General features: G+C 37.6%; 1 protein-coding gene across 3 annotated transcripts; it reads left to right on the top strand.

The window, feature by feature from the left end:
* The first annotated feature begins 18,623 nt into the window (after positions 1 to 18,623).
* On the top strand, positions 18,624 to 45,904 carry LOC126611310 (60S ribosomal protein L18a-like protein). Of its 3 annotated transcripts, none has more exons than XM_050279527.1 (6): positions 18,624 to 18,843; positions 24,996 to 25,054; positions 25,598 to 25,724; positions 25,815 to 25,932; positions 45,209 to 45,298; positions 45,738 to 45,904. In XM_050279527.1, the coding sequence occupies exons 2-6, from the start codon at positions 25,045 to 25,047 to the stop codon at positions 45,804 to 45,806; spliced, it is 414 nt and encodes a 137-aa protein (XP_050135484.1). In that variant the 5' UTR covers positions 18,624 to 18,843; positions 24,996 to 25,044; the 3' UTR covers positions 45,807 to 45,904. The 3 variants fall into 3 exon arrangements, with proteins under 3 accessions (XP_050135484.1, XP_050135487.1, XP_050135486.1); XM_050279529.1 differs by lacking the exon at positions 18,624 to 18,843 and adding an exon at positions 24,117 to 24,181; XM_050279530.1 differs by lacking the exon at positions 45,209 to 45,298.
* The last annotated feature ends 26,185 nt before the right edge of the window (positions 45,905 to 72,089 follow it).

Genomic DNA, 72,089 nt, shown 5'->3' with positions numbered 1-72,089 from the left:
CACCCACCTACAAAAGTTTCACCCATAAAAGCTTCACCCACCACAAAAGCTTCACCTACAAAAGCTTAACTCACAAAAGCTTCACCTACAAAAGCTTCACCCACAAAAGCTTCACCCACCATAAAAGCTTCACCCACAAAAGCTTCACCTACCACAAAAGCTTCACCCACAAAAACTTCACCCATAAAAACTTCACCAACAAAAGCTTCACCCCCAAAAGCTTCCCCCACCACAAAAGCTTCACCCACAAAAGCTTGCCCCACCACAAAAGCTTCACCAACAAAAGCTTCACCCACAAAAGCTTCACCTACAAAAGCTTCACCTACAAAAGCTTCAACACAAAAGCTTCACACTATCTTGATCAAGATAGTGTGAAGCAAAATCAATTCATGGTGCCCAACAAAGCTTCACCTACAAAACTTCACCTATAAAGCTTAAAAATATATATATATATATATTTGTTTAGAAATTCGAAAATTCAAAAAAAAAAAAAAAAAAAATTGCCTAGGCCTCCTCTTTTTTGGGCTTAACAACTTTCATAACAAATATATATGAAGGAGGAGTTTTGGGTTACCACTTAGAAAGGAAAATGGTGAAGTTTTGTTACTTTGGAAACTTGGCTACTAGCAAGACACCTCCTTCGTCAATTCCCTCGACCGGAGACTTGGGGGACTCCTACCATATGTTACCGCACCCTGATACTCGGAAGTCTCACGATCACTCAGTGACTTGGATTTTTTCAAGTCTCCAACCGAGAAGTTTTCCTCACTCGGGAAATTAAGGGAGCACTACCTCAACCAACATGCTTCACTCACAAAGCTTCAACATACAAGATTCAACAAAAGGAAAAATTCAAAGAACTTAGTGAAGAAGGCCTTGGTGTATTTAACACAATATGTTGAAATGAAGCAAAGCTTATTTATTGATATCTCCGATAAGTTACAAATATGTACATATACATGAATCAAAATAAATAAACAAGAGGGAGCCTTCATAAAGGTTGCTCAGGAGAATTCTCAGCAGTCGGCAGAGCCCCAGAAAAAGAAGGCACCAAAAGGTGATTATTCGGAGCCTCAGTACTAGGCAGAACCCCAGAAGGATGAGGCACCAAAGATTGATCATTTGGAGCTTCATTACGTGGTACAGCTCCAAAAGACGAAGGTAATAAATGCCTTTGGAATAAACCCACAAACCTCTGATGATCAAGTAAAATCTGACCATCAGTTTCCTGCAGCTGGTCGAGCTTCCTCTTCATGTTTGTAGCATAGTCATGTGCGAGCCTGTGCAACTATTTATTCTCATGCTTGAGCCTTCTAATATCTTGTTTGAGACTTATCACTTCAGCCGCCAATGATTCAACTTGGTGGGTTCGAGCAAATAGACATTAGGCCATATTAGACATAGAACCTGCACACTGAACACTGAGAGCCAGAGAATCCTTAACAGCCAACTCATCAGACCGTTTGGAAAGTAGTCTGTTATCTTTGGGAGTGCGAAGATTCCTGGCCACCATCGCAGTAGTCATATTATTCTTCATCACAGAGTCCCCAACGGTAAGAGGACTAGTAGGGGATAAGAAAGATGGGCACCATATGTTGTCTTGAGAAGGCATGACTGCCTCTTCACCAAAGTTCAAGTCAAAACGACGGTCGGATGGGCCAGACATTCTCAGAAATGATGAAGGAGAAATAAGGTGCAATAAATCTTTGAAGTAAGGGGAAAATTCCTACAAGTAATAACTCTCTTAATGTACTTCTTGCACACAATTGGTGCCCTTATAAAAGAAAGGGCAACAGGGCCCTTGGTTCAAAAATCAAAGAGGCACCACTCTCCGGATTCCGAAGAGGCACCACTTTCCACACGCAACATCAGCTCCTCGGGTACCACGGATAACTTTGCCAAAGATCTCTGACAAAGTTTTGACACAAAAATTTTGAAGGTCCAGCCACCCTACTGTTACCCACAAAGGTAAAGGAACAGTACCACTGCTTGATAACTAGAAAGTCCCAATGTGTGTCAACCTCCATGCTCCGTGGCAAGGCAGATTGGCAAAAATGCCCAACCTTTACTCACATTCGAGAAAACACTCCCAACAAGATTGTTTTTTCAAAAATCGAAAAGGCACCGTTCTTCGAATCTCGAGAACCAGACTCCCAACAGGATTACGTGCTCAAAAATCGAAGAGGCACTGCCCTTCGAATCTCGAGAGCCAGACTCCCAATAGGATTACTTTCTCAAAAATCGAAGAGACACTGCTCTCCGAATCTTAAGAGTCAGACTCCCAACAAGATTGCTTTCTAAAAAATCAAAGAGGCACCGTTCTTTGAATCTCGAGAGCCAGATCCCCAACAGGATTGCTTGTTCGAAAACTGAAGAGGCACCGCTTTCCGAACTTCGAGAGCCAGATTTCCTTGGATAAAGCTTGTCTGCAATCTTCACACACAACACCAGCTTTCCAGATACCACATACCATTTTTTCAAAGTGCTCTTACAAAGTTAAAACACGTGAAGCTTGCAGCTCCCACTACATTGCTATGACCAAGAAGGGTAAAGGAATAACATTACTACTTGTTGTTAGGGAGACTCCTATATATGTTGACCTCCATCCTCCATAGCCTGGTAGACCTGCAAATAAAAAAAAATGCTCAACTTTTCTTCACATTCGACAGGGCACTCTCAGCAGAGTCTCTCGAAATACTCAGCTTATTTTCCTCCCGGTAATACCTCTGCAAACAAGCCACATCAAAGCAAGAGTATCTCATATCATCAGGGTTAAAAGCAAGAGTATCCTATATCATGCTTTTCCCTTGTCTTTTCCTTTGGCCTTGTTCTTACTTGCAAGACAAGGAGAAAGAGAGCAATCAGTCAGCACTTGGAATCAAGCTTCCAATCAGGAACTGACTGCCTATAACCCCTTGCCTGATTACTTACCTGGCATTGCTCTCGAGTACTCATCTTCAACATCTTATGCTTTAAAAGAAGATACCACATCTGCTTGAGGAACAGATAGGGCAAGCAAGAAGGATACAAGGAAGCATGTGGAGACAAGCGTAACAAAACACATGCCGACACATCCACTACTCTGTCAACAACAAAAGTATCCCATATCATCAGGGTCGAACATACTCTAGATTTGATGGACTTGTTTTGACCTTCAAATTCTTGAGTCAGCTTTATACTCTAGAGGAAACCAGAAAACCCTCTAGCCTAGTTCAAGAATAAGCCTGTGGAAAGTTACTTCTTCAAAAGCAAAAGTATCTCATATCATCTCTTCTCCATTTGCTTCTCCTTATCGTTGTTGTTGTTTACAACACAAGGAGAAAGAGAACAATCAACCGGAAGCCGAAGTCAAACCTCCGATCCAGGTTGCTTGCTTGGAAGTCTGATTGCTTACCTTGTCTGTTACCTCATTCGGCAAATCTCCTAGCTTGGCGACTTGGGGGACTCCTACTATAGGGTTTGTATAGCACTTGACCAAGCCAGAAACTACAAGTAAGCTTCAAGTGAAATTGATACATTACCTTGTGCATCTTCATCGGTTAAAAATACCACCCCTGGATAGAGGAAAAGTACTTCCAGAGAAGATGTCACATCTACATATGAGACAGATAAGGCAAGTGAAAATGATACCACACTTCGGTACTTAGAATTTTCGTGATTATTCAATAGCTTGGATTTTACAAGTTCCCAACCGAGGAGCTTCCCTCACTCGGGAACTTAGGGGAGCACTGTTTGTACCATACTTGACCAATCTCGAAACTACTGATCACCGGTCAACGTTATATTGTCAAGGACCCAGAAGAGTTTCCCTCCAACCAGAAGGCCAATCACAGCATGACATATGTCGACATCAGAAGCCAATCATAGCACGACACGTGTCAACATCAGAAGCCAATCACAACACATGTGTCAATGTCAGAATGAAACTAGAAACTCTCTTTTATAAATAGAGATCATTCTCTCACAATATTTCTTAATGTCATTTGTACTAAATCATTCACTAGTATTCACTAAAGGAGAGCTTGAACCTATGTACTTGTGTAAACCCTTCACAATTAATGAGAACTCCTCTACTCCGTGGACGTAGCCAATCTGGGTGAACGACGTACATCTTGTGCTTGCTTCCCTGTCTCTATCATTTACATACTTATCCACACTAGTGACCGGAGTAATCTAGCGAAGGTCACAAACTTAACACTTTTTGTTTTACCAAAGTCCTCACTGATTTTGTGCATCAATAACCCTCACGAAGATAAATGATCATTCTTAGTGTCGACATCATTTTAGTATTTAAGTTATAATCTTCAATCCATATGATTCTTTAATATCATAAACATCATGGATAAGATTTGTGTTGGCATATTGTTCGATCTGTAGTTCAAGACCATATTCCTTTCAAGACTTTATAATCTTTCTTGACTCTTAAGGAGTTTCAATTTAATATCAACAACTTCTTGCAAGAGATTTTAGTATGTTGCAACAATATCATAATGATAGTACTCACTAAGGCAATTTATACCATTCATTGGTATTGAGTACATAATTTATGCTTTATCCTTCAGGGGCTTACTTTAAGCAATTTGAATCATTCAGGGATTTTCTACACTTCATGACACATTTTCCTTTGGAATTTATACAGAGCAATTTGCTCCCATGTATACTTGAGGGATTTACTTATGGAGATATGATGTGGGCGACTCACAAACATTCGTATATAATTCTCCATTCATATGAACTCGTTTACAAGAGTATAATTTCATATTTCAATTAGTAACCTTGTGTCATATCATGTGAGTGTAATTCACTGTATTACAAATGCCCATATGTAACCTCATTGGTTCAACATATTTTGGCTATTTGTATTGTATTCAAGTATATAGGTCCATTTTTCCACGTTCTTACAAAATTGTAATGGAATTGCCTTTCTCCATTTTGGCCAATTATTTTGTTGACAGAAAAAGAACGGGACTCAATATCAACACAGCTCATTGATGAATTTAGTAGCTACTTGTAAAAACCAAAATTACCATTGGTTATCATCAATTCGAGATCCCATATTCTCATGTGCATGCGCATGCATAAAAGCTTTTCATTTCTTTTGGATATCCATTACCTCTTTAAGGACGTTACACTATCTCTTACAGGATAGTCATAATTTAAAGAATGCAGATCATAACTTCCTCTTGAGTGTTATAGAGCTTGGATTTTAATCTCCACTTCTGGGAGTTGAGTCATTGGAACCTATATGTCTATCATGCTCCATGCATAAGACATCAACATTCCCATGTTCGCGGATTGTCCTTTCTGGGACCTATATCCATGTGATGACTGTCATGATTCTGGCATGCAACAATTATGCTTCGGGAATGCAATAGTTCAGCAGTGCCATATTCTTTTTTTTTTCTTCGAATGAATGAACCTTTTGAGTCTAAGGGTCTACCACGCTTCAGGCGTGCAACAAATAAATCATTTACTGCATCATAATTTTGTCCAACAGGGACATCAATTCTTGTAGGCACATTTGCAGCAAGTGTATATGATTTCATCACTTTCGTTGCATCATTCAATTATTCTTACTTCTTTTTTTTCATTGATTACTTCGTAAATCAAAATAAGACAAATTCTCTTTATTCTTTTGGAACGGTATTTTCTCATCATTCTTCTGGAATGATATTTTCTCATCGTTCTTATGGAACAATGTTATTTTCTCCCCCTAACGGCGGGAAAATTGTCTTATCAAAATGACAATCTGCAAACCACGCGGTAAGCATATCCCCAGTCAAGGGTTCTAAATATTGAATGATAGATGGTGGATCAAATTCAACATAAATTCCCAGTTTGTATTGATACCTTATTTTAGTACGTTATGACAGTGCAATAGGCACATAGATAACATAACTAAAAACTCGTAAATGTGTAATGTTTGGCTGATGCCTAAACACGAGTTGTACTGAGAAATATCGATGGTTGGTAACTGGTCTTAACCAAACTTAATAGTGAATTATGTAAAATGGCATGTCTACATGTAGAAAACTTGCAATTTCGTTTTCATAAGCAGAGTGCGGATAATCAATTTCATCTGCTTAATAAATGTTTTTGCTAAATTATTTTGAGTATGAACATGAGGAACATGGTGTTCAACATCAATCCCCAATGACATGCAAGAATCATCAAAACTTCGAGATGTAAACTCTCTAGCGAATATGCATTATATCATCATTTACATACATGAAGGAACTTCTGGTCCTTATTTAATAGCCTATGGATTGGGATTCTCATGACCTTTATTACAATTAAGTTGAGGCACTACGTCACTTCAAACTTAAGGTACTTATCAAGAAACTTCATGTCCGCTCTTGAGGATCTAGGGACTTCATGCTTGATCTTTTTGCATGATGGAACTTCGGGTCCAATCATTTTATGTGATGTAGATCAAGAAACTTCAGGTTCTGATTTGATCAAGGAACTTCGGGTCCAATATGTACTCATTGTAACAAAAAGAAGTACAATAAATAAATTAAAGCAATAGGCGGTAATTCCAGCCATGGTAAATAAATTGCTTTGAAGTAAATAAAGCTTGTGACAAGGGCTTTGATTTAGCACCATTCTCATAAATATCAAAGCTTTAAAGCAAAGGGTAATAATTCTAACCACTGTAAATAAATTGCTTTAAATAAATAGAACTTGTGAAAGGATTTTAAGCCAACACCATTCACATAAATAAATATTATCAGAACCTTTTATTTTGCCACTTCCTTTTGTCCCTTTTATTTGTTAATTAATTTTTTTTTTCTTTCTGTTGGCACCAAGCTTCAAAACCTTTTCTTTTCTCACATGCTGCATAATTCCCAAAAAACAACTTTGCCTTTTGTTTTCTTTCACATGGTGCAACATACCTTTTCAAGGCTTTGGCCCCATTTCCCTTTTTATTTTTGTTTTCACAGTTCTGAAGTCATTTTGGTTACTCAAGAAATAATAGTAACAATAAGTTCCAATTGATGTTCGTCCTCCATGAGTTTCGAAAAAGTCGAAACGGTTCTCATAAATTTTGGAGCCAAGAGTGTCTGCAACTTATGAGAAGATCAAACCGTTAGATTTAGCTCAAATTTTAGTATAATATGGATAAGAGGATACCGAACAACTTTCGTGAAGAAATAATTTCAATTTGAGCTACGGAAATGGAGTTTTGGTACTCATAAGGTGGCTGTCCAGTTTTCTGCGGAAATTGGAAACAAGTTTGGTATTTCAGACATTTGCAACTATCGCACTGTTAAAGTTTTCTGAAATTTAGATATGTTGTAGATATTGAGTGGACTAACAACTTTCAAGAAGAATGTATTTCAATCTGAGGTTCGCAAGTTGAAGTTCCGAGGCTGTTTACATGGCTGTCAAATTCTCTACAAATTTTGAGTCTGTACTCTTTTTGTCACAGCCCATCCCGAAATATTTTATCGATGACGTGAAGTTACTAAATTACCCTTTAACGTTTTGACTTATGTGGTGGTGTGGTTTAAGTTTAAGTTTTATTTGGATTAATTCTAAATTTTCCTAAGTTTTGGGACACTTAGGACTTAGAAGGTATTTTCTTTGGTTTTGGGTTGGTGACCCACGTGGACCACACACACGCACACTCTCCCTTTCTCCTGTGGACTTCTCTTTCTCACTCTCTCGGATTTCCTGCAACTTCCGTACAAACTGTATGGACAGCCTTCGAACTCTCCATTTCAGGCACGGATTGAAGTTTTAAAGGTAAGATTCTTGCTCATTGTAACCTCCTGAGTTCATTGGTACCTTTTTTTGGACGTGAATGCTTCGAAAAACCCTAGAACCCGTAACCCAGAAATTTAGCACTGTTCATGTCGACGTAAATATGATTGTTTCAAGGAATTTCAAGCTCATAGGAAGCTTAAGGAAGTCCTTACGGAGCTCGGAGTACTTCGTTTAAAGAAATTGGATGTCGAAATCGTGAGAACGAAGAGTTTCAAATTTGGCAGGAATTATCGAGGCTTTTTCAGGCGAATTTCCGACGAGTTGGTGGTTGGGGCAGGTATGGTTTTGTTCGTCTTGTTGAGATCTTGAAAATGGTACCAATTATGTTGAAAATGGTGCAAAAATGAAGAAGTTAGGACAATTCATTTAGTTTTCCAGAAACCGGCGAAGTCATAGGCGACCGGCGACTCGCCGGAGAAGACAGAGAATATTCTGTTAGTTTTGATGGAATATGCTAACGGCGTTGGCTAACGCCGTTAAGAATCTAACGGTATATGTGGGGATTTGATGGAATATTCCTGACGACGTTAACTGACGCCGTCAGCGTGCCTGGCATGTGCCCGCACGTGGGCGGCGCATGTTGCCGTGCCTTGGCTGGTGCGTGGCGGCGCATGGGTGGTCCAAAAATTATTCTAAAAATTTGGGGATGATCCTGAGGTTGTGTAGGTCACTGTGGCATATTCATATACCCAATTTGAGCTATGTATGAGAAGTTATTAGCTAGTTTTGTCTATGTGCTTTAAATAACATTTTTATAGTTAATTCGCATATAGGTGAGACTTATCCCGAGGACGAGCGTGTTCAAAGGCGACTCGGGGGCTACGACCCTTCGACATATCAGTGAGTGGGCTTTTGGTTTTTAGTATATATTAATATACTTGATATTTTCCCAGAAAATATGCTTAAATGAGAGTATGCCTTGAATGCCATGCATATAAATTTTTAATTCGTATATGAATTGATATATGATGCAATATATATATAATTGTGGTACTGCGGACGCTTAGGTAAGCTCATGTGAGTTATGTTTTGTTATGTGAATTATTAATGGTGCGATATGTGATTGAATAATGTTGAGCTCATAGAAATGCACCTAGGGTGATTGTGATTTAGCCAGAGATATGGCACATGCCTGTTTATAATGTCACCTTCCGCACTATATACTCATATTGGATCAAATTTAGGTGCACAGTCTTGTCGTACAGACCTTATTTATGGTTCCGACTCGTAGCTACCTAGCGATATATCGCCCAGCTATTATGTGAGAGTAGTATTGAGCATAATTATATTACAGTCAGTATTGTCGTATAGACCTTTTCATTTGGTTCCGACTCTTGTGTAGTGTATTGCCGTATAGGTCATTGTAGTGACTCCGGCTAGATTGACTTTGAGCTAAGAATTCAGCCGTACAGGCTACCATAAGGGTTCCAGCTAATATGTTATACTTATATGAAGTTATTCTCACCTGAATTACTTCCTCTGTTATATTTTGGCATGGCATACATATGAATATTGTTTATACCATATTAGGGGCCTCCGTATTTAGATCTTGTACAAATACTCAGGGGACTTAAATGTAATTATGTAATAAAGGAATGGGTAAATATGTAATAAGTGAGGAGCCCTTATTCTATAAAAGGACTCATCACCCACAATTAGAGGAGGCCAATTCCTAGGCCCTCTCACCCCTCTCAAAGCCTCACTCTCGTTACAGAGGCTCTCACATTCTCTCCCTCACTTCTCAGAGAAATACATAATCAGTGTGGACGTAGCCCAAACATTGGGGTGAACCACGATACATCTTGTGTTATTTACATTTCTTGCAGATTCACGGTCGGATTTACATTGTTCCAAGACCTTCGGTTTTGTGCATCAACATTTGGCGCCGTCTGTGGGAAACGACACGAAAAGTTATGTCGGTTCTCTCTCAATTTTTCATCTCACCACCGTGAATCTACACAACACCTTCAAACCAGACCAACAACAAAAAGAAAGCCTCTACTTCCCATTCTCAATCAAAACAAGATCTAGAATCATTATGACAACCGGAGCCGAAGATTCTTACCGAAAGCAAAACAGGTACTTGCTGTACATAACCGCTGGGATCATAGCGCAAACCATTATCATAGTCCTTTTTGTGGTTTTCGTCCTCCGAGTCAAAACTTTCAAAGTCCGCTTAGACTCGGTTGCAGTCGACGGACTCGCCACAAACTCCAGCTGCTCTTCTTCTTCCTTCAAGGTTGAAATCAATGCCGTTGTTACGGTAAAAAACAACAACTTTGGACACTACAAGTTCGAGAGCAGCAAGGCAACTTTCTTGTACAAAGCCACCGAAGTCATCTGCTCAAGAATCCCATCCCAAATCCTCCACTCCAAGAACCCCATCTTAACTTTAGCTATGGCAGACTCGCCAGGGATGACGCTGACCAGATTCGTGACTCGCTCAAGCAGATGAGCCAGCTCGTTTCCACCAGCCGCGGGTCGTCGTCGTTCCGGTTCCAAATAAGCCTCCCAGATTTGCGCATCAGCCGCATTCCTAGACCTTCTGGTTCGATTACCTGGCCGTCAAGTTCAAGCAGGGTGCAGGTGACATCCCGCTCTCCCTTCCACCTGAGCGCCGTCTACCTCGCGAGACTAGTATCCGCCACTGCTTCCACATCGGCGTCGAAGCTCTCAAAGCCAACACCCCACCTTTGGATGTCGTTGAGCTTGTGGTTAGGGAGCTAGAGAACATTCCACATTTTCAATGCTGGAAAGGGGTCAGTGCTAACCACATATGGCACTGTTGAAATGGAAGCTGGCGTCATGGATGACAAAAAGAGATGTAAAGCTGTTTCTGGACTCATCAGTGTCGTCGATCCCATCTCTTTAGCAAGATAAGAGATCCTTTTCCTTATTATTTTTTTACTTTATCATTATTGTGATAAGATACTTTTGCTTTACAGTATGCATATTAGAGACCACATCATTTCTTTCATGGTTGTCATCACGTCCCACTGCTTGTGAAATAGCAACAGCTTGACGAGACCACACTATTATTTAATAGTTTATTATTATTTTGTGTTGGTGGATGCTTTACAGTATGCATATTCTTTGAGGAGACTACATCATTTCTATCACACTTGCACAGTTAGCAATATATTATTTACTTTCATGATCTGTGTGCATATAGTGTGGCACCTCACAATATATATATATATATATATATATATATATATATATATATGATCTGATAGTGCGGCACCTCACAATATCTACTTTTCCACTACTACTGTGTGCTAATTATGTCGGGTCACAACGCATACACATCATTACTACTATCATTATTTTACTGTTATACAAATTTCATTACTACCTAAACGAACGGGGTGACATGTTATAATAATATGTTTTACATTATTATTAATGATTTATCACATGACTATTTTCCATAACATGTGACAAGTCTGACCAAATTACACCTTTTATTATTTGAATGTTAGGGTGACATAATTTTGGTGGTTCATGGCACGGACTTTGTTGATTAACATTGTTGCTGATTAAAGAAGCATACCGATACTATTGATAAGCCTATAGATCACTGAGCCACATGCTTATGGTGACAAAGATTTAGTCTGAACGGTGATCTCTTGTCTGATCGACACCCACTTGCTCGGACATTCGCTTATTGGGACACCTATGTGCCTGGACCCAACTCGATGACCCTACAGATAGCCCTAACTCGATGACCCTACAGATAGCCCCAACTCGATGACCCTATGTATGGCTCCGACTCAAAGACCCGACTTGCGAACCCGATCAGCGGATCCGACACACTGAGTGCATGTCGACATAAAGTAGATGCTTACAATGAGGAATACCACGAGTCGAACCGCCTCGCAGCGAGCATAGCCTCTAGCCGAGCCGTCTCGCAATGAGCATCGCCTCCAACTGAGCAAACGCCTCGCCACGAGCATAGCCTCTAGCCAAGCAGCCTCGCAACGAGCATCGCCTCCAGCCGAGCAGTCTCGTAATGTGTGATACCTCTAGCCGAGTATTGCTTTATGTTGAGTATTGCCTTGGGCTGAGTACTAGTTCAAGACATCTAGCCACTTCGGCCCGTACATGGATTGAATTTCAAGTCTCCAGCCAAAATACTCTCTTGACTGAAGACTTGGGGGACTACTGTTTATACCATATTTAGGGCCTCCATATTTAGATCTCGTACAAATACTTGGGGGACTTAAATGTAATTATGTAATAAAGGAATGGGCAAGTATGTAATAAGTGAGGAGCCCTTATTCTATAAAAGGACTCCTCACCCTTATAATTAGAGGAGGTCAATTCCTAGGCCTTTTCACCCCTTCTCAAAGCCTCACTCTCGATACAGAGGCTCTCACATTCTCTCCCTCACTTCTCAGAGAAATACAAAATCAGTGTGGACGTAGCCCAAACATTAGGGTGAACCATCTTGTGTTATTTACATTTCTTGCAGATTCATGGTCGGATTTACGTTGTTCCAAGACCTCCGGTTTTGTGCATCAATAAATATGATTATGTAAAGCATGATTGAATTGATATATTTACATATATATTTATATATATGCTTATATTCTGATTCTGGGAAGAATTATATAGGGGTGGTTCGGTATGGGATATCATACGGAAACTAGTATCCCGAATCCCAAACTGAAATTTTTCGGGACGGAAATTTGAAGACCAATCCCAAACCAAATTTTCGGGAATCCCAAATTGATATATGAAATTATGAATTGTTGTTCAAATATATAATTCAAGAACACATTCATGAACTAGGAATGTCATTTCATTCACACCACCATTTAATCTAAAACTGGCATGCTTGACTGTTTTTATCAGAGTCAAAATTCAAATTAATTAAACCCGTTTTGCAATCTGTTGAGACTTGAGACACAAAAGAATCAAGCCTTCTGAAATCATCAGCCATGACAACAGCAATAATAAAATCCAAATGAATATAAAACAGAACATGAAAAATATGCAAGGTGTAGGGCATTCCAGGTTACGGAGCATGAATTAGAAACTACGGAGCATCAATTATAAAAGAATAATATATATAATATATATGTATAAATAAATAAATAAATATATATATATATATAATAATTAATATTATATATTTTCGGTTCGGTATGGGATTCCCGAAATATCGAGAAGCCAATCCCGAATCCCGTACCGAAATTTTGGGAATTTTGGTTTGGGAAATTTTTGGTTTGGGATCGGGACTATTTCAGTTCGGTTCGGGATTTTCGGGAATTTTTTCCACCCCTAGAATTATACATGTTTTACAGCGAGGGGTTAAAAATATTGAGAAATGAAATGGTTTTGTAAAACATTTATTTTTGCCCACTCACGTTTTTTGTTTTGTGCCCCTCCAGGTTTTAGGTAAGCTTGTTGTTGGTGGCTTGAGGACTTCGGCGATTCTAACTTATCCAAATAATTGTAGGACATCTTATGGTACTGTATAATTAGTACTTGTCCTACTGGACTGCACCTAGACTTTTTATGCTTTGATTAGGAGTATTTACTTTTGTATCTTACTCCTACCACTTCTTGTTAGTAGTGCACTCTAGTAAATTCGGTTTTAAATATTTGTATATTTCTTATCTTTATTGCTTCCGCAATGTGCACATGGCTACGTCACCCTCACGTGACGGCCAACATGCCTTGATCTTGGTCGGGGTGTGTCACTTTTGCTTCTGCAAAGAATGATATACAGTCATGCAACAACATATATATATTTGCTTCAGGAAAATCAGTAGTACAAAGATTTTAAGATGAAATGAAAAGATTTTCTTATTTGTGAGATTCCAAGCGACAGAGGTGAACAGGATTTGTGGCGTTGTGTTTTCCATTGACATGAGAGCCTCTCGTGTTGATAACGTGTTGTAAAATCGACGGTGGGTGCAGTGGAATAAATGAAACAAGACACAAAATTTACCAGGTTTCTCTAGAGCCAGTGTGACTGTAGTACGTCTTCGGGGCAACAATGGTGCTTTCATTATAATTTAGAATAATAAGAGTACAAATATAACTCTCTTTATTATCTCCTATCCTCTTCCTCTCTTTTCTCTCTTCCTCTCTTTTTCTCCTTCCTTTCTTTTCTCTCTTTTTCTCCCTTCCTATCTCTCCCGTGAGTCTCTCAACCTTCTTCACCTCTCATTCATTTTATAAACAAAAGAGAACACTATTCACTTTACAAATTTTCCACAAATGAATAGTGAAAATACTATGCATAAGTAGTAACAAACTATTCATGTGGGCCATCCACATATTATTCACGACATATCTCATATTTTACATGGGTTATTATTTATTAAACCAAACAATTATTTATTTAATTTTAAAAAACGTATTCTATTTAAATGCATATTATTTATTAAACCAAACAATTATTATTTTATTTTTTAAAATAGTAACAAATTTGTTTTGGGGGGGGGGGGGAATTTAAAATTTTGGAGGGATTTTTGCCGCCATTTTTTTCTTCTGTCGATTATAACCAACAGTAATGAAATTTTTATGTCTGTTTAATCGACAGTAATGCAAATTTTCCAAAGTAAAACCCCTCCATCTCTTCCTTGCACCGGTGCCTTCTCCCTTCCTCCTTTTCTCCTCTCCTCATTTCCTTCTCCTTCTCTTCTCCCCTTCTCCTTCTCGCTTCAATCACCAGTATGTCTTAAATAGAAATTATAAACTTCTTAACTTTCTTAAATAGAAATATCAAAGCATGAGAAAATCCCGCATACAAAGGAAGAAAGGCAGCAACATAAAGGAGAGACCTTGTCAATTCCTTATCAAGATGACTCAAGAGCACAACTGTAGCAGTGAATGAGAGCATGGTCATCGCTTGCGAGAAGAAAAGAAAGGCAAATCCTAAATGCAGCCTGAGAGGAAGAGATTGATGGAAGTTTTTGTACTCAAACTGAGATGTCAAGATCAAGAGAAACATGACGAGAGAAGGCAATGAGCTGATGAGCGAGACAAGGTCTATGATGATAAAGGTGGTGAAGAAAGGAGAATGTTGGAGAACAGGAGCACCACCTGAACTATAACCCCTGAGAGCAGTGTAGGTGGCTGCACAACTTGCACAAATTTATGGTTTGTCTTTTCTTTCTTTTTTTTTTAAATATATTTATCTGTCTTTTCAATCATTTTCTGGAGGAAATCAAGTATTGTTAACTCAATCGGTAGGAATTTTCAACGTGCTTTTTGTGAATTGGTATAACCGCTGGTCAAAGCAGCCGCGTGAGGTGGTGATTTCACCCAAGGAGAAAGAGCCATAAAAAAGATTAATAAACAATGCATGTGGTCTTGACATCTTCCTTGCCCTGCAGCAAGTTAATCAACAGATACACACACACACACATATATATATATGTTGTCCCATTTCTATCTCACTATATATATATATGCACTCAGTTTGCTCAGATAATTGAAGCCTAAAGAACCATACAGAGTCAGTATCACCTTGCTCTTTTCCACAACTCTTCATTAATCCAGACACAAATACAAGAGGTATATCGAGCGAAAAAAGAAACGTTGCACATCTCAAAGCTGGAAAATGCAGGAAAGGTCAATTTGAAAGGGAAATAAATGATTCAGAAAGTGGTTTATATATATATATTTTTATTATTAATATATTTTCTGTCGGTTTTATCCGACAGAGAATGCTTTTATTTAATCATTATTAATAAATTCTCTGTCGGTTATATCCGACACAAGTTTTGTCGGTTTTAGAGTATTTTCTGTCGGTTTTATCTGACAGAGAATGCTCTTATTTATTTATTATTAATATATTCTCTGTCGATTAAATCCAACATAATTTCTGTCGGTTTTAGAGTATTTTCTGTTGGAAAATTCATTTCCTGATGCTGGCAATTCTGTCGCTTATTATATCTGCCACTGCATCCATTTTATGTTGGATTTTGCTTAATATCCGATAGTAATATACGTTTCTTGTCGGTTATCATAGCGACACTAATAAATGGTTTCGTAGTAGTGCACCTTTGTTCTATTCCTTTCACTTCCCCTTTATCTGTATGCATTGCATGTTCGATAAATAAAATTTTCATGTCATTATACGGTGTAGCTAACTCATTATGCAATTTCGGATTTTCATATTGTTGTAATTGTTTTGGTGTTGTTAGATTGAATGTTACAATTTGCAATCAAGATAGTGAATGTTATAGTTTTCAATTAGCATATACTTTTGTTTTGAAGTACTTAACCTTTTATTATTTTGTTTGAATTAGATGCAGTCAAAGGCATCAAAGGCCTCAAGCTCAAGTTCAAACTCAATGAGATCAAAGCTTTGGAATATTTGAACTTTAGTGTTTATTTGAAGTTTGATGTTTATTTATTTATTTATTTATTTTAAGGCTTTGACCTAATTGTAATTATTTGGGTAAATTACACAAAACTACCTCAACCATGGGTCGAACCACAATCTCATACCTCATATTTTAAAAATTACAATGTCATACCTCATCTTATGAATTTGTTACAATATTAGACATCCGTTAGGTTTTCTGTCAATCTCAATGCTGAAATGGCTTAAGGCGAGGCCCATTCCCTAGCACTAATTGGATTAAAAACTTAATTTAATATTAATTTTTTTTTAAAAAAATCATTTAAAATTCAATATTAATTAAATATTAAAAATTTTAAAATCATTTAAATATTTGATTAAAAAAAGTAGGACCCACCCCCTACACAGCCTTCACCTTTACCAAATTAATACCTGTAACCAATTTTAAACAAAAAACCCCAATTCCACCCAAACCCTAATCCTAAATTTTAAATTATTAGCACTAATCATCCCCATAGCAATGTCCACACCACCACCACCATTGTCGTCGCCCAAGGCCTCAGTCTCCACCACCATCGTCGTCACGCACAGTCTCAGTCTCTGCCTCGCCCCCCTCCCCAGTCCTAAATTTTGAATTTGCCTGTTTCAGAGAAAGCTTCGGGCTTTGCTCAAGCGTTTGTTGGTTTTGGGTCAGGGGACGGGAGGCAGCTGTGCTGGTGTTCTAGGGTCTAAGGGAGAGCGAGTTTGATCGGGTTTCTGGATTTTGGTTTGGGGTTCGGGAGAGGAGGCGGGGACAATTGGGTTTGGGTTTCGGTAGAGTACCTTGAGAGAGAGATTGGTGGGGACGATGGCGAGAGCCATTTGGGATTGGAGACAAGATAGGAGTTCGAGTTGGGTGGTGCGCTTAGAAAGGATGGTGATTGATAGGTGAAGGTTGTGGTGAGGAGTGGTTTTGGTTTTGGGTTGGGGGAAGACATGTGCGGGGAAGAGGTGTGAGGAGATAAGGGGTGGGTCTCATATTTGTTTTATAAAATATTTAAATGATTTGATTTGGATTTTAATAGTTAATTAATTTTTTAATATTTAGTTAATTTTTTAATCTAGTTGGACTAGGAAGTGAGCCTTGTTCCAAGCCATGTCAGCATTTAATAGAGAAATTGATAAAAAAACTAACGAATGTTTGATATTGTAACAAATTCGTAAGATGAGGTATGACATTGTAATTTTTAAAACATGAGGTATGAGATTGTGGTTCGACCTATAATTGAGATAGTTTTGTGTAATTTACCCTAAAAATTATTTTCATTGTTTTTTATTCTATTGGAAATTTGGAATGCCTATTGTATCGATTATGTTGAAATTGAACTTTGAATTTAATTATAGACTCCTATCGAAGATGTATTACTTGGAACAAACCTACAAAAAAGGCTGCAAGCTTTGTCTTCCTAGGAATTTTTCTTGCTATTGAAAATTGGGAAAAAAGAAGAAGAAAAAAATAGAACCAGACTGAAATCGAACCCAAAAAAACCGAACCAAACACAAACCGACAGAAAACCGAACTAAACCGAACATTAATTTTAGTTCGAGGGCTGCAACCTTTGTTACCTTTTATTCGTTTGGCCAAATCAGATTAATGTTCCTCGTGGTGATCGGATATTTGGATGCTAGCCCTTGTGGTAAAAAAATTAGGATTTAAACCCTTGTGGTGGAGATTATTAGCAAATTCAACACAAAATGAAGAATTCTGTTAAATCTCAACACTTGTCATTCTGTTAGCCGTCTTCTCTCCGTGTAATACTAATTGTACCTACTCAGCTCTCTCTCTCTCTCTCTCTCTCTAGGCTTTTACACAAAACAAAACACTGTATCTCCGATTACCATATGATCAGGGAAAAAGAAGCGTTATGAGTATGTGTGGAACATTGTACTCACTCTAAAAGTACCATTCTAATACGAGCATTCCACGGTAAAATTATGTTACTGGAACATTGTGTTTTGCGTGAACTTGCTCGATGAAATGACAACCTTTAACATATCTGAAAGATAAGATTATCAACAGAAAAACAAAGTCAAGATTATCCTAAGTCTTTCTTGATTGAGTTTCGAAATGGAAAGAAGAAGCAGACGCTTTATCACACGGGAGTTTCTTCTTGAATTCATCATCTATGTGCAGAGCATCATGCAGCGAACCATCACTGCGATACTCATAGATAAGAAGACGGGAGAGCAGGCGTTGCGGTTGTGCTTGGAGCCGAGCCGCCAGAAGACCTCGAAGATCAGCTCGTCGGGAACAAGGCCAACATAAAGAAAGAGTATGGTTGGACATTTTTATCCTTATATTTATTTGAAATTAACACAAATCTTTTTTTTTTTGAATTAAATTTGCTAATAATCTTTACCACAAGGATTTATATCCTAATGTTCTGACCGCAGCAACAATCTTTCGAACACCCTATGATCATTAATCCGATTTGGCCCAAAAAAACTGTAAAAACGTATAGAAACAGGGATGGGAGTGGGACTTTCTTGCACTGGCTTCCTCGTTGGCAGTCTCCGCTGATGTGATAATCAATGGAGAAACGTCCGTACCTTTGAAGAGAGAGAGAGAGAGAGAGAGAGAGAAAGCAATTAAAGGCAAATTCTTGTCAGAGAAAAACCCATTTCTCGGCAGTCACACCAAAAGCACTTCTCCGCTGAAGCTTCACCTTTCTCCTGATTTTCAGCTCTCCGTTACTGTTTCTTCAGAGGTAAAGACTTCGTCTTTCTAAATCCACTGTATTTCATTGGCTTTTTTTTCTTGGTGAGAATTGGAATTTTTAAGTTGGGTTGATTTCTATCACTGCATGCTTGGATTGTTTCGATTGTAGAGTAAATTTTCCAAAATAAAATCCTGGGTTTTCTTGTTTTTTTGGAGTTCTTGATTGATTCTGGTCTTAAGTTTCATACAACACCTCAGTGAAGTCGCTTGCCGTTGTTTTGGTTATCATATATTGGGATTTGCAATGCCCTTTGATTCAAAGTTTGCTCTTTTTAACAAAATAAAGGAAGGGTTTTGTGGGGTTGTTGCCCACAAATTTTGTTTAAGCCAAAGAACAAAGTTACAAGAACTGCGGTTTTGCTTTCGATTATAATTTACTTGAATTGATTCTTAATTTAATATCTTTTCTGAGGTTGTTTTATACAAGATTTCCTCCTTCCGTTTGCTTGAGATTTTCCCATCCTTTATGTTGGTTTTCCATCCCATGACGAGTTGTCCTAATCTTAGAGGATTAAATTGTTTGTTTTCCCAATTTAAATTGTATACCCAATTGAAGTGGTTTTTCCAATTGAAGAACGATTCATCACTAGATTCCAATTAGGATTAGTAATCCTTAATGAAAAAGACGTTTATTATGTTTATATAAAGGGGCTATTGCACTAGTTTTGAATTGGAGCAAAACAATAAGTTGTATACCACTCAAGGAGTTAGAGTGAGAGAATATTGTGAGGGCAGAGTGTTTGAGAGAAAAGAAAAGATATAAGACTGTATTTCTTATTCTTTTAGGTTTTTTGTCTAATCTTAATCCTAGAGGCTTGGCAAGGTTATCCGTTGTACTCATTATGATACAACAACAACAACAAAGCCTTTTCCCACTAAGTGGGGTCGGCTATATGAATCCTAGAACGCCATTGCGCGCGGTTTTGTGTCATATTCTCCGTTAGATCCAAGTACTCTAAGTCTTTTCTTAGGGTCTCTTCCAAAGTTTTCCTAGGTCTACCTCTACCCCTTCGGCCCTGAACCTCTATCCCGTAGTCACATCTTCAAACCGGAGCGTCCGTAGGCCTTCTTTGTACATGTCCAAACCCATTTTGTGTACGTGTTAATGCTTTACCGCCCAACATTCTGTGCCTTACAGCATCGTCGGCCTTATTGCCGTCCTATAAAATTTTCCCTTGAGCTTTAGTGGCCTACGACAGTCACACAACACGCCGGAAGCACTTTTCCACTTCATCCATCCAGCTTGTATTCTATGGTTGAGATCTCCATCTAATTCTCCGTTCTTTTGCAAGATAGATCCTAGGTAGCGAAAACGGTCGCTCTTTGGTATTTCCTGATCTCCGATCCTCACCCCTAACTCATTTTGGCCTCTATTTGCAATGAACTTGCACTTCATATATTCTATCTTTGATCGGCTTAGGCGAAAACCTTTAGATTCCAACACTTCTCTCCAAAAGTTAAGCTTCGCATTTACCCCTCCTGAGTTTCATCTATCAACACTATATCGTGTGCGAAAAGCATACACCAAGGAATATCATCTTGAATATGTCCTGTTAACTAATCCATTACCAACGCAAAAAGGTAAGGACTTAAGGATTGTTGATGCACAAAATCAGTGAGGACTTTGGTACAACAGAAAGTATTAAGTTTGTGATATTCGCTAGATTGCTCTGGTCATTAGTGTGGATAAGTATGTAAATGGATAGAGACAGGAAAGCAAACACAAGATGTACGTGGTTCACCCAGATTGGCTACGTCCACAGAGTAGAGGAGTTCTCATTAATTGTGAAGGGTTTACGCAAGTACATAAGTTCAAGCTCTCCTTTAGTGAGTACAAGTGAATGATTTAGTACAAATAACATAGGTGCAAGCTCTCGTCTTCACTTGCCTTAACTGTCTCATAGGTAGATGTGGCATCTTCTCTGGAAGTACGCTTCCTCCATCCAGGGGTGGTATCTTTAACTGGTGGAGATGCACAAGGTAATGTATCAATTTCACTTGAAGCTTACTTGTAGTTTCAAGCTTGGTCAAGCGCGATACAAACCATGTAGTAGGAGTCCCCCAAGTCGCCGAGCTAGGGGATCTGCTGAAAGAGGTGACAGACAACGTAAGCAATCAGAGCTCCAAGCAATCAGTCCCAGATCAGAAGTTTGATTTCGAGTTCCTGCTGATTGTTCTTATTCTCCCTATCTTGCAGGCAGCATGAAGGATAAAGAGAAGAAAAAGAGAATAGATGATATGAGATACTTTTACTTTTGAAGAAGTAACTTTCCACAAGCTTATTCTTGAACTGGGCTGGAGGATTTTCTGGTGTCCTCCATAGTATAAGGCCGACTGAAGAATTTGAGGGTCAAAACGCGTCCATCAAATCTAGAGTACGTTCGACCCTGCTGATATGGGATACTTTTGCTGTTGACAAAGTAGTGGATTTATCAGCACGTGTTCTGTTACGTTTGTCTCCACATGCTTCCTTGTATCCTTCTCACTTTCCCTATCTGTTCCTCAGGCAGATGTGGTATCTTCTCTGGAAGCATAAGATGTTGAAGATGGGTACTCGAGAGCAATGCCAGGTAAGTAATCAGGTAAGGGGTTCCAAGCAGTCAGTTCCTGACTGGAAGCTTGATTCCAAGTGCTGACTGATTGTTCTCTTTCTCCTTGTCTTGCAGGTAAGAACAAGGCCAAAGGAAAAGACAGGGAAAAAGCATGATATGGGATACTCTTGCTTTTAACCCTGATGATATGAGATATTCTTACTCTGGTGTAGCTTGTTTGCAGAGGTATTATCGGGGGGAAAGAAAGCTGAGTATTTCGAGAGGCTTTGTTGGGAGTGCCCTCTCAGATATGAGGAAGGGTTGAGCATTTTTGCAAGTCTGTCTGTCCGTTGAGGATGGAGGTCGACATATATAGGAGTTTCCTTAACAACAAGTAGTAATGATATTCCTTTACCCTGCTTGGTCATAGCACGGTAGTGCTAGCTGCCAGCTTCACGTGTGTCAGAGCACTTTGAAAAAGTGGTCTGTGGTATCTGGAAAGCTGATGTTGAGTGTGAAGATTACAGACAAGCTTTATCCAATGAGATCTGGCTCTCGAAGTTGAGAAAGCGGTGCCTCTTCGGTTTTCGTACAAGCAATCCTGTCGGGGATCTGGCTCTCGAGATTCGGAAAACGGTGCCTCTTCAATTTTTGAGAGAGCAATCCTGCTGGGAGTCTAGCTCTCGAGATTCGGAGAGCGGTCTCTTCGATTTTTGAGAAAGTAATCATGTTGGGAGTATGGCTCTCAAGATTCGGAGGACGGTGCCTCTTCGATTTTGGAGCAAGCAATCTTGTTGGGAGTGTGTTCTCGAATGTAAGTAAAGGTTGGGCATGTTTGCTAGTCTACCTTGCCACAGAGAATAGAGGTTGACACACAAGGACTTTCCAATTATCCAGCAGCGGTGCTGTTCCTTTACCCTTGTAGGTAATAATATGGTAGCTAGACCTTCAAAATTTATGTGTATAAACTTTGTTAATGTTGTTTCTTTGCTATTCTTTTACCCTTCTTGGTCATAGCGATGTAGTGGGAGATGCAAGCTTCACGTGTCTAAACTTTGTCAAAGATCTTTGGCAAAGTTATCTGTGGTACCCATGAGCTGATGGTGCGTGTGGAAAGTGGATGATTGAACAGTAAGATTCACGTGCTTTCTACTTCACCAGAAATCTTCAACAGAATGCCCGTAATTTCAGCAAAGCTGAGTGTGCATGTGACAGGTGCTGACAAGGCTGAAAAAAGCAGGTGCCTCTTCGATTTTTGAGATCGGCCCTCGTGGTCTCTAAGCAGCCCAGCTTTTGAGAAAGCAAGCGCCTCTCCGATTTCTAAGATCGGCCTTCGTGGTCTTTGAGCAGCCCAGCTTTTGAGAAAGCAAACGTCTCTTCGATTTCTGAGATCGGCCCTCGTGGTCTCTGAGCAGCCCAGCTTTTAAGAAAGCAAATGCCTCTTCAATTTCTGGGCAGGCGCCTCTTCGATTTCTGAAGCTCCGTCGAGTGCAGATTTTTATAGAGGCTGGCATTAAGTTCTAAAGCACACTTGAATCTTCACCAGTAGAAGCTCCCTTCTTGCACTTCTAAGATCTTGATTTGTCCGACCTCTTCTCTCTTCAACACCTTTGAAAATGTCTGGCCCCTCCGACCGTCGTTTTGACTTGAACCTCGTTGAAGAGGCAGCCACGCCTTCTCCAGACAACATATGGCGCCCATCCTTCTTATCCCCTACTGGTCCGCTTACCGTTGGGGATTCCGTGATGAAGAATGATATGACTGCTGCGGTGGTGGCCAGGAACCTTCTCACTCCCAAAGATAACAGACTACTTTCCAAACGGTCTGATGAGTTGGCTGTTAAGGATTCTCTGGCTCTAAGTGTTCAATGTGTAGGTTCTGTGTCTAATATGGCCCAGCGCCTATTTGCTCGAACCTGCCAAGTTGAATCATTGGCGACTGAAGTGATGGGTCTCAAACAGGAGATTAGAGGGCTCAAGCATGAGAATAAACAGTTGCACCGGCTCGCACATGACTATGCTACAAACATGAAGATGAAGCTTGACCAGATGAAGGAATCTGATGGTCAAGTTTTACTTGATCATCAGCGGTTTGTGGGTTTGTTCCAAAGGCATTTATTGCCTTCGTCTTCTGGGGCTGTACCGCGTAATGAAGCTCCAAATGATCAACCTTCGATGCCTCCTCCTTCTAGGGTTCTGTCCAGTACTGAGGCTCCGAATGATCCCCCTTCGGTGCCTTCTCTTTCTGGGGCTCTATCGACTGCTGAGACTTCTCCTAAGCAACCTTTGTGAAGGCTCCCTCTTGTTTGTTTATTTTGACTCATGTATATGTACATATTTGTAACTTATCGGAGATATAAATAAATAAGCTTTGCTTCATTTCAACGTATTGTGTTAAATACACCAAAGCCTTCTTCACTGAGTGGGGTCGGCTATATGAATCTTAGAACGCCATTGTGCTCGATCCTGTATCATGTCCTCCGTTAGATCCAAATACTCTAAGTATTTTCTTAGAGTCTCTTCCAAAGTTTTCCTAGGTCTTCCTCTACCCCTCCGGCCCTGAACCTCTGTCCCGTAGTCGCATCTTCTAACCGGAGCGTCAGTAGGCCTTCTTTGTTGCTCCCCAGTGGGCGTAGGCACATATAGCCGAACCACGTTAATTCTTGGTGTGATTTATCTTGGTTATTTTGTTTTTTATGTCTGACTTTGTTCTGTTTTTCCCATTCTTAAACGCGATATTCACAACACTGGACTCCGAGCAAATTTAATGAAGGAAAACGAGAACAACTTTCATGAGGTTTGATAATAGAAGAGTTCGCATGAAAAGTGATTATGCCGATATTAGTGATATATTAGGAATTAACGTGGCAATGTGACTGGTTCATACTAGAGTGGCATTACTATCGAAAATTACAAATTCTTTGTTAAGTCGAAGATGATGATGATTTTACTCTACCAGTGCAATATGGCTAGTACGATGCCAATATGAATTAATTAGTGCAAATTCTTTTTTAAGTCGAAGATGCTTCTGTCATTATGATTTAGTTAGTGAGTGGTTGTTCTTTATATTATCCTTTTAGGATGCACTACCAAGAATCTGGGAAGCCGATTTCTGCATGTTTTTCATTTGTTGGGCATTTTCCTTCCTGATGAATCTTTTATAATCTTTTCAAGTTTTAGTATGAACTGGAACAAGTGACACTCTTAAGAGCAAATACTGCATTGTTGTGATAAATGTCTATGATTTCCGCATCAAGTACTGCGTCCACTCTTGAGTAGTTAAGATTATGAGGTGAATTCTCAACGTAGTGCAATCATATGATGGTGTGCCGTATAAGTCTTTCAAGTCTTGACCTGTCAAATAACTATTTTCTCTTTGTGGGACAATCCATTTGCTGGTATATTAGTTTTTGTACCCTTTCCATTTCACATTCATTTGAGTGTTTCATGCAGTTTATATCTTAGTAACTTAACCGATGCTGCACACATTAAAATGGTCTTTGATTTTCCTCAACTTGCACATCTTCATTCGTCATAGTTTAACCTATCATCATTTGTTTAACAGAATAATGTTTTTGTGTAACAACTTCTTTTATTATTTAAAATAACAGTTAATTTCAAGACGGAGAGCAGAACTGAGGGTGACTATCTTTCAGCAACATGGATCAGAGTATGCAACTCCTTCTGCATCCTATTTCATTTATTTGTCCGTATAAAATGTCACTATCTACGAATGTCTGTAGGAGGAAAATGCGGCGTTGCACAATGCTGCTTTCTATGCCTAAAATTTATGTTCACACATGCAACTCTCACTTTTTTCATGCACACTGTGGGATGCTACTTAATGATTAGCTTAGGAGATTCATCATCAGTTGGTAAAAAGATTTTTATGAAATCATTGACCTGGCATATGACTAGTCTAGTGAGGCCTCCATACCGATTGTTAGTACTTTGTAACTGACAACTCCGCTTTACAGCAGCACATGTCAAACCACTGAGTAAAATTGATTTCGGAAGGACTACTAAAAGTCCTTAACATCTAGGGCACATTTCAAATCTGTTCTGCCAATGCAGAAGTCATTTTTCCCACCTTTCATCATTGGTGGCTAAGCTTATACAAGCGATGCGTTTAATTTATTAATGGATTACTTTTGTTAAATTTTATGATAAGATGTTATTGGATTGCCTTCTGAAAGTGGTTGGGTGAGCACAGGGATCTCAACAGATGTAGTGAACCATAGAAGTGGCGACTATGCTCCTATTGGTGACCAAGAGGACCCAAAATTGGGAATGTTTGACAAACCCCTTCCTTGCTTTGGCTGGGGAATTGGATGGTTTTCGTGAGTATTCTTGGCTGTTCTCTCTCCCACTACAGTCCGCCCCCACCCCGCCCAACACACACACTAATTGATGCGCCTTTGTTTTTTCAGTCTTCTGCTTGGATTTGTATTTCCAGTGATGTGGTACTACGCCACATTTCTTTACTTTGTGAAGTATTATCAAAAAGATCCAAGGGAACGAACTGGACTTGAAGCGTCAGCAGTAGCGGTAAGTTTTATGCTAAAAAATTAAGCAGCTTAATAATCATTTTATCCTCATTTGTAGAAGAAATTTAATTCTGTTTCTCCTCTCTAACCTTATTTCTTTTCTTCTTTTCTTAACTATTTCATAAATTTTAACAGATACAACAACAACAACAACAACAACAACAAAGCCTTTTCCCACTAAGTGGGGTCGGCTATATGAATCCTAGAACGCCATTGCGCTCGGTTTTGTGTCATGTCCTCCGTTAGATCCATGTACTCAAGTCTTTTCCTAGGGTCTCTTCCAAAGTTTTCCTAGGTCTTCCTCTACCCCTTCGGCCCTGAACCTCTGTCCCGTAGTCACATTTTCGAACCGGAGCGTCAGTAGGCCTTCTTTGCACATGTCCAAACCACCGGAACCGATTTTCTCTCATATTTCCTTCAATTTTGGCTACTCCTACTTTACCTCGGATATCCTCATTCCCAATCTTATCCTTTCTCGTGTGCCCATACATCCCACGAAGCATCCTCATCTCCGCTACACCCATTTTGTGTACGTGTTGATGCTTCACCGCCCAACATTCTGTGCCATACAACATCGCGGCCTTATTGCCGTCCTATAAAATTTTCCCTTGATCTTCAGTGGCCTACGACGGTCACACAACACGCCGGATGCACTCTTACACTTCATCCATCCAGCTTGTATTCTATGGTTGAGATCTCCATCTAAGTCTCCGTTCTCTTGCAAGATAGATCCTAGGTAGCGAAAACGGTCACTTTTTGTGATCTTCGCTAGATTGCTCCGGTCATTAGTGTGGATAAGTATATAAATGGATAGAGATAGGAAAGCAAACACAAGATGTACGTGGTTCACCCAGATTGGCTACATCCACGGAATAGAGGAGTTCTCATTAATTGTGAAGGGTTTACATAAGTACATAGGTTCAAGCTCTCCTTTAGTGAGTACAAGTGAATGATTTAGTACAAATGACATTAGGAAATATTGTGGGAGAATGATCTCGTAACCACGAAACTTCTAAGTACCGGAGTGTGGTATCGTCTTGACTTGCCTTATCTGTCTCATAGGTAGATGTGGCATCTTCTCTGGAAATACTCTTCCTCCATCCAGGGGTAGTATCTGTAACTGGTGGAGATGCACAAGGTAATGTATCAATTTCACTTGAAGCTTACTTGTAGTTTCAAGCTTGGTCAAGCGCGATACAAACCATGTAGTAGGAGTCCCCTAAGTCGCCGAGCTAGGGGATCTGCTGAAAGAGGTGACAGACAAGGTAAGCAATCAGAGCTCCGGCTGATTGTTCACATTTTCCCTATCTTGCAGGCAGCATGAAGGATAAAGAGAAGAAAAATGAGAAGAGATGATATGGGATACTTTTGCTTTTGAAGAAGTAACTTTCCACAGGCTTATTCTTGAACTGGGCTGGAGGGTTTTCTGGTTTCCTCCAGAGTATAAGGCCGACTGAAGAATTTGAGGGTCAAAACAAGTCCATCAAATCTAGAGTACGTTCGACCCTGCTGATATGGGATACTTTTGCTTTTGACAGAGTAGTGGATGTATCGGCACGTGTGCTGTTACGCTTGTCTCCACATGCTTCCTTGTATCCTTCTCACTTGCCCTATCTGTTCCTCAGGCAGATGCGGTATCTTCCCTGGAAGCATAAGATGTTGAAGATGAGTACTCGAGAGCAATGCCAGGTAAGTAATCAGGTAAGGGGTTCCAGGCAGTCGGTTCCTGGCTGGAAGCTTGATTCCAAGTGCTGACTGATTGCTCTCTTTCTCCTTGTCTTGCAGGTAAGAACAAGGCCAAAGGAAAAGACAGAGAAAAAGCATGATATGGGATACTCTTGCTTTTAACCCTGATGATATGAGATATTCTTGCTCTAGTATAGCTTGTTTACAGAGGTGTTATCGGGGGGAAAGAAAGCTGAATATTTCGAAAGGCTTCGTTGGGAGTGCCCTCTCAGATAAGAGGAAGGGTTGAGCATTTTTGCGGGTCTGCCTGTCCGTTGGGGATGGAGGTCGACATATATAGGAGTCTCCCTAACATCAAGTAATAATGCTATTCCTTTACCCTGCTTGGTCATAGCACGGTAGTGGGAGCTGCCAGCTTCACATGTTTTAACTCTATCAGAGCACTTTGAAAAAGTGGTCTGTGGTATCTGAAAAGCTGATGTTGCGTGTGAAGATTACAGACAAGCTTTATCCAAGGAGATCCAGCTCTTGAAGTTGGGAAAGTGGTGCCTCTTCGGTTTTTGAACAAGCAATCCTGTCGGGGATCTGGCTCTCGAGATTCGGAGAACGATGCCTCTTCGATTTTTGAGAAAGCAATCTTGCTGGGGGTCTGGCTCTCGAGATTCGGAGAGCGGTGTCACTTCGATTTTTGAGAAAGTAATCATGTTGGGAGTCTGTCTCTCGAGATTCGGAGGGCGGTGCCTCTTCGATTTTGGAGCAAGCAATCTTGTTGAGAGTTTTTCTCGAATGTGAGTAAAGGTTGGGCATGTTTGCTAGTCTACCTTGCCACGAAGCACAGAGGTTGACACACAAGGACTTTCCAATTATCCAGCAGTGGTACTGTTCCTTTACCCTCTCTTCAATTTTTGAGAAAGTAATCATGTTGGGAGTCTGGCTCTCGAGATTCGGAGGGCGGTGCCTCTTCAATTTTGGAGCAAGCAATCTTGTTGGGAGTGTTTTCTCGAATGTGAGTAAAGGTTGGGCATGTTTGCTAGTCTACCTTGCCACGAAGCACAGAGGTTGACACACAGGGACTTTCCAATTATCCAGCAGTGGTACTGTTCCTTTACCCTTTCTTCGATTTTTGAGAAAGTAATCATGTTGGGAGTCTGGCTCTCGAGATTCGGAGGGCGGTGCCTATTCAATTTTGGAGCAAGCAATCTTGTTGGGAGTGTTTTCTCGAATGTGAGTAAAGGTTGGACATGTTTGCTAGTCTACCTTGCCACGAAGCACAGAGGTTGACACACCGGGACTTTCCAATTATCCAGCAGTGGTACTGTTCCTTTACCCTTGTGGGTAATAATATGGTAGCTAGACCTTCAAAATTTATGTGTCTAAACTTTGTTAGTGTTGTTTCTTTGCTATTCTTTTACCCTTCTTGGTCAGAGCGATGTAGTGGGAGCTGCAAGCTTCACGTGTCTCAACTTTGTCAGAGAACTTTGGCAAAGTTATCTGTGGTACCCATGAGCTACTGTTGCGTGTGGGAAGTGGGTGATTGAACAGTACGATTCATGTGCTTTCTACTTCCCCAGAAATCTTCGACAGAATGCCCATAATTTCCGCAAAGCTGAGTGTGCGTGTGACAGGTGCTGACAAGGCTGGAAAAGTAGGTGCCTCTTCGATTTCTGAGATCGGCCTTCGTGGTCTTTGAGCAGCCCAGCTTTTGAGAAAGCAAGCCTCTTCGATTTCTGAGATCGGCCTTCGTGGTCTTTGAGCAGCCCAGCTTTTGAGAAAGCAAACGACTCTTCGATTTCTAAGATCGACCCTCGTGGTCTCTGAGCAGCCCAGCTTTTGAGAAAGCAAACGCCTCTAAGATCTTGATTTGTCCGACCTCTTCTCTCTTCAACACCTTTGAAAATGTCTGGCCCCTCCGACCGTCGTTTTGACTTGAACCTTTTTGAAGAGGCAGCCCCGCCTTCTCCAGACAACATATGACGCCCATCCTTCGTCTCCCCTACTGGTCCTCTTACCATTGGGGATTCCGTGATGAAGAATGATATGACCGCTGCGGTAGTGGCCAGGAACCTTCTCACTCCCAAAGATCACATACTACTTTCCAAACGGTCTGATGAGTTGGCTGTTAAGGATTCTCTGGCTCTTAGTGTTCAGTGTGCAGGTTCTGTGTCTAATATGGCCCAACGCCTATTTGCTCGAACCCGCCAAGTTGAATCATTGGCGGCTGAAGTGATGAGTCTCAAACAGGAGATTAGAGGGCTCAAGCATGAGAATAAACAGTTGCACCGACTCGCACATGACTATGCTACAAACATGAAGAGGAAGCTTGACCAGATGAAGGAATCTGATGGTCAGGTTTTACTTGATCATCAGAGATTTGTGGGTTTGTTCCAAAGGCATTTATTGCCTTAGTCTTCTGGCGCTGTACCGCGTAATGAAGCTCCAAATGATCTGGTGGAAATGTGCCTTAAAACCAATCATGTGATGATACTATACGGACATTTCACATGTTAAACTAATCTAGTTTAATATAAAGGGCAAAGATTATTGTTTGAGCCGTCTCATATAAATGTTATATGCTTAAACGATAAAGTCCAAGGAATATGTGATTGGGAGAATGATGTGAAAATTAACTAGCACTCAAATTAAACCCTCTTTTTATCAATTGTAGCAATGTATGTAAGTAGGGATCGTTCTAGACCGGGGATTAGGAGGGATTGCAAAATCACTTAGAATTGACTCAAAAACGTAAAAAAAACAAGTTTAAAACACTAAAATAGACTCAAAGAATGCAAAACTAAACTTTAAAACACCAAAACAAACCAAAAGACTCAAAACAGCACCAAAACACTCAAAACTGCCTTAAAAACACAATCTGGGCAGTTTTGGACACTAAGCACCAAATTGGACGAATTTGGGTTTTAACTTGAATCAAAACACTTAAAAACACAAAGTAAAACACTTACTAACTAATTTGACACTTTAAAACAAAGGGGGATTGGTTTTGGACGAATTTAAAAACAAAACAAACTTTGTAAATTAGAACAGATTGTAAAAACGAATTTGATTGAAATGGGTGAATGGAAGGCTAGCTGAGGGGTTCATCTCCACACATGTTATACTTGCATACAAAACGATTTCCAATTGCTTTTCAATAAACCATGAATTCTCAATGCCCCAAATTAATTAGGTCCGCTTAAATTAACCCTCAGATTTTCCTAACGTTATTGAATTGGATGATTGCATACGACAACCCAAAACATTCCCCACAAGTCCCCTACATGATTGCATAATAGAGATACAAGCAAGAATCATTAAGTTCTATGAAAACCATAAGCATTGACGAAGCACTTGTTACTATGATTGCATGAAACTTATGCCAAGAATTTACTTAACGCGATTGAGATCATCAACCTTTACTACTTGTGAATATAATTCCATAACGATTAGGTGAAATTTCCTTATATCCTAGCATTCAACTTATGCATGATAATTAAGCGTGCACTCTCAACCAACACACACAAATCAATGTAATTCATATAGATAAGTAAATTGAATTCACAACTTATGAAACGCAATTAGAAGTAATCAAATCATAACGCAAGCATAAACATGTATTTCGAATCCCCCCCTAACCAAGGGGGGGTTTAGTTCCTCATATGCACAAAACAAAGAGAATTGAATTTAAACATTGAAATCAAAGGAAAAGAAACACCTAGAAATTCCAGCGACGCGAACTTGAATTGCATGAACTTCCGAGCTTCCTTCTCCTCCTCCTTGGTGCGGCAAAGGACTTTAGGGACAGGTTGGGACTTTAGATGTATGGATACATGGTTAAGGATGGATGTAGTAGTGTTTAGGGGATGGGAATGGTGCGGCAAAGGTGTGGAGAGGTGTTTGGACGAATTTCTGACTTTTTGGAATGAATGAATGTGTATGAGAGGTGGTGTTCTGATTTAGGGGTTAATAGGAGTATATATAGGCACTTAAAACCCTAGGGTAATTAGATATGGACTTGGATAACCCAAATCCACAAGGAAATAGGTCTAAACAATCAGATTTTGCAAGGAAAAAGGCTCCTAGGTGCGGCTGGATAGGGATAAGGTGGATAAGGCTTCTAGAAAGCCTTGCAAGGCAAGGAAATCAGATTTCTAGAAGCTAGGGTGCGGCACCAATGTAGGGATTAGGGATAGGGCTTCTAGAAAGGATGTAAACTTCCTAGAAACTTCTCATTCGTGTCCTACAACACTTAGGAGTCCTTCTAGCATTAGGAAAACATGTCTCAATCCTCCCTTGACTTGGAATTCTTCTCCTTCTTCATCTTGGATTCCTTTTCCTTCTTGGACTTGGAAAACTTCTTTGTTGCTGAAACTTGATGCCATTTGGATTTAACTTTCCTACTTCGAGTAGGAAACCTTGTTTGAGTAGGAATCTTCATCTTCAAGGAATCCTAATTCAACTAGGAAACCCATTTGGACTAGGAATCCTAATTCAACTAGGATTCCATCTTCACTTAGGCGCTTTCCTACTTCGACTAGGAAACCTTGTTCAAGTAGGAAACATCATCTTCAAATCTTCAATTTCGTCCATCCTCTTGGCTCCAAGCATATGACATCCATTCCAAGCTCAACTTTGCTCCAAAAGGCTCCAAAATGCATCCTTTTGCATACTTTGCCCTTAGAACCTGAAAACACATAAAACTAGCTTAAAAGACTACTTTACTAAGTAAAAACACTATAAATGTACAAGAACAAGCTAAACTAAGGCGCATAAATATGCTCCTATCAGAGAATGCAATCTAATGAAGTTAGATTCATGAGACCATTCTTTCGTTGACACATCCTAAATGTTCCTGATCATAGGATTGCCAATTGGGCATTGACAGTCCGTCAAGATCGGTACGTGCTATGTCTTCTCTCAGGGAGAGTGACTAGTCTCGAGTCATTGGTGTGTGTGACATCAAGACAAGTACGTAGGTGCTCAGTAGAGAATGAGTTCACTGAACGCGATCAACGAAGAGTTCTCATACTCATGTCACATGAGAACTCATGGTTGGGATAATGCAAAGTAGTCCTTTGACCTGAGTCATCACAGTTGTCTTGTGGTTAAGTCCTTGATCTTTGATTATGTCAAACGTCATTCCATTGGAGTGTCCACGACATCGTTGGGGTTAAGCCACTTAGCCATGGAGGCAAGTGAATACGCAACAAGGGATCTCTAACCTTCAAACTGTTTGAGGGAGAATACTCTATGATATGATTTAGAATCTCTGGCCAGAGTATGAATGAGATTTAGAAAAGTCGTTCTAAATCACATTCAAGGTAATCATATAAGCACACGAATCACATTGGATAGTAGACATGAATAAATAAACTATCAAACCAAACAATGTGGTCAAGAGTATTGTATTAGAGAAAGACCGTATTGCATTTGTAATCCCAAACTGAATAGGTTTTCTCTACCTCTTCTGATTAGCTTGGGTAACCATGATATGCTGCAAGGTGTCACTCATGGTTTGTGGAAGCCCTAAACGTGTGTAATCACTAAAGGGAGAATTGAAAGTAAGTTTCAATTCACAATCGATATAAAATGGTTTTAATCGCCCACTGCCTCGCTAAAAGGAACCTAATGGATCGCACACCGTGTAAGGTGGAGATTGAAGAAACAATGGAGATGAGTAAGAATGATTAAATGGTTTAATCATTTATTTATGGCAAGGATTAATTAATATGTTAATTAATTAAACGAATAAGTTCGTTAAAGACCTCGGGATAGTTTTGGACCTTAAGGCCCAATGGGCTTCGAACGTCAAGCCCATTAACTTAAGTTGTATGACAACTTAATGAATAATGATTCAAAAAGGCCCAATTAGTCCAAAATATCCTAATGGCCAGCCATATTGTTTAGGGTAGTGAACTTGGACTTATTTACAAGTTTGCCACTCAAATGAATAAAGGTATAAATATGACTTTATAGCCAAAATTCATTTAGGGTTTGTTTTAGAGAAAAATTGGAGAGAACATGTCTCTCCATTTCTCTCTAAAGAGGCCGGCCACCTTGGGGGTGCATCTTGCAATCCCACTACTCCAAGGTCACTCATTTCTTCTCCAATCTCTCCTTGGTGAAGAGACTTAGAGGTTCCCTATTTTGGGAACTTGGAGAAACCTATTCATCCATCCAAATCCATAGATTTATTATGCAAGGAATGAAGGCCCTCTCTTTGGGTGATTAGCCTTTGCTTATGCAAAGAGGAATCTACAAAGGTACAATTTCAACTCACTTTGTTTTGAGTTGAGTTTTGGTTCACCAATCTACTAGGCTTTGAATTTCTTGGTTAATGTTTTGTTTTTAAGTGCATGCTAGCATGATTCCGCCTTTAATTGTTAATTGCATGCTTATTGATGTTGCTTAAATGAACATGTTTTTCACAAAATAATCCTTCAAGTGGTATCAGAGCCTAGGTCTAGTAGTTGGTGAATCCTTTTGGGTTTTGTGGTTCATAGTTTGTGATTTAAAAGTTGTAATTGTTACAAGCTTTATTCTTGTTTCTTTGAATGTAAATTTTGTTAGAAAATTTGCCATCTCAAATGTTGTAGATGTAGTTCATATGAGCATGAATATTGGAGCTAAAATTTGGTGCCATGACTTTGGGGATTTTCGGCCAAATCCATAGGGTGGATTTTTGGGTTCTTGTTTGACTTGTTAAAAGTGTTTTAAGGTGACTTTTGGAACCCCTATGTACCCTAGTTTGGTTAGATGTTATTTCCCTAAAGTTTGAATGGTTTTGGAATGTTTTTGGGTGGAAAAAGTTCATGGAAAAATTTTGGGTTTTTCATGAATGTTCTTCATTGTTCTTGACATTTTTGCCAAGAACAAAAAGGTTTGTGTTTTGATTCAAAGTTTTGATTTATTTCATAAAGTTTATGTTTTATGTTTTTCAAATGATTTATTGCATAAGATATTTATTTGGAAATGGTGATGGAAATGGTGATGGGTGTGTAAGGATTAATTTCCTTTCACACACACCACTTGCACCACTTGTTGCTTTATGTCTAAAACTCACAAATCAACACACACATCACTCTATCCTCTTCCAAAACCGGCCACCCCCTAGTGGGGGTACTTTTGGGGCCTTTTATGCAATTACATAAAGTTTTGATACTTTTGTGTATTTGCACTTTGGCCCAAAAGTTTACGTTTTTACGTTTAGGTCCAAAAACGCTAAAGGACAAATTGTTTTGCTCCTTTAATGAAGTTTTTACATTGATTAAATTTTGGGTTCTATTGTAATTACATGAAGTAGTGGACTTTTGTGTCTTTACAAAGTGACCCCAAAAGTTTTGCAATATAGCCCAAAAGTTGAGGTTAATTGCTTTATGACCCAAATAAGTTGTGGTTATTGCATGATGGCCCAAATTAGGTTGAGAACAAAATTGTTTTGTCTCTTTAAATGAGAATTGGATTTTCATTTTGTTTAGCTCCATTTAAATCAATTTTATGGATACAAAAACCAAATGAAAATGTTGCATTCAATTTAATTAGTTAAAGTGTTAATTAATTAAAGGGTGATTATGAACCTAAGCCTAATATAATTGAGCTATGTGATAGGCCGTTTCAAATTTGTTTGAACCATGGGAATGTGTAGATTAGATTTTGGTTGTAATTTGAGTTGATCAAATGTTGTAAAAGGGCTTAAGCTCTTCTTTACTTTAAAGTAATTTATTTTATGCAAATGTTGTAATGAGCATAAGCTCACCTTTACTTTGAAGTACTTCTTTCTTGCTTTATATGATATGCATGAAAATGAAGTAGTTGGGTCCAACGCCCCTAAGACAACACGCCTTAATGTGATTAAACGCGTAACTAAAATCAATCACCATTCCTAGACCGAGATTCAACACAAGGCTCGTGTTGAATCTAAACCAAGGTTCATAGTCATCCTAAGGCCCTAAGGCAACTATATAGTCCATCAAATGAATGCAAAGGTTATGTTAGTAGTATCATATACTCTTGCTTTAAAAACCGTTTTATAAGCATAGTGGGAGTATTATATACAACTAAAAACAATGAGATGGACCAATAATTGTAATAGGACCAAAATTGTTTTAATAGAGATTAAAATTGAATATTTGTATGTGATGAGACCTAAAACCCTCAGCCAAACCATTATTAAGTTGATAAGCGTGAGAGTGTTTAGAACACTCTTTCGTAGGCCTTCCACCGTGGTGGCTCCAATCGTTTATGACTTGTACACCGGCTTCACCCTATCATGGGGGAGTACAAAGTGCATGCTTATACTCAGGAGGAATCCATAAACATATGATGAGGTTAGTCTAGGCAACGAGGATAGCCGACATCGTATCATCGTGAGGCTATTCTTGAACCCCTTCACGAACTAAGCATGGTGGGAATGACTTAACTAAGTGCAATGGAACCAACATCATATCATTGTGAGGTGACATTCTCTAGAGGCCAAATAAGATGGGTACTTGCATTAGTTGCAAATGAGTAAGTGTACTCTCTCATTATTATTAATGCTAGCCAACATCATATCATTGTGAGGTGGGCTTGGTAATAGTGAGTCTCCCATAACCTACTAAGAGTTTCATCCAAAACTCTCGAATTCCAACGAGGGATATGGAATTTGCCAAAAATAGTAGGTGGTGCTATTTTGATTTAAAGACCCGAATCAAATGGCTTAAAATCAATCAATTTATATTCGTTATGTATTTGTTTACCAATATATTTGCAAACGCTATCCAACACTTGACAAATAAAACCGAATGTTTTAGTTTCCGGACTTGGTACCACAATCCCAAAGAATGTCTTAGATGGATTGTATATGTACCTAAGTAGTCTCATCCTCAAAATCTTTCTATTGGTAATGTATCATTGAAAGAACATGTTAGATAAGTCTATCATGAAGAGGACAACACAAACAACCAATGCTTATTCCTTCGTTATATGAACAAAGGAACTTACGAAGATTAGCATAAAGAAAAGGACACTTTTAGTGTTATTAGTTCTTCACTTACAAATCGTTGTATGAAGAAATAATGAGTTGTTTTGAACAACCCTTAGTCAATGCAAACACTTAGTGCTTGTTTCTTTGTTAAATGAACAAAGAACTTAAGAAGAAAGCACAAAGGCATGGACACTTAATGTGCCATGATTCTTCACTTACAAATTGTTGTATGAAGAAATGAGAGTTGCCTTGTACAACTCTTGAAAGTTTGTAGTTATGTTTAGAACATAATGGTTGGTTGACAAAAATAGTCCATCAACATGGACTTATGATGATTTTGAATCATTGAGTGTTGAAGTGTTAAAACACTTCTAGAGACGGGAACTAGGCAAGGACTTCACCTTTGTGTCCCTATCCTAATCGTTCACTAAGTTTATTGTAAACTATGTAGTGTACAATAAACACATGCTCTCCAAAATGTTTGATGTGTATAACACAATTGAAATAAGTTTCAAGAGAGATAGTGGGAGTTTAGGGACCTTGACTATGGTAGTCAAAGGAGAAGTCAAATGAAGAAAGCGAAATAACTCCAAGGGAACAAACTTTCTTTATGAAAGGATGGACATTGGAAGGGGTATTTGCAAGAAATGTCTTGCAAGTGTCAAGAACACACCTTTCGAAGGCGTTGTAAATTGTTCTTGAATAGTTCAAAACAGTTGGTTCTTCTACTTGAATGCTTGATTCCGTATTAGTAACTATGTTTTACAATCGTTGTAAAAGTGTGGCTAATAAGAAGTGGAAGATTAATGAGAGAAGAGAAAGTACTTCACATTCGGAAAGTGAATAAAATATAGATTTCTGCGAAAGCAGATGGTACTTACTTCCTCATATGAACTACCAAAGAAATTGGAAAAACCAAAGATTGTCTTTACATTCCAATTTTAAGGAATTTAATTCCGTCACTATAGTAGAGATGGATGAATGTTTTGTTTGACAAAACATTGTTCTTTATTAATCAATGATTGGATTATAGTAATCTAATTGATTGTCTCTATAGTAGAGATGATATGGTAGTGTTAACTGTTTAGAATACAACGATGCTTAAAGCCCAAAAGGTTGCAAGGTAGTGACTAATCCCAACTAAAGTTGTGATACCTCTAAAAATATAAATTACAAGTTAGTCATAGATGGATACTTAGGATCGTTAGATCCGGATCCAATGCCTTCTTGTTAAAATTGTATAGAGGCAAAATGTTTGAATCTTCATTCTTTTGGAAAGAATAAAGAATCAAAAAGTTGTTGAGGTTAATTCACTTAGATGTTAGTGGCACTTGTCCACAACATAATACTACTCATGTTGTATGACATTCACCGAAGATCACCCTCGGTTGGACTATAGTTTATTTTAAATAAACACAAGTCCGAATACTTTGCAAAAGGTTTCAAAGAATTCAAGAAATGTAAGTTGATGAGTAAGACGTCTAAAGTATTTACATCCTTAGATTTGATCCAAGGAATGGTAACACTTTAGAATAGTTTTCTTGAAAGATATCAAGGAAAGAAGCATCATAAGATAATAGATTTCTCCATTAGGAGAAGAACGAACTTGAATAAGATTTAGTTCGTTGGATATTATCAATTACCCATATATAGGATATATATGCTTCTAAGACAATATGATTGTCAATTAGAAGATCTTCCAAATTTTTCATGACTCCATAAGATGTAGTTGGAAAGAAAGACAAATCTTAAGCATGTTAAGATTTGGGGTTGTGTGCTAATAAGCAATATTTGTTTGATAACAATCTTGTGGGATATCCTTAAATTAACTTTTGGATATCACTTCTATAAACCAACTAACAAATGTTGTTTTGTTGGGTAGTTCATTGTAATCCTACAATGTGATTTGCCTAAAAGCGAATAAACGAGAGATAGAACTCAAAGAATGGGTTCTTTGAGAGACAAGAAAGTAATCAACAAATATAAACAACCTAGTTCCTATATCCAAAGCTCCAAGGTAGTCGATAAGGATTTATAAACCGTCTCAGTTAAATGGTTTGAACTTTATGACTATGTCATAGAGTTGCACCTCTTAATTCGAAAGAAATAAGAATGAAAATCCTTATGACTACATTGAGTGTATATATGATATATACTCAAGGAAATGGTAAAGTACCATTTAACCCGAAATAATGAAACCTTCATAAGCTAATTGGTAGCTTAAGGTGACTACAATCAAAGAGAATGGTTGACTTTGAAGGAACCATTTTTGACGTAGTCTTAGTTTCAATTAATTCGAAGATTGCTAGCTACAACTAAATGGTGATTCAATGTTTGGACATAATATAGGTTTCCGAAACCATTATTAAGATAGTCTTGATAATATATGTCTAAAACTATGAATCACAAGACATGTAAGTTGTAGAGATCCATCCATCATGGATCTTAGCAAGCTAGTGGGAGCTATAAGCGTCTTATGAGAGAAAGGTCAAATCGTTTGCTTTCTCATAAAGATGTAAATGAATCTTTTGTTTACTAGGTTTACAAAAGATTAGTGGGAGTTAATCATATTCCTAAATTTATATATATATATATATATATATATAAATATATATGTGATATATATGAATGTATATATGATATATTAATTTTGGAAATGAAAAGAATATTTCTTCGTTAAAGTTATGACTTTAAACATTATATGAAGATAGAATGTATATGGGAGACATAGTCTATATACATGGGATGGAAATCTATATTGATAGATTTTAGGATATAATTTGATTATATAAATCCCTAATAATAGACAAAAGATGCTAGGAAGTTTCTCATATGATGATAAACTTCAATTAGAAGGACGACTCTAGTATGACTAGCAAGTTGCCCTTCTCAAAGGGAACGTGCCCCTTTGACTCCCAAAGAAATAATGTGTAAATAGAATCCTTTATGCATACGCATAAAGGTGATTTATGTATTTCATATTGTATGAAAAACATTGATATGAGTTGTACCTAGAACGGTACAAGACGATATCAGTGCAAGCCCAGGATCAGAACCATGGCAACTGTCAAGTGAGTCCTTAAGTATTTAAGAAATACTAAAGGATAGATTCCTCAAAGAATGAGGAAGAACTAGAGTAACGTAATGGAAGCGTAAATGTATTAGATTATGAATCTAATCCATCATTGGATGTTTCTTCATTATGAATGAAGAGATAAACGAATATCTCTTTATTATGACTAAAGAGATTTTTGGATGGAAACATTAAAGTAATGACTGTAGTGTGTTCCATTATGAATGCAAAATATATTGCCATATAGAAGTTTACAACAATGTTGTTTGGATGGGAAAGTTCATTTATGAACTCTCTATTTGGTTCCAACCAGAAAGTGTATCTAGTGTACTGACACTATGACACTAATGGGGCGATAGCTCAAGCCAGGGAATCAAGGTCTCATCAAGGTCCGAACTCAAATGAGAGACTGAACCACATGATTAAGAATCATGTATAATGGTGACGTCGTTATTCTCAAGGTTGCTTCTATGGATAACATATAGATATCCATTGTCTAAGCCTACTATTCAGCCATTTATGAAATGACTACATAAGAGATATCATCACTGATGACCAAGCTGATTGGCTCTAGTGCAAGTGGGAGATTGTTGGAATTGTGCCCTAAAACCAATCATGTGATGATACTTTACGGACATTTCACATGTTAAACTAATCTAGTTTAATATAAAGGGCAAAGATTATTGTTTGAGCCGTCTCATATAAATGTTATATGCTTAAACGATAAAGTCCAAGGAATATGTGATTGGGAGAATGCAATCTAATGAAGTTAGATTCATGAGACCATTCTTTCGTTGACACATCCTAAATGTTCCTGATCATAGGATTGCCAATTGGGCATTGACAGTCCGTCAAGATCGGTACGTGCTATGTCTTCTCTCAGGGAGAGTGACTAGTCTCGAGTCATTGGTGTGTGTGACATCAAGACAAGTACGTAGGTGCTCAGTAGAGAATGAGTTCACTGAACGCGATCAACGAAGAGTTCTCATACTCATGTCACATGAGAACTCATGGTTGGGATAATGCAAAGTAGTCATTTGACCTGAGTCATCACAGTTGTCTTGTGGTTAAGTCCTTGATCTTTGATTATGTCAAACGTTATTCCATTGGAGTGTCCACGGCATCGTTGGGGTTAAGCCACTTAGCCATGGAGGCAAGTGAATATGCAACAAGGGATCTCTAACCTTCAAACTGTTTGAGGGAGAATACTCTATGATATGATCTAGAATCTCTGGCCAGAGTATGAATGAGATTTAGAAAAGTCGTTCTAAATCACATTCAAGGTAATCATATAAGCACACGAATCACATTGGATAGTAGACATGAATAAATAAACTATCAAACCAAACAATGTGGTCAAGAGTATTGTATTAGAGAAAGACCGTATTGCATTTGTAATCCCAAACTGAATAGGTTTTCTCTACCTCTTCTAATTAGCTTGGGTAACCATGATATGCTGCAAGGTGTCACTCATGGTTTATGGAAGCCCTAAACGTGTGTAATCACTAAAGGGAGAATTGAAAGTAAGTTTCAATTCACAATCGATATAAAATGGTTTTAATCGCCCACTGCCTCGCTAAAAGGAACCTAATGGATCGCACACCATGTAAGGTGGAGATTGAAGAAACAATGGAGATGAGTAAGAATGATTAAATGGTTTAATCATTTATTTATGGCAAGGATTAATTAATATGTTAATTAATTAAACGAATAAGTTCGTTAAAGACCTCGGGATAGTTTTGGACCTTAAGGCCCAATGGGCTTCGAACGTCAAGCCCATTAACTTAAGTTGTATGACAACTTAATGAATAATGATTCACAAAGGCCCAATTAGTCCAAAATATCCTAATGGCCGGCCATATTGTTTAGGGTAGTGAACTTGGACTTATTTACAAGTTTGCCACTCAAATGAATAAAGGTATAAATATGACTTTATAGCCAAAATTCATTTAGGGTTTGTTTTGGAGAAAAATTGGAGAGAACATGTCTCTCCATTTCTCTCTAAAGAGGCCGGCCACCTTGGGGGTGCATCTTGCAATCCCACTACTCCAAGGTCACTCATTTCTTCTCCAATCTCTCCTTGGTGAAGAGACTTAGAGGTTCCCTATTTTGGGAACTTGGAGAAACCTATTCATCCATCCAAATCCATAGATTTATTATGCAAGGAATGAAGGCCCTCTCTTTGGGTGATTAGCCTTTGCTTATGCAAAGAGGAATCTACAAAGGTACAATTTCAACTCACTTTGTTTTGAGTTGAGTTTTGGTTCACCAATCTACTAGGCTTTGAATTTCTTGGTTAATGTTTTGTTTTTAAGTGCATGCTAGCATGATTCCGCCTTTAATTGTTAATTGCATGCTTATTGATGTTGCTTAAATGAACATGTTTTTCACAAAATAATCCTTCATGATCAACCTCTGATGCCTCCTCATTCTAGGGTTCTGTCCAGTACTGAGGCTCCGAATGATCCCCCTCCGGTGCCTTCTCTTTCTGGGGCTCTACTGACTGCTGAGACTTCTCCTAAGCAACCTTTGTGAAGGCTCCCTCTTGTTTGTTTATTTTGACTCAAGTATATGTACATATTTGTAACTTATCGGGGATATCAATAAATAAGCTTTCCTTCATTTCAACGTATTGTGTTAAATACACCAAAGCCTTCTTCGCTAAGTTCTTTGAATTTTCTTTTGTTGAAGCTTGTATGTTGAAGCTTTGTGAGTGGAGCATGTAGGTTGAGGTAGTGTTCCCTTAATTTCCCGAGTGAGGAAAACTTCTCGGTTGGAGACTTGGAAAATCCAAGTCACTGAGTGGGATCGGCTATATGAATCTTAGAACGCCATTGTGTTCTGTCCTGTGTCATGTCCTCCGTTAGATCCAAGTACTCTAAGTCTTTTCTTAGGGTCTCTTCCAAAGTTTTCCTAGGTCTTCCTCTACCCCTTCGGCCCTGAACCTCTGTCCCATAGTCGCATCTTCTAATCGGAGCGTCAGTAGGCCTTCTTTGCACATGTCCAAACCACCGTAACCGATTTTCTCTCATCTTTCCTTCAATTTCGGCTACTCCTACTTTACCCCGGATATCCTCATTCCTAATCTTATCCTTTCTCGTGTGCCCACACATCCAACGAAGCATCCTCATCTCCGCTACACCCATTTTGTGTACGTGTTGATGCTTCACCGCCCAACATTCTGTGCCATACAGTATTACCGGCCTTATTGCCGTCCTATAAAATTTTCCCTTGAGTTTCAGTGGCTTACGTCGGTCACACAACACGTTGCATGCACTCTTCCACTTCATCCATCCAGCTTGTATTCTATGGTTGAGATCTCCATCTAATTCTCCGTTCTTTTGCAAGATAGATCCTAGGTAACGAAAACGGTCGCTCTTTGGTATTTCTTGATCTCCGATCCTCACCCCTAACTCGTTTTGGCCTCCATTTGCACTGAACTTGCACTCCATATATTCTGTCTTTGATCGGCTTAGGCGAAGACCTTTAGATTCCAATACTTCTCTCCAAAGGTTAAGCTTTGCATTTACCCCTTCCCGAGTTTCATCTATCAACACTATATCGTCTGCGAAAAGCATACACCAAGGAATATCATCTTGAATATGTCATGTTAACTCATCCATTACCAACGCAAAAAGGTAAGGACTTAAGGATGAACCTTGATGTAATCCTACAGTTATGGGAAAGCTTTCGGTTTGTCCTTCATGAGTTCTTACGGCAGTCTTTGCTCCTTCATACATATCCTATATAGCTTGGATATATGATACTCGTACTCCTTTCTTCTCTAAAATCCTCCAAAGAATGTCTCTTGGGACCCTATCATACGCTTTTTCCAAATCTATAAAGACCATGTGTAAATCCTATCTCTATATCTTTCCATCAATCTTCGTAAGAGATAGATTGCCTCCATGGTTGAGCGCCCTGGCATGAACCCGAATTGGTTGTCCGAAACCCGTGTCTCTTGCCTCAATCTATGCTCAATGACTCTCTCCTAGAGCTTCATTGTATGACTCATTAGCTTAATACCCCTACAGTTCATGCAATTTTGTACATCGCCCTTATTCTTGTAGATAGGCACCAAAGTGCTCGTTCGCCACTCATTTGGCATCTTCTTCGTTTTCAAAATCCTATTGAAAAGGTCAGTGAGCCATGTTATACCTGTCTCTCCCAAAACTTTCCACACTTCGATTGGTATATCGTCTGGGCCTACTGCTTTTCTATGCTTCATCTTCTTCAAAGCTACAACCATTTCTTCCTTTCGGATTCTACGATAAAAAGAGTAGTTTCTACACTCTTCTGAGTTACTCAACTCCCCTAAAGAAGCACTCCTTTCATGTCCTTCATTGAAAAGATTATGAAAATAACATGTCCATCTGTTTTTAACCGCGTTCTCTGTAGCAAGAACCTTTCCATCCTCATCCTTGATGCACCTCACTTGGTTTAGGTCCCTTGTCTTCTTTTCCCTTGCTCTAGCTAGTTTATAGATATCCAACTCTCCTTCTTTGGTATCTAGTCACTTATACATATCGTCATAAGCCGCTAACTTAGCTTCTCTCACAGCTTTCTTCGCCTTTTGCTTCGCTTTTCTATACCTTTCACCATTTTCATCGGTCCTATCCTTGTATAGGGCTTTACAACATTCCTTCTTAGCCTTCACCTTTGTTTGTACCTCCTCATTCCACCACCAAGATTCCTTTTGGTGTGGGGCAAAGCCCTTGAACTCTCCTAATACCTCTTTTGCTACTTTTCGGATACAACTAGCCATGGAATCCCACATTTGGTTAGCTTCCCCCTCTCTATCCCACACACACTGGGTGATTACTTTCTCTTTGAAAATGGCTTGTTTTTCTTCTTTTAGATTCCACCATCTAGTCCTTGGGCACTTCCAAGTCTTGTTCTTTTTGCTCACTCTTTTGATATGTACATCCATCACCAACAAGCGATGTTGATTAGCCACGCTCTCTCCTGGTATAACTTTGCAATCCTTACAAGTTATACGATCCCCTTTCCTCATTAGAAGAAAATCTATTTGTGTTTTTGACGACCCACTCTTGTAGGTGATCACATGTTCTTCTCTCTTCTTAAAGAAGGTGTTGGCTAAGAAGAGATCATATGCCATTGCAAAATCCAAGATAGCGTCCCCATCCTCGTTTCTCTCCCCAAAACCATGGCCACCATGAAAACCTCCATAGTTGCCTGTCTCCCTGCCCACATGTCCATTTAAATCTCCTCCTATAAATAACTTCTCCGTCTGAGCAATTCCTTGCACCAAGTCTCCAAGGTCTTCCCAAAATTTCTCCTTCGAACTCGTATCCAACCCTACTTGAGGTGCGTACGCACTAATCACATTGATAAGTTCTTGTCCTATTACAATCTTGATTACCATGATTCTATCTCCTACCCTCTTGACATCTACAACATCTTGTGTCAAGGTCTTGTCCACGATGATGCCAACACCGTTTCTCGTTCTATTTGTGCCCGAATACCATAGTTTAAACCCTGAGTTTAAACCCCGAATACCATAGTTTTAACAGATAGAAACTTTAAAATCATGTGCAGGTTAAATGGGGTAATTCTGAATTTCTATTGGGAAGGGTTGTAATGAGCAAAAATAATGCTACAAATAGAAGCGCCTATAAGTTAAATTGTGTATGGATTTCAGTGTTGTACCTTGCATTCTTGTTCCTCTGTTATTTCTTGCTAATTAAATGCTTCGGTTTACAGTGTTTTGGTTGGTTTTGGTTTCAGTGTGATAAAGTAGCTCTTTGGTTATTCATGTCCTCCACCACTTACCACTTACAAGTCCAGATACTAGGACACACTGTGAGATCTTACGAGAATCATTCAATTAATAGCTAAGAGAAGCATGCCTTTGGAATCATACTTTTTTTTTCGGTAGAAACCATGTTTGAATTGGTAACGTTGGGAAAATGTCTATACAGTATAGATACGTGTTTGTACATGAATTTCAATTTCTAATGATGATATAGAGTATAGATAATTGTTTCTACATAACTTCAATTAGTAGTGATGGTGCATTTGTGGTCTTTATCATCTTTCCTTGATAAAAATGTTGTGCTTCTTGCAGGCTTTGATTTGTACAGTTGCTGTGTTAATAATGCTTGCTGTCTTTGTTATCAAGGCTTTGTTTCCCTAACTTTTGCCAGCTTCATAAAAAAAAAAAAAAAAATCTCTATGTCGACAATGGTTAGCTCAAGCGTTCTTCTGTAATCACATCAGGCGCAAGAAAGGAAAATATTGGCATCATGGTATGTCCATCTACTGATACCCGAAACAGTTTTAGCTTCTCTGTAACAATGTGCTAGATAAAAACCGTGTACATAAGCATGCTACTGCTTGGCTCCCTTTTAGCGGGAACTCTATGTACAGAACATATTGTAGAAAGGTAGTACATTTACAAACAATTACACACAAAATCATCATCTCGCATGGATGCATCGGTGAATCAAGAGCTAGAGGATGCGATCAGGTCTGATCCATGTTCAAGAACTAGCAAGTTAGTAGCACATTCTATTCTAGGGGCAGACGAGACTTCTAGATTAGTATATATAGAGATGGGGCGGTCTGCATCTTGGTAGATGCTATTAGTATGATATCCTTCTGCTGCTTGGCACATTCTTATACAGTCAATTAGGACGAGAGCTGCTACGGAAATGGTGCTTCTTTTGTCCGCCCTCTTGTCCGAGCGATGAGGGATGGTGGAACACAAGGTTAGGTCAAGAGTTCGGTGTATTCTAATGAACCAAAATTGATGCTTTTGTGTTTGGTATTGTGGTTTTCAAACTTTGCACTGAGAAGTGTACTTTTCTTTTGATAGGGTTTTGCACTAAATTAGTGAAATTATTCATATTATATAATGCTATTGAAAGTAATAGCAACTTCTTTGCTGCTTTACAATTAGTATAAACCTAACACCTTTCCTAATCTGTCATTCACACATGTAATATGATTCTTGGTCGATTTAACACCTTTCTTGGATGGGCAATACCAAAGATTGTTTTCACCGTCACCGGAACACCAGCCCGTGTATACGAGAAGGACTTGCATGGCATAGATACGCGTCCTCTGCTAATAATACAAAGACGTGCTATTTCTCTTCAGATGTTCTTGTGTTATTAGCACTAGATGTCATCGTGACGGTGAATTTGTACCATATAAGTTCTCCATGTCTGTGTGCACGGGTGACTCCGAGTTACAAAAGCAAGTCGCACATTTATATGAGTGTCATCCCAAATGCATCAATGATTGGGAGTCACCGAAGCGGTGTCGGGGAAACCGTCCCAAGCTTCATACTCAAACTAAACATTTTTCTTCAATTCAACCAACTAGGTGAGAATACACACCAAATCAGCATTGAGAATTTTGTGTACCACAAGTTATATAAAATCCAGTTAAATTTAAGATTTTTTTTTAAATTAAAAAAATGAATATCCAAATTCACAATTTAATATGCAAAGGCTTAAGGGCTGGTTTGGTATTGCTGTGTTTTGAAAAAAAACTACTTCTGCTGTGCTGCAAGAATAAACAGTTGTGAAATTAAGCGTAGAGTGTTTGGTAAATTTTTTTTGTAAAAGTGCTTTTAGCAAAAAAAAGTAGTGTTAAAGTATTTGGTAAATTTTTATATAAAACTGCTGTGATTATGTTAAATGACTAAAAAGAGTATAATGTTAAATTTAATATATAATTTTTTATTTTTTAATCTCTATAATTGTTGAGTCATCCAGACTCTTCCATTTTCCAAATCCCATGTATAATTCTAGAGTCATCCTTTTCGCCTAATTATTTTTTTCATTTGACTTTTAGATCCGATACGTCCTCCACTCTAAGGACCACATCGTCCAGAAGTTCATTCTCATTTACCTCAAGATCGATCTTCTAATTTCTGAGACTGAGATTTCTACCTTTTTTTCCCCTAGTTATATAACTTCCACTACCACTAGTTTCCCAATTTCATCTCCCCTACCATCCATGGCGTCTGCAAGCTCTCACAAACACCCATCTCCTTTGTCATCCACTACTTTCCCCATCACTTTCCGATCCACCTTCCTCTTGGAGTTGCAGAAGGAGCTTGCTATGAAGATCAGTTGTGTGAAATTGTGCATCTTGGATCGAGCACTTTTTTGACAGCTGGGTTTTGGATTTGTTTCTTGGTCTGCGATGCGACGGCGAGTTGAAAAATACTCCGATCATATTTTGATTTCGAAAATTGAAATCCGGCAAAACAAGAATATCAACGATGAAGATTCGATCTCAGCCCAACGAGAAGGAGAAACGGAGGAGGGTATTTTTGAGATTGTGAAAGTTTCATTAAAATCTACTGTTCAACCGCCTCCTTGAAAAAAAAAGCTGGTTTTGAGACGCAGCAAAATGTAGCTCCTAAACTTTTTTTCTTCCCAGCTTTTAAAATAATTTAAGCAGTACCAAACCTTACCTAAGTCATGGACCACAATTGCTCGGCCGAAACATGTTTCTGCACTAACACTGCAAATCTGCCTTGCCCATTTTTCCTCTGCCCACCCTGTTACTTTTTACCCATACTTTGAAAACATGTGCATCCCTCTTAACTTTGCACTAATACTGTCACATTTAAAGAAGGAGAGCGTTTTTGCTCACCGTTATAAATTATGATGTATGTTCACCATACATTTAATTACTTATCAAACATAGCACGCTGGCAGCTATGGATAGGCAAATACCCATCGGTTATGAATAATCACAGTTACCCGCTCATTTATATTTCACAGTTACGGTTATGGGTAACTATTTAGATAAATAAATGGTTATGGGTATAACCGTTTACCCACAAAATTTAAATGGGCGGTTATGAGTATTAACCACGGTTATAAACGGGTAACCATTTACCTATTTATTTTATATACGCAAAATTAACACAAACCATGTTCCATATCAAACAAAACTTAGATCAATGCTATTGACTATAGTGCATGATTTCTATAGTTAATATAATATAGTTTTCCTTAACCACTTTAAATTTCATGGTCCATTATATATATTATGTTAATATTTTACATTCCGAGTCAAATAACCCAAGAATACTGTCTTTTAACAGTTTTCGTAACCCAAGAATATTTAGCAAATTTTATATTACCTTCATTGCTTACAGTTAAAAATATCATCTATAAACTATTATTTCAATTATTGGAATGGTATACGGACTTAAAAAATTAAAATGCGGAAATGTATGATGAATGTAACTATAACGGTGTTTAATAGTTAGAAAAATAAAATTATGACAAATTTTTCTTTTTTTATTTTCAAGTTGTTAAAAAAAACACGTAGACGGATGAAAAATGAGTAAATGGTAAAAAAGAAAGGATAAACGAGTTTAAAAATGATAAATGGGTAAACAGGTACTAAACGGTTACGGTTAAATAGGTACACGGTTATGGGTATGATTAACCGTTTATAAATGGTTATGGGTATGAGTATAATCGTTTAGACAATTACCCAACGGGTAAACGGTTATGCGGGTATGAGAATAACTGGTTATGGATAAATAATCGCGGTTACTCACCAGCCATAACCGTTGCCCATCCTCACCGGCAGCTGCAATCCTTACCCACGTTGCCGCCGGCAAAATATCTTCTCTCTGTCCCCATCAAACACAGATTCACAAACCCGGATTCACTGACCTCCATTGGTGGGAGTGGGTCTGTTGTTTCTTAGCTATAGGGTGTTTGACGGGGTTTGGCGGCTGGCTGGCTTCTTCTTTTCTCGGTTGCTGCAAATTCGGTTTGGGACTATGGACTCGTCTTTTCTTTTTTAAGTTTTTAATTTTTATTTGAAAAATGCTAGGAGATCAAAATTTTAAATCAAAAGATATATCATTAATAAAATACGAACAAATTAATCAATATTTAACTAATAATCTAATCATCTACAAACACATCATTTTGTTTAAAATATTTGTTATTCTTAACATTAATGCCGAGTTAGGGTATGGACATGAGTAAAGTAACATGGTGGACGGTTGGAAAGGTCGTCCCGCTTTCTCAGTTGAGATTGGAATCCCAACTTTTACACTGACACTAACACAGTAAACCTTTCCTTGGAGTTTGTAGCCGTCCCCTTGGAGGGACCCTATTTTCTGCTTTGCTTGGGGTTTAAGTTTTAACGATAAAAATAAAATAAATAGTAAAATGAATAGTACTATAATTGATTTTTTTAGTGTAAAAAATTGATTTTTACTTAAAATAAACAGTACTAGAATTAACTTTTTAGCGTAAAAATATGATTTTTATTTAAAATGAACAGTACTTGTAGTTTTTCGTTAAAATTCTCAAATTTATAATTGCAATTGTTTATATTAATGAAATTTTAAATTAAACCCATAATTTGTAGATTAAAAATATTAAAGGATAAATTATACCCTTCATATATATATATATATATAGGGACACTTTGGATGCGGTCCCTAACTATCAATATTCTTTGATTGAAATCTTGTTAGTTTTTAGTTTTTTATTGAGGTCTCTGACATTAATGTAATAATGTAAGTTACTATATTTTTTTAATTAAAAAATAAAAATTGAAATTTGTAATTGTTTATATTAATGAGATTTTAAATAAAACCCATAATTTATGGGATTAAAAATAATAAAATATAAATTATACTCTCTATTATATTGTGTGTGTGTGTGCATATATGTATGGGTACATTAACCAAAATTAAAAAAAAAAAGTTATTGTACCAAAATATGGATACATTTTTAAATCAACGAAAAAGAATGTACCCATATAAGTTTAAACATGGATTAAAAAATTTGAATGGATTTTATATTAAAAAAAGGGTACATTTTACATATAACAAATTGATTTATTTGAGAATGGGTACATTTAAGATTAAAAAAATTGAAAAATTATATGAATGGGTACATTTAAGATTAAAACATTGAGAATCTTTTTATATATATAAAAAAAACTAATAGGTACAAACTTAATTTAATTTAATTTTTTATTATTTTGAAAATGTTTGAATTGAAAATTAATTAGAAGTTTAATAGAGGTGTGAGTATTAAACCCTAAATTAATTACTAATTTTTATATTAAAAAATTATATAATAAACATGTAAATTCATTATCACATTAATGCTAGTGACTTGAATCAAAATTTGAGAACTAATAAGGTCTTAGTCAATGAACAGTAAAAACTAGGGACCGGATACTAATTTTTCCACATATATATATAAACTTTGGTACATTCATCAAACTTTACCGAACAATTATTCTAGCAAAGCAGGGTACATTCATCAAAATTTACCAAACAATTATTATAGCGAAGCATGGGTACATTTTTTAAGGGACCAAAACAGGTGAACCGTTGGATGAAATTTCAAAGGCTCATATCACTTGATCCAGTGGCCATGGTGGAAGAGATTCAGAGAGGATCTCTTTCCCACAAAAAAAAAAAAAAAGATATTAGACTTAATAACCTTATTAAATTTCTTTGATTAAACTTGATATGGATTCATTCTCAGATCAACGAAATAGAATGTACCCATATAATTTTAAAAAATGGATTAGAAAAAAATTAAATGGATTATATATATATATATATAAAAGGGTACATTTTACATTTAAAAAAGGGTATTTACATATAACAAATTGGTATATTTAAGAATAGGTACATTATGATTGAAACAATTGACAATTATATGAATGGGTACATTTAAGATTAAAAAACTGGAAAATCTTTTTATAAAAAATTAATGGGTACAAACTTATCCTAATATTTTTTTATTGGAATGTTTTGAACTGGAAATTAATTAGGGTTTCAATAAGGGTGAGAATATTAAAATCCTAATTCAATTATATATTTTTTTAAATTATGTAACTGACATATAAATTCATTAATACATTAATGTCAAGAACTTTGATCAAAATCTGAAAACTAATAAGGTCTCAGTCAATGAACATAAGTAACTAAGGACCAAATGCTAATTTTTTTCCTTAAAAAATGACTATTTTTACCTTTTTTGTGCACAACCAGTATTGAACTAAAGAAAATCTGAACACAAGATCTTGATACATGAGCTTAGTTTACCTCTTTAGCCCTATTTTCAACTCTCTTTTCTTTGTGGCGAAATGCGATATTTAAATTACTCCATGAGAAAATAGATTTATGCATACTATTATGATCAGTTGACCTAATAATACTTTTATTAAAAGAAAATGAAAAGCGAAGGGGCTTTTTATAACCATTTGCTTTTAGTTATCGTTTGGTAGCTACTTTTAGTTTTTAGCTTTCAAAAAATGAAAGCTAAAAACTACATTTAAATTTAATAACTGAGTTTTTTTGTTGTGGTTTAAATTTTAACTGAAGGAGAGAGAGGGATGCGGCCAATAGCAGATCCGGGATTTCAACATTGGGTGGTCCTAACTAATTGGAAAAGTTAAAAAAAAAAAAAAATCTCATTTTGCATTTCTACCTTTATAAAATTAAAATGAAATTTACACTCTTGAGGAGCACAAAATGAGATTTTTAAAGTGCTAATAATAGTTCCACATAAATTAACTAACAATGACCAAATTATTATAAAAAAATCATACACTATATCACAATATTCATATGAATATTTTCATCTAATACACATAAGACCAAAATTAGAAAATTTATTTAATTTCAATATTTTAAATAGTTGATGATGGAAAGATAGAGAGAGGTGGAATAGTTGTGGTCGGGTTCCGTTGGCAATTAGGGTTGGATTGTATGGATGGATTTAGGGCTTTGTGCCCATTAAGTGAGGGGACTACATGAGAAGTAGTTGGGCCTCGGGTTTGCAGACGAAAGAGAGAGTTTTAATTTTTTTAATGTCTTGGCTCAAAATGATGTCATTTTTGCCAAGTCATTAAGAACAAAATTAAAATTTCTTCATCTTCTTCGCTAAACCACTGTTGGGTGTTGTGCTGCAATTTTGGAGTCCTAAAACCAGCACCACATTAGATCGTTGGGTGGTCTTCAAAGATATTCATAGGTGCTTCTTAGATTACCACATGGGTCTAATAATAGATTCGTCCCTGGGTGCAGCTGCAAAGAGAGAGAAAAAAAGAAGTGTAGGGAATTTTGTGTTTGTCTTTTCCCTCTAACTTATGCCTTTATCTATAGTAAACATAATAGGCTTACTTGCTCTACAAGTAATAAGAAAGCCTAAGCTCTTCTAGTAAGCCTTGAGGGTATTTTAGTAAAGGGTAAATTACATAGTAGCCCCTCAGGTTTAAGGTCTATTAAAACCACAAACAACATCTTTAAAACATTTCACTTTCATACCTACCTCCGTTAGGTTTTCCATCCATTGGTTTGTTAAATACTGACGTGACTGCCACGTTTGTGCTTATGTGGCTGCCACGTGGCAATTTTTTTTATACATTAAAAATATTATAATATTAACCCTATTAAAAAAAAAACCAAAAATCCTTTCCCGAGTCTTTCTCGGATCTCTCACTCTTTCACTCTCTATCTCTCCCTCGTACTCTCTCTCCGACAGTACACCCACACACACACCCATCTACACACCCACACCACCCACCCTCACCTCCCCCGCAACCCTCGACCCAGAACCTCCATTTTGGGTCTGAGCTCTTCAACATCGACGACGACCGCAAAGGAGTACCGAGAAAGTTCGATGTCGAAGTGAGAGATGAAGAGAAGAACGAAGGTGGAGACGAAGGTAATGTTTTGGATTTGGATGCGGAGTTCAAGATGATGAAGGAGTTGATAGATCTGGAATGGGAGAAAAAGAAGGGTACGGGTAGGGATTTGAAGGACATTGCAGGGACATTTTAGGGGACGACGTTGGTTTTGAGTAGGAAGGTGAGGCAATAGTGGCAGAAGCAGAAGATGAAGAAGGTTAAGAACGGGGGTTTTGTGGAGGAGAAGCTATGGAAAACCTAGTCGGATGTCAATAGATGAGCTTCGGGATTCTTAGGACGGGTATTTGGGTTTGAGAGCCGCCCAGCCGAGGCTGACCCAGATGGTTTCGATTGTGGAAGAAAACTAAGAGGGAGGTGGGGGTGGGGTGGGAGGGCAGGTGAAGAGAATGGAGGAGAAGAGGTGGTCGGGGCGAGGTGAAGAGGAATGAGTGGGAGAGAGAAGTGAGGGGAGGTGAAGAGAGTGGAGGAGAAGTGGGTCAGGGAAGATAGGTTTTAAGGTTTTTTATTTTTTTTATAAATACTGTTTTTTAAATTCATAAAAAATTATTTTTTTTGCCATGTGGCACAAATATGGCAGCCACGTCAGCTCTTAATGGAACAATGGATGAAAAATCTAACGGATATATTATTTTGAAATAAAATAGTACGTGAGATATGAAAGTGAAATGTTTTAAAGATGTTGTATAGAGTTGTAATAGACCTCAAACCTGAGGGGCTACTATGTAATTTACCTTTTAGTAAATGTATAAAATTTTCTATTCTATTATTTTTAGTAGGATTTTTGTTTACTCACCCTTCCCTCTCTTTCGCGTGTCTCTCCCCCTACTTCAAGGACTTTCTCAAACTCTCTTCCCTCGCTATCTCTCTCACTCTCTCAAACTCCTTTGTCTTCTCTGTCAAGCCGAGACCTAGAAGACCACCAACTCGCCATTTTCTTTGGCGAGCATCACCAAACCACCATTGGGTTCCTTCTCTCTCCTTCTTGTTAGCCTCTCTCTGCACTCGACGAGTCGAACTCCATTCAAATTTGAGAGGATTCCGGTGAGGGCTTGATACCACTCAGGTTGCCTTCTCCTTGTCATTGTGATAAAGATTGACTCATTACATGCATGTTTTGGCGATGATCTCGTGCGAAAATTAACTCAGGGATTTTCCTAGTTTTCTGGCAAAGACATCGCAAGTTGTAGGCTATTTCCTTGCTGTTTTCGACCACTACTCAACCTCATATTTGTATATTATAATCTACTTTTGCATAGCTTTAAATTCATACATAGTATATAGAAAATGGTTAAGATTTGGACCCATAATGGAGCTAGGGAAGCTTTCCAGCAAATTTCCTAGAAACCGATGGTTGCAGTAGCAACTGGTGACGAACTGGGTTGACCGACTCGATAGCCCAGATCCAACCAAAATACCTGGGATTCGAATCCAAAACTGGATTCGCAAATTGACCCAAACCTAGACCCGACTAGGGATTCAACATGTCCGACTTGATCCTATTAAGAAACTAGATTCATAATATTCTAGAGAATATTCCTTGCGTTGATTTTTTTGAGTTTTGCCGAGACTCCTACTAGGCTAATTTCGATGCCTGAGTTTGCTTTTGGCATCTGTTTAGTGAAATTTTGAAGTTTTAACGTAGTTGACCACCTCGACGGTTTGGTTGACTTTTTGGTTGGCTGTTGACTTTTTACAAAATTTGTTGGGGACCCCTCTTAGCGTATTTTGACGTGCTGATTCCGAATCTGCCGTCTGTCTTTCCAAATTCAAATGCTTTAATTGAGTTTTGCTAATGGACCCAAATATTATGCTTAGGTGCGATAACTAACGGAGCCTCCAACTTTTCTAGCTTGAACGGATGTGACATAGCAAGTAATTGTGAGTGGGTCTTTACTTTTAAATAGCGTATATATATTTGATAATGCATTTTCTATGTCATGACATAATTAAATTAACTTATATAAAAAAATGTCGTAATGATGGGAATTATGAAATTATCGTAAATCCTACAAGATGCACAAGTATGGATACTATTATAGGATACATTAATTATATATACGGCTATGGATAGTATTATATTGACTAGAAATATCGAATTACCGTGTCATGATCATATTTATCTTAACTGCTCATCGTGCATGCTACACATGTGTTAGTACTCGCCCGAGCCAAGGCCTGTCTTCACGTATATGTTCACATTGCACCGATATGCTCACTTTGGATCCATTATAGGTGCTAGTGCTATCCTAGATTGCTATAGGCAACCAGGACTCGTATGTGATGCGCATAGCGTTAGTCTTCACGTGATTATAGTACTATAGCATAAATCATATTATACCCAGTCATGTTCATGTCAGAATATCTCCACATGACCTCGTGCGTTAGCATATGTTGAGGAGCACCCGATACTATATGTTCGTTTAGTTGAGATATTGTGACTACCAGATGTTATATGTTTTATATGCGGAATATTGTGAATTATTGCATTTTCGAGATATTATTGTTTACGGTAAGTGTTTTCATACTATACGTAGTATGCTATATTGGGAAATTATACTTGCTTTTTTATGGTGATGGGTTATTATGTTTTCGAAAAGGTTTTACAAATTTTTCTTTTTAGGCCTACTCACCTTTATTTTTCGCCCCTCCAGGATTTATTTGCAGAGCTTTCATGTCGACAAGGATTCTTGGCAAATGTTGATATAAGAGAATACTTCTGATGGTATAATTCTTCTTTACTTTTACTGTACTTTACTTCTGCTCTGACATTGCGTGTGAAATGGGTTCAATCCATATAGCAGAATACTTTTGATGGTATAATTCTTCTTTACTTTTACTGTACTTTACTTCTGCTCTGACATCGCATGTGAAATGGGTTCAATCCCGCTCACATGTGCACTCTTGCATTTACTCATTTTTAGATTTAAATTTACTCATATTTTTCCAACATCACCACACTTTATGGCTTCGTAATCACCACACTTTATGGCTTCGTCACCTTCATGGTGTTGGCTAGCACAGCTCGATTTGAGGTCCAGATGGGCATTTCGGGTCTAGGTTTCTCACATCAGATCTTCATGGATGATGTAGAAGCAGTTAATGAAGTCTTCTCGTCTAATCGGTACAAGAAGTGAATGTGAGTCTCAAATAGGGAAATGCATCTAGGGATAAGTCTCACAAAACCTGACTATGGTAAAACAATATGGGACAAAAACCCATTATCTAAAAAGAAAAGTGAGTAAATACAAGTCAAAACTAAACATCTTTAGGGAGCAAGTAAAATGAACAAAAGAGTATGACCAACCCATAGTAGGTGCCTCATCAAAACCTCATCGAGTCGACAAACCAATTGGACAAAATGATCATTGATCGTATAGAAAAAAGTACATTAAGGTCAAATGAGTATACTTTAGGATACTCCTCATGAGTTTGACAAAACTCTCCTAAAACTACAAGCATTGCAAACTAGACAATTTAGGATTACGAATTCCTCAACCATTGAACTAACCTTCAACTTGTGCTATTGTAATATAACAATTATATTTATACATGTTCTTTAAGCAAATCAATTCCTATTTTCTTTAAAAATGAGGATCACGCTCTTAGCCGTTGGATTGACTGTAATGATATTGGATGGTTGAGGTTAAAACAGTTTTTGTTTCCTTTTTCCTTTCTAGCAGATAGAGATGGAGAAAAAAATAAATGGCTTCTTCGACATCGAAAAAGAAAGAGGAATAGAAGAAAGAAGACGATATAAGCCATTTCATTTCTTGTCTGTGTGTTTTTATTTTGTGATTCATTCTTAAATTAACAAAAATGGTAAGCTAAAAAACAAAATTAAAATCATTTCATAATTCATTCTTTTCAAAAGAAAAAAAAAGGAATTCCACCATGTATACAAATGGATAACCCAAAAATAGAACTGGAAAAGCCAGGCAACCCACATATCATACCGAATCACAAGATACATAGAGAGGAACTACTTAAACATAGGTATCAATCATGTGAATGGAATTGAGGTCGAGGGATGGATGGAGAAAACGATGCTTTATTTGTAGCGGAAGACGAAAGGAAATATGGGGGTCCGGATGGGAGGATTTGGGGCAGTTAGGGTTGTCACCTGCGTTTATGGGGGTCCGACTGGATGAAAGGTTGGTTAGGCTGTAATCGGAGGTTGAAGGTGTGGTTTAGGATAGGCTTGAGGAAGATTGGTACGGGAAAGGAAAGAGAAACATATTAATTACTTAACTTAAAACACCCTTAAAACCCTAGTAGCCATTTATGAATCAAATAAGATAATTCACTCTTCCCTCATCAAAACCAAATCCTTCTCCAAAGGCCACCAGCTCCATATCGTCCCCATCACAGGTGGATATCTCATCAACACCACTTATCTAAGCACCAAGCTCGATGCTTTCTACACAAACTATAGCAAAATGCCCCAAGCCTAGGCGATTTGTTATGGGATTTTACTACAAAATTCGTTCTTTGTGGAATTTCATCATCACCATGAATCAGCCACCTTCTTGCCACCACCACCAGGATTGTTGCCATTCTCATCCCCTTTCTGGCCACCACCACTACAAATCACCACTGCCATCAACTCTACTGAATTTCAATCATCGCCACCACTACACTTTCCCAAATCTATCCAAAATCGAAGCAAGTTTCAGCATTACCAATTTTCGAGATCCTAACAATTTCGGTTCAAGATTTGCTTTTTGATACGAACCCCGAGCCCAAAGCAGCTTTAAAAGCGAGCAAAGGTTTAAAACATTCGACACAAGTTTGAACTTTAACGTATGTATTATCTGGAGCAACCGGCTCTACTTTGACACATTTTTTAACTTGTGGGCCAAAAAATACGTTGTCGCCTTAGAGCAACTCCACACTTCACCCCTTAAGGCAATAATTGCCCATACAATTGGGCAATAAGAAATTTTTGTCCTAGGGAATAATAATTGCACGAGTGTATCTTCACCAGGACGGCCGCCTAGGTGCTCGACGGCTACCCACCGTCACGATTTCCCTAAAATCGTTGAACAATTTCGCTAGACTATTAGGTGCCGCCTAGATGGCCGCCTGAGAGGACTAGGTTGGCTAGGCGACCTCGGTGACCTCTGGGCTGTTCTCTAACTTCAAAAAAAAAAAAAAAAAAATCACTGCAAAGTGGTGTGATATTAATTAGTACTCAAATTAAAACCCTATGATTGTAGTATATGTAAATAGGGATCGTTTTAGGTCGGGAATTAGAAGGGCTGCTAATCTACACAAATTAAACTTTAAAACACTAAAATAGACTCAAAAACAGGAAACTGGACTCTTATGACTCAAAACAGACCAAATTGACTCAAAACAACAAAACTAAGTTAAAAAGACTGAAAACAACTACTAAAGAGTGATTTGGACGAATTCTAAACTAATTTGACTCAAAATACTAAATGGGGACATATTTGAACAAAATTAACTAAACTAAGACACCAAATAAGAACTAAGGGGGTTTTTGGACCAATTTGACAAAACTAAGTAAATTGCAGCAAACAAAGTAAGTTAAAACGAAATTAAGGTGAATTCAAGGGTGAAAAGCTAGTTAGACGGTCATTCTCCACACATGAAACATATGCACATAAATTGATTTCCAGTATTGTTTCTTCAAACCATGAATGGCAATACCCCAAATTAATTGTGAATGCACTAATTAACTCTCAGATTTTCCTAAGTTCATTGAATTGAATGGACAACGCATCGCAACTAAATTATTCTCATCAAGTTCCCTATATGAACATCATGATAGAGATACATATCAAAGATCATTACGCTCTATGAAAATCATAAGCATTCACATGGCATTCGTAACTATGAACTGCTTGATACTTGCCAAGAATCTACTTACTACTTATAAATATAAGTTTGTAACTATGAGGTGAAACTCCCTTATATTTTAGCATCAGATTCATGCATGCAAACTAAATATGCATCCTTAATCAACATACAAGAATAAGTTCTCAATCAAACAGATAAGTAAATCAAATTCATCTTTTACGAAACAATAACTGAAGGTAATCAATTCATATTAAACATATGTCCATGGCTTCGAATTCACCTCTAACTAAGAAAACTTAGTTACACATGTTCATAGCAATTGAAATAAATATTGAAACTAAAACGAGGGAAGAAAGAACTCTTAGAACTCTAATGGTTGCAGGTAGCTTGCGCACAAGGTCCTTCTCCTCCAATGGAAGCCACGACAAAGCTCATTCTTTTCCAAACTTGCGGCAAAGGGTGTTAATTGGTGTTTTTGCGGCAAAAATGAGGTGTAGAATTATATGGGGGTGGTCGAAATTGTGGCTGAAAACATATATTTATAGGCTAGGGTTTTCACAAATTCTGATGGAGAGAGGCTTAGGGTTTGCGGCACAAGGCTTGGCCTAATCCAAAGGGGAAAAGAACTAGGGTTTGTGCAGATTTTAGGGATTCTAGAAAGGGAATAGGCGCTACTCTTTTAGGCTTTTAGAAAGAACATGTTTTGTGGCAGATTTTGGGACTTCTAAAAGGGTTTGGGGCCCTACCTTTCTAGTGCTTCTAGAAAGGTGGGTGCGGCACATGTATAAGAGAAGGGATAGGCCTTCTAGAAGGGATTTAGGTCCCCTTGTAGCTGAATACTAATCTTCCAAGACTTGAATTGATTTCTCCATCTTTTTAGCACGTTTCTAGCTTCACTTGATCTTAAAAAATGTCGATTCCTTGTGCTCCACATGCATGCAATCCAATCCAGCCCAAAATTGCTCTAAAGTGCTTCAAAATGCACTTTCTTGCCAACTTTGCCAATTAGACCTACAAACATACGAAAATAGCTTAAATCACTATAATAAACACAAACCAACTATGAAAATGCAAGAAAACAAGCTAACTAAGTCGCATAAATATGCTTCTATCAAATTCCCCCACACTTAGCTTTTGCTAGTCCTCGAGCAAAACAAAGGAAACAAAACAAACAAAACAAACCTAAACCTTCCAACATTCGCCTCAAGGATTTCCAATGAAACATGACATATTAAAAAAATCACTACTCACATAGATTTTAGTTATCCTTACCCTCGAGCACACACTTAATCACAGTCACCACTCACTAGCTCGTATTTAATCAATTTAAAACAATGTTTTGAATGTAGTAACATGCCTTAGAGAATCCCTCAATTCCTCACCGGATATACACTCTATTTTCACACAGAATTTCTAACTATACTCCCTATACTAGGTATATGTGAGAAGATTGATGTAAACATGTAGACTAGCCACTCACATATGTTTTAAGCAAAGAAAGCACTTTCTGGAATTATTAATGCATGTGTACATATATGATCTCATGAACAGAGTGCTACTACTTAGACGCGAGAACCAAGGATACCATATGCTCATACCAATCCCAAACTCCACAGATTGAAACACACAACAACCAAGATAGAAGTCACAGGGTTGTAACGAGGCTAAGGGTATTGGCTAACAAAGAAAGGTTAAGGATAAACAAACGTTCTTAAAGAAATAGTAAGCAAAGTAATGAAATCAACTTAGAATTCACTCTTGAATGCAGCAAATAACTTGAAACACTAAGGGGATTTCGTACATACTTAGGGTCATATTCAAACTTTTTGGACCCTTTCTTCAACAACCAATACTTGTGAGTTCATTCTCACTTATTTTCACAATTTTTTTCTTTCTTTTTCTTCTTTTCACGATTTTTTTTCCTTCTTCTTTCTACTCGTGTACATAACCTTCCCCACACTTGATTTCTGCACTATGTTTCATCAAAAGGAATTCCCTCTAAGTCATGCTCCGTTATACTTTAAGAACAAAGGTATGGATAGTCCTATTCTAGGCTAGGTAGGGATAATGTGGCTAACAAAGAAAATAGGTTAAATAAGGCTCAAAGGGGTTAAACCTATAAAACAAATGCATGGGATAAAGGCTTTTTGGCTCTGGTGGTAACTACTAAACAACTTCATCTTGTTATATGTTATGCACTCAATTTTAAGCTTTGAATGAAACATGCATGAGTTCTAGTATTTGGAACTAAAGTGATGAAACGCATTCTAAGTAGCAACCCAGCAAAGAATAATGAGATCATGCAACCACTTTAGAAAACAAGAAATCACAGATTAATAAGTCTCCAAATAAAGTTTTAGGCTCAAGTCTCTCAGGGTTGTAGCATTAGTTTGAGTTCCTTCCCTCAAGCATGTTACAAAAACTGATTTTTTTTCTTCTTTTGTGATTACATGTGAATTTGTAAACAACAACTATAACCAAGCATAAACCAAAGAGCATATCAAACTTCCATCCATGTTTGTAATTTTCTTTAACAGTCATGCAATTAAAAACCAAATCCTCATCATTGTGTTGGAAGGTACCCTAAGACACAAACACACAAAAACAACTTTAAAACGACTATTTTTGGGTTTTTCAAAACTTTTTCTAATTTTTTTTGTCAGATTTTCATATTTTTCTTTTGCTTGTACCATACTTGACCAATCCTGAAACTACTGAGCACTGGTCAACGTTATACCGTCAAGGACCCAGAAGAGTTTCCCTCCAACTAGAAGGCCAATCACAGCGCGACGCGTGTCGACATCAGAAGCCAATCATAGTGCGACACGTGTCAACATCAGAAGCCAATCACAACACGATACGTGTCAATGTCAAAATGAAACTAGAAACTCTCTTATATAAATAGAGATCATTCTCTCACAATATTTCCTAATGTCATTTGTACTAAATCATTCACTAGTACTCACTAAAGGAGAGCTTGAACCTATGTACTTGTGTAAACCCTTCAATTAATGAGAACTCCTCTACTCCGTAGACGTAGCCAATCTGGGTGAACCACATACATCTTGTGTTTGCTTCCCTGTCTCTATCATTTACATACTTATCCACACTAGTGACCGGAGCAATCTAGAGAAGGTCACAAACTTAACACTTTCTGTTGTACCAAAGTCCTCACTGATTTTGTGCATCAACATTTGGCGCCGTCTGTGGGAACGACACTTATTCCCACTCTCTTCAGCTTTGCCAAGTTGGTTTTCACCATTCGTACACTATCTTTTTTGACCAGGCATCCCTTTCCAACATGGGGAGCGAAGGAAGCCACAACACACAAAATGATACCCCTTTTGCACCTAGTGCGAAGCAACGAAAGAAGGAAGGAAAGAAGGTTGCTCTTCAAACTAAAGTCGATGAGCTAGAAGCTCAGAACAACAAGATAGTAATGAAGAATGAGGTTCTCCAGAAGCAGTATGAGAAGCTCTTTGAGACACTCCACGAAACTAGGTGTACTTAAACACGCGAGCTCATTGCCCATATGAACATCAACCATCATCTGGGTACCCCCCAATACGGAGGGTCACCTCCATTCGACATGGGTATCCTTGATGAGGAGCGAGCTAATCATCAAAACATTGATCAACATGAGACTTCTCTCAACCCAGATACTTCTACCCGAAGTAGAAGAAGTAGAGGAAGACACCTCATTGCAGAAGGGTTGGAAGGATCAAAAGCCGTTTATCGTGACTGCTGAACTTCCTAAAGCAATGTTGAGAGAATCCCCTGAAGGAATTATTTTGTAAAACATGTTCATTTGAGCAACATCATATAGCATGCAATTAACAATTAAAAGGCGGAATCATGCTTGTATGTACTCAAAAACAAAACATGACCATGAAATTCAAAGCCTAGTAGATTGGTGAACCAATAATCAACTCAAAAATAAGTGAGTTGAAATTAATACCTTTGTAGATTCCTCTTTGCATAAGCAAAGGCTAATCACCCAAAGAGATAGGGCCTTCATTCCTTGCTTCTTAGATCCATGGATTTGGATGGAAGAATAGGTTCTCCAAGTTCCCAAAATTGAGAACCTCTAAGTCTCTACACCAAGGAGAGATTGGATGATGAATGAGTGACCTTGGAGGATTAGATGACTAGCTAATCACCTCCAAGGTGTTGGCCTCTTTAGAGAGAAAATGGAGAGACAATTCTCACCCATTTTCCCCAAAAATAAACCCTTATTTCACTTAATGAATATTTGGCTATAAAATCATTTATATAGTCACTTCTTTAAGTGACCTAAACAACCAAAACCCTAATTCATTTCATCATGGCTGGCCATTTAGGGATTTTTGGGCTTTTGGGCTTTAATGAATCTTTATTCATTAAATTGTCATACAACTTAAGTTAATGGGCTTGACGTTCGAAGCCCATTGGGCCTTAAGGTCCAAAACTATCCCGTAGTCTTTAACGAACTTATTCGTTTGATTAATTAACATATTAATTAATCCTTGCCATAAATAATTAAACCATTCAATTAATCTTACTCATTTCATTTATTTCGTCCATCTCTACCTTACACGGTGTACGATCCATTAGGTTCCTTTTAGCGAGGTAGTGGGCGATTAAAACCATTTTACATCGATTGTGAATTGAAACTATTTTCAATTCTCCCTTTAGTGATTACACACGTTTAGGGCTTCCACAAACCATGAGTGACACCTAGCCGTATGTCATGGTTACCCAAGCTAATCAGAAGAGGTGGAGAACCTATTCAGTCTGGGATTACAAATGCAATACGGTCCTTCTCTAATCTAATACTCTTGACCACATTGTTTGGTTTGATAGTTTATTTTCTCATGTCTACTATCCAATGTGTGTCTTGTGCTTATATGATTACCTTGAATGTGATTAGGAACACATTCCCAAATCTCATTCATACTCTGGCCAGAGATTCAAATCATATCAGAGAGTATTCTCCCTCAAACAGTTTGAAGGTTAGAGATCCCTTGTTGCGCATTCACTTGTCTCCATAGCTAAGCGGCTTGACCCCAACGATGCCGTGGACACCCTCCTGGTGGGATGACTTTGACATAATCAAAGATCAAGGTCTTAACCACAAGACAACTATGATGCCTCAGGTCAAAGGACTACTTTGCATTATCCCAACCATGAGTTCTCATGTGACATGGAATATGAGAACTCTTCGTTGATCGCGTTCAGTGAACTCATTCTCTATTGAGCACCTACCGTACTTGTCTTGATGTCACACACACCAATGACTAGAGACTAATCACTCTCCCTGAGAGAAGACATAGTACGTACCGATCTTGACGGACTGTCAATGCCCAATTGGCAATCCTATGATCAGGAACGTTTAGGATGTGTCTACGAAAGAATGGTCTCAAGAATCTAACTTCATTAGATTACATTCTCCCAATCACAAATTCCTTGGACTTTATTGTTTAAGCATATAACATTTATATGAGACGGCTCAAACAATAATGTATGCCCTTTATATGTTAAACTGGATTAGTTTAACATGTGAAATGTCCGTAAAGTATCATCACATGATTGGCTTTAGGGCACATTTCCAACAATCTCCCACTTGCACTAGAGCCAATCAGCTTGATCATCAATGATGATATCTCTTCTGTAGTCATTTCATAAATGGCTGAATAGTAGGCCTAGACAGTGGATATCTATATGTGTTATCCACAGAAGCAACCTTGAGAATAACGACGTCACCATTATACATGATTCTCAATCATGTGGTTCAGTCTCTCATTTGTGTTCGGATCTTGATGAGACCTTGATTCCCAGGCTTGAGCTATCGCCCCATTAGTGTCATACACTTTCTGGTTGGAACCGAATAGAGAGTTCATAAATGAACTTTCCCATCCAAACAACATTGTTGTAAACTTCTATATGGCAATATATCTTGCATTCATAATGGAACACACTAAAGTCATTACTTTAATGTTTCCATCCAAATATCTCTTTAGTCATAATAAAGAGATATCTGTTTATCTCTTCATTCATAATGAAGAAACATCCAATGATGGATTAGATTCATAATCTAATACATTTACGCTTCCATTACGTTACTTTGATTCTTCCTCGATCTTTGAGGAATTTATCCTTTAGTATTTCTTAAATACTTAAGGACTCACTTGACAGTTGCCATGGTTCTGATCCTGGGCTTGCACTGATATCATCTTGTACCGTTCTAGGTACAACTCATATCAATGTTTTTCATACAATATGAAATACATAAATCACCTTTCTGCGTATGCATAAAGGATTCTATTTACGCATTATTTCTTTGGGAGTCAAAGGGGCACGTTCCCTTTGAGAAGGGCAACTTGCTAGTCTTACTAGAGTCATCCTTCTAATTGAAGTTTATCATCATATGAGAAACTTCCTAGCATCCATTGTCTATTATTAGGGATTGATATAATCCAATTATATCATGAAATATATCATTATAGATTTCCATCCCATGTATATAGACTATATCTCCCATATACATTCTATCTTCATATAATGTATTAAAGTCATAACTTTAACGAAGAAGTATTCTTTTCATTTCCAAAATTAATATATCATATATATTTAAATTTTTAGGAACATGATTAACTCCCACTAATCTTTTGTAAAACTAGTAAACAAAAGATTCATTTACATCTTTATGAGAAATCAAACGATTTGATCATTTTTCTCATAAAATGCAAATAGCTCCCACTAACTTGCTAAGATCCATGATGGATGGATCTCTACAACTTTCATGTCTTGTGATTCATAGTTTTAGACATATATTATCAAGACTATCTTAATAATGGTTTCGGAAACCCATATTATGTCAAAACATTGAATCACCATTTAGTTGTAGCTAACAATCTTCGAATTAATTGAAACTAAGACTACGTCAAAAATGGTTCCTTTAAAGTTAACCATTCTCTTTGATTGTAGTCACCTTAAGCTACCAATTAGCTATGAAGGTTTCATTATTTCGAGTCAAATGGTACTTTACCATTTCCTTGAGTATATATCGTATATGCACTCAATGTAGTCATAAGGATTTTCATTTTTATTTCTTTCGAATTAAGAGGTGCAACTCTATGACATAGTCATAAAGTTCAAAACCATTCAACTGAGACGGTTTTTAAATCCTTATCGACTACCTTGGAGCTTGTGGTATAGGAACTAGGTTGTTATATTTGTTGATTACTTTCTTGTCTCTCAAAGAACCCATTCTTTGAGTTCTATCTCTCGTTCATTTGCTTTTAGGCAAATCACATTGTAGAATTACAATGAACTATCCAACAAAACAACATTTGTTAGTTGGTTTATAGAAGCGATATCCAAAAGTTATTTTAAGGATATCCTACAAGATTATTATCAAACAAATATTGCTTGTTAGCACACAACCCCAAATCTTTAACATGCTTAAGATTTGTCTTTCTTTCCAACTACATCTTATGGAGTCATGAAAATATTGGAAGATCTTCTCATTGACAATCAAATTGTTTTTAGAAGTATATATCCTATATATGGGTAATAGATAACATCTAACGAACTAAATCTTATTCGAGTTCGTTCTTCTCCTAATGGAGAAATACATTATCTTATGATGCTTATTTCCTTGATATCTTTCAAGGAAACTTATCTAAAGTGTTACCTTTCCTTGGATCAAACCTAAGGAGGTAAATACTTTAGATGTCTTACTCATCAACTTACATTACTTGAATTTCTTTGAAACATTTTGCAAAGTATTCGGACTTGTGTTTATTCAAAATAAACTATAGTCCAACCGAGAGTGATCTTCGGTGAATGTTATTCAACATGAGTAATATTATGTTTGTGGACAAGTGCCACTAACATTTAAGTGAATTAATCTCAACAACTTTGTGATTCTTTCTTCTTTCCAAAAGAATAAAGATTCAAACATTTTGCCTCTATACAATTTTAACAAGAAGGTATTGGATCCGGATCTAACGATCCAAAGCATCCATCTTTCACCAACTCATAACTTATGTTTTTAGAGGTATCACAACTTTAGTTGGGATTAGTCACTACCTTGCAACCTTTTGGGTTTTAAGCATCATTATTTTCTAAACAGTTAACACCACCATATTATCTCTACTATAGAGATAATTAATTAGATTACCATAATCCAATCTTTGATTAATAAAGAACATTGTTTTGTCAAACAAAACATTTATCCATTTCACATAGTGACTGAATTTAGTTCCTTAAAATTGGAATACAAAGACAATCTATGTTTTTCCAATTTCTTTGGTAGTTCATATGAGGAAGTAAGTACCATCTGCTTTCGCAGAGATCTACATTTGATTCACGTTTCGAATGTGAAGTACTTTCTCTTCTCTCATTTATCTTCTACTTCTTATTAGCCACACTTTTACAACGATTGTAAAACATAGTCACTAATACAGAATCATGCATTCAAGTAGAAGAATCAACTGTTTTGAACTATTCAAGAACATTTTACAACACCTTCGAAAGGTGTGTCCTTGACACTTGCAAGACATTTCTTGCAAATACCCCTTCCAATGTCCATCCTTTCATAAAGAAAGTTTGTTCCCTTGGAGTTATTTATCTTCTTTATTTGACTTTCACCTTTGACTACATTAGTCATGGTCCCTAAACTCCCACTATCTCTCTTGAAACCTTTTTCAATTGTGTTATACACATCAAACATTTTGGAGAGCATGTGGTTATTGTTCACTACATAGTTTACAATAAACTTAGTGAACCATTAGGATAGGGACACAAAGGTGAAGTCCTTGCCTAGTTTCCGTCTCATTAAGTGGTTTATCACTTCAACATTCAATGATTCAAAATCATCATAAGTCCATGTTAATGGACTATTTTTGTCAACCAACCATTATGTTCTAAACATAATTACAAACTTTAAAGAGTTGTACAAGCCAACTCTTATTTCTTCACACAACAAATTGTAAGTGAAGAATCATGGCACATAAAGTGTCCATGCCCTTGTGCTTACTTCTCAAGTTCTTTGTTCAATTAACAAAGAAATAAGCACTAAGTGTTTGTATTGACTAAGGGTTGTTCAAAGCAACTCTTATTTCTTCATACAACAAATTGTAATTGAAGAATTATGACATTAAAAGTGTTGTCCTCTTTATGATAGACATTTTCTAACATATTCTTCTAATGATACATTATCAATAGGAAGATTGTGAGGATGAGACTACTTAGATACATATGCAATCCTTTTAAGACATTCTTTGGGATTGTGGTACCTAAGTCCGGAAACTAAAACATTCGGTTTTGTCAAGTGTTGGATAGCGTTTGCAAATATATTGGTAAACAAATACATAACGAATATAAATTGATTGATTTTAAGCCATTTGATTCGGGTCTTTAAATCAAAATAGCACCACCCACTATTTTTGGCAAATTCCATATCCCTCATAGGAATTCGAGAGTTTTGGATGAAACTCCTAGTAGGTTATGGGAGGCTCACTATTACCAAGCCCACCTCACGATGATACGATATATGGCTAGCAACAATAATAATGAGAGAGTACGCTTACTCATTTGCAACTCATGCAAGTACCCATCTTATTTGGCCTCTAGAGAATGTAACCTCACAATGATATGATATTGGTTCCATTGCACTTAGTTAAGTTCTTCCCACCATGCTTAGTGTGTGAAGGGGTTCAAGAATAGCCTCACGATGATACGATATATAGCTATCCTCGTTGCCTACACTCACCTCATCATATGTATATGGATTCCTCCTGAGTATAAGCATGCACTGTGTACTCCCCCATGATAGGGTGAAGCCGGTGTACAAGTCATAAACGATTGGATCCCACCACGGTGGAAGGCCACGAAGAGATATTCTAAACATCTCTCGCTTATCAACTTAATATTGGTTTGGTTGAGGGTTTTAGGTCTCATCACATATAAACATACATTTTAATCTCTATTAAAACTATTTTGGTCCTATAACAACTATTGGTCCATCTCATTGTTTTAGTTGTACATAATACTCCCACTATGCTTTTAAAACGATTTTTAAAGCAAGAGTATATGATACTACTAACATAAACTTTGCATTCATTTGATGGACTACATAGTTGCCTTAGGGCCTAAGGATGATTATGAACCTTTGTTTTGATTCAACACGAGCCTTGTGTTGAACCTCAGTCTAGGAATGAAGATTGATTTTAGTTACGCGTTTAATCACATTAAGGCGTGTTGTCTTATGGGCGTTGGACCCAACTACTTCATTTTCATGCATATCGTATAAAGCAAGAAAGAAGTACTTCAAAGTAAAGGTGAGCTTATGCTCATTACAACATTTGCATATAACAAATTACTTTAAAGTAAAGAAGAGCTTAAGCCCTTTTACAACATTTGATCAAATCAAATTACAACCAAAATTTAATCTACACATTCCCATGGTTCAAACAAATTTGAAACGCCTTTCACATAGCTCAATTATATTAGGCTTAGGTTCATAATCACCCTTTAATTAATTAACACTTTAACTAATTAATTGAATGCAACATTTTCATTTGGTTTTTGTATCCATAAAATTGATTTAAATGGAGCTAAACAAAATGAAAATCCAATTCTCATTTAAAGAGACAAAACAATTTTGTTCTCATCCTATTTGGGCCATCTTGCAATTAACCTCAACTTTTGGGCCATATTGCAAATACAAAAACTTTTGGGGTCACTTTGTATAATACACAAAAGTCACAACTTCATGTAAATACAACTAGAACCCAAACTTTTAATAATGCAAAAACATCATTAAAGGAACAAAACAATTTGTCCTTTAGCGTTTTTGGACCTAAACGTAAAAACGTAAACTTTTGGGCCAAAGTGCAAATACACAAAAGTATCAAAACTTTATGTAATTGCATAAAAGCCCCAAAAGTACTCCCTTTGAGGGAGTGGCTGGTTTTAGGGAGGGATAAGGTTGGTGTGTGTGTTGATTTGTGAGTTTTGTCAAAAACATGCAAGTGTATGTAAGATAAGATATGTTTTTGAAATAATTCAAACACAATTATTTCAATCATCATTTATACAAATATTTAACACTTTAAATACATAATAAATCATTTAAAAACATATCACATATACTTTATGAAATAATTCAAAACTTTGAATCAAAACACCAAACCTTTTTGTTCTTGACAAGAACATCAAGAACAATGAAGAACATCCATGAAAAACCCAAATTTTTCCATGAACTTTTTCCACCCAAAAACATTCCAAAACCATTCTTACTTAAGGGAAATAACATCTAACCAAACTAGGGTACTTAGGGGTTCCAAAGAACACATTAAAACACTTTTAACAAGTCAAACAAGAACCCAAAAATTCACCCTTTGATTTTGGCCGAATTTTCCCAAAAGCATGGCACCAAATTTTAGCTCCAATATTCATGCTCATATGAACAACATCTACAACATTTGAGATAGCAAATTTTCCAACAAAATTTACTTTCAAAGAAGCAAGAATAAAGCTTGTAACAATTACAACTTTTAGATCACATACTATGAACTACAAAACCCAAAAGGATTCACCAACTACTAGACCTAGGCTCTGATACCACTTGAAGGAATTATTTTGTAAAACATGTTCATTTGAGCAACATCATATAGCATGCAATTAACAATTAAAAGGCGGAATCATGCTTGTATGTACTCAAAAACAAAACATGACCATGAAATTCAAAGCCTAGTAGATTGGTGAACCAATAATCAACTCAAAAATAAGTGAGTTGAAATTAATACCTTTGTAGATTCCTCTTTGCATAAGCAAAGGCTAATCACCCAAAGAGATAGGGCCTTCATTCCTTGCTTCTTAGATCCATGGATTTGGATGGAAGAATAGGTTCTCCAAGTTCCCAAAATTGAGAACCTCTAAGTCTCTACACCAAGGAGAGATTGGATGATGAATGAGTGACCTTGGAGGATTAGATGACTAGCTAATCACCTCCAAGGTGTTGGCCTCTTTAGAGAGAAAATGGAGAGACAATTCTCACCCATTTTCCCCAAAAATAAACCCTTATTTCACTTAATGAATATTTGGCTATAAAATCATTTATATAGTCACTTCTTTAAGTGACCTAAACAACCAAAACCCTAATTCATTTCATCATGGCTGGCCATTTAGGGATTTTTGGGCTTTTGGGCTTTAATGAATCTTTATTCATTAAATTGTCATACAACTTAAGTTAATGGGCTTGACGTTCGAAGCCCATTGGGCCTTAAGGTCCAAAACTATCCCGTAGTCTTTAACGAACTTATTCGTTTGATTAATTAACATATTAATTAATCCTTGCCATAAATAATTAAACCATTCAATTAATCTTACTCATTTCATTTATTTCGTCCATCTCTACCTTACACGGTGTACGATCCATTAGGTTCCTTTTAGCGAGGTAGTGGGCGATTAAAACCATTTTACATCGATTGTGAATTGAAACTATTTTCAATTCTCCCTTTAGTGATTACACACGTTTAGGGCTTCCACAAACCATGAGTGACACCTAGCCGTATGTCATGGTTACCCAAGCTAATCAGAAGAGGTGGAGAACCTATTCAGTCTGGGATTACAAATGCAATACGGTCCTTCTCTAATCTAATACTCTTGACCACATTGTTTGGTTTGATAGTTTATTTTCTCATGTCTACTATCCAATGTGTGTCTTGTGCTTATATGATTACCTTGAATGTGATTAGGAACACATTCCCAAATCTCATTCATACTCTGGCCAGAGATTCAAATCATATCAGAGAGTATTCTCCCTCAAACAGTTTGAAGGTTAGAGATCCCTTGTTGCGCATTCACTTGTCTCCATAGCTAAGCGGCTTGACCCCAACGATGCCGTGGACACCCTCCTGGTGGGATGACTTTGACA

Source organism: Malus sylvestris, chromosome 17 (assembly GCF_916048215.2).
Source record: "Malus sylvestris chromosome 17, drMalSylv7.2, whole genome shotgun sequence".
NCBI classification, from domain to species: Eukaryota; Viridiplantae; Streptophyta; class Magnoliopsida; order Rosales; family Rosaceae; genus Malus; species Malus sylvestris.
Note: the sequence above shows the minus strand (reverse complement) of the source record. Positions and strands in the feature narration are given on the sequence as shown.

Excerpts from the sequence above, each read along its gene's own strand:
- LOC126611310 (XM_050279527.1), top strand. Across the intron at positions 25,725-25,814 it reads TGGGGAATTGGATGGTTTTC|TCTTCTGCTTGGATTTGTAT; the intron begins GTGAGTATTCTT and ends TTGTTTTTTCAG. Across the intron at positions 25,933-45,208 it reads TTGAAGCGTCAGCAGTAGCG|GTTAAATGGGGTAATTCTGA; the intron begins GTAAGTTTTATG and ends AATCATGTGCAG.